At 37.9% G+C, this 72,089-nt stretch overlaps 1 protein-coding gene and 2 pseudogenes across 1 annotated transcript; 1 reads left to right on the top strand and 2 right to left on the bottom strand.

Moving 5' to 3' along the window:
* Positions 1 to 5,262: 5,262 nt before the first annotated feature.
* Positions 5,263 to 5,362, bottom strand: LOC122109908 (annotated as a pseudogene).
* Positions 5,363 to 40,577: 35,215 nt separating this feature from the next.
* On the bottom strand, positions 40,578 to 40,677 carry LOC122109889 (annotated as a pseudogene).
* A 22,727-nt stretch (positions 40,678 to 63,404) lies between these two features.
* On the top strand, positions 63,405 to 64,034 carry LOC122109881 (endogenous retrovirus group K member 6 Pro protein-like). Its single transcript, XM_042682384.1, has one exon. It carries the CDS (start codon positions 63,405 to 63,407, stop codon positions 64,032 to 64,034), a length of 630 nt encoding a protein of 209 aa, XP_042538318.1.
* Positions 64,035 to 72,089: the final 8,055 nt, after the last annotated feature.

Raw genomic sequence — 72,089 nt, 5'->3', positions numbered from 1 at the left:
AGTTGGAGTAGTATTGGTGTGAGCTCTGCGTTTAAAGGCCTTGTAGAATTCTGCTGTAAACCATCTGGACCTGGACTTTTCTTAGGTGAGAGGTCTCTTATTGCTGTTTCTATTTCAATGCTTGATAAGCTACAGTTAAGATGGTTTAACTCATCTTGGTTTAGTATTGGCATGTCAATATTTGCTAGGAAAAAGTCCATTTCTGCCAAGTTCTCAAACTTATTAGCATAAAGTTTTGCAAATTATTCCGTTATAATATTCTGAATCTTGGTTGTTTCTGTGGTGATGTTTCCATTCTCATCTCTGAGTTTATTGATTTGGGTGTGTTCTCTTCTTTTTGTGATAAGATTTGCTAAGGGTCTGTCAATTTTGTTAATTTTTTCCAAGAACCAACTCTTTGTTTTGTTGATTCTTTCTATCGTTTTATTGGATTCTAATTCATTTAATTCTGATTTAATTTTAATTAAAATGAATTAATTAAAATAATTATTTCTTTCCATCTATTATATTGGGGTATATCTTGCTGCTCTTTTTCAAGGAGGTTCAGATGTCTCATTAAATTGTTGGTTTCAGATCTCTCCAATTTGTTGATATGGGATTTCAGAGCTATAAACTTGCCTCTGAGTACTGCTTTTGCTTGTCCCAGAGGAGCTGGTAATTTGTGTGCTCACTTTTGTTGAATTGCATGAACATTTGAATTTCCTTTCTAATCTCTTCCATGACCCACTCATGATTCAGCAGTGTGTTGTTCAGGCTCCATGTGTTACAGGAGTTTCTTTGGTGGCTTTTGGTGTTGAGTTCTAATTTTATTCCCTTGTGGTCAGAGAGAATGCAAGGTATAACTTCAATGTTTCTCAATTTTGACAAGTTTGCATTGTGGCATAAATGTGGTCTATTTTAGAAAATGTTCCATGTGCTTCTGAGAAAAACTTGTATTGTGATGCTGCTGAGTGAAATATTCCGTAGATATCTGTTAAATCTACTTGATCTATACAGTTGTTTACATCTGCGTTTCTCTATTGGGTTTTTTCCGAGTTGATCTATTTAGAGGGGAGAGTGGTGTATTAAAATCCCCAACAATTAATGTCTTTGGATCTCTGTGGGATTTGAGGGAAAGGAATGTTTCTTGGATAAATTTTGGTGCTCCGTTGTTTGGCGAATAGATATTTAAAATTGTAATATCCTCCTGAAGGAGAAATCCCTTAATTATTATGTAGCGACCTTCTTTATCTGTTCTCACGAATTTTAATTTGAAGACTATTTTATCTGATATTAGGATTGCAACTCCCGCCTGTTTATGGGGGCCGTTTGCTTGGTAGATTTTGTTCCAGCTTTTAACAGTTAAAATGTGTTTGTGTTTACTGGCAAGATGTGACTCCTGAAGACATCAGATAGAAGGATCTTGTTTTTAATCCTACTGTACAGTCCATGTCGCTTAATTGGATAATTATGTATGTTAATGTTGAGAGATAGGACTGAGAGGAATTTGGGAGCTCCTGTCACGTTATCTACCTTCTTGGGGGCTACAAAATCTGGGTTCTTCCTATGTTCTTGGATTCTCAGTTTGGGTGCATTTTATTGGCCTTTATTGTGGTCTTGTTGGGTTTCTATGTGTAGTACGTCTTTAAGAATCTTTTGTAGGGCTGGTTTGGTGGAGATGTATTGTTTCAATTTTTCTTTGCTATGGAAGGTTTTTATTTGGCCTTCAGTTATGAAGGAGAGTTTAGCTGGGTACAGTATTCTTGGTTGATTGCTGTTTGTTTTTAAGGCATGGCATACATCATTCCAGGCTCTTCTTGCTTTGATTGTCTCTGCTGAGAAATCTGAGGTGATTTTAATTGGTTTGCTTTTATAGGTGATTAATCTTTTCTCCTTCAAATGTTTAAGGATCTTTTCCTTGGTCTGAATTCATCCTGTGCGGATTATAATGTGACGGTGGGATGTCCTGTTCCTGTCTGGTCTATTTGGAGTTCTAAAAGCTTCTTGTATCTGAATAGGCCTATCTTTTTCCATGTTTGGGAAGTTCTCTGCTAGGATTCTGTTAAACCAATTTCCTAGACGAATTACTTCTTCTGTTTCTAGGTGCTCCTCTACACCCATTATCCTTAGATTAGGCCTTCTGATGCTGTCTTCCAACTGTTAGATAGATCTGTCATATTTCTTAGACTTGACTTGGATGGTTGTATGTTCTTTCTCTATAATATTTAGGCTGTCTTCAATCCCCGAGTTTCAATCTTCTACATGGTCTAACCTGCTGTCAAGAGTTTCCACTTTTTTAAAATTTCTTTTCCTTCTAATTGGACAGCTTTGATGGCTTCAAATGCTTTATTGAAGCTTTGTTTTAGATCTTGTATAAACTTCTTTACTTCCTTAATTTGGTGTTCAGTGTTTATTCTCAAGTAAATTAGTTGTTTGGTTATGGTTTGCTTAGATTCTCATTTCTTCTGTTGGGTTCCATTCAGCATTCTCTTTGTGGTCTCCCTTAATTACTTCAGCTGTTTGTTACTGGATTCCATGAATACCTTTAGTGATCATTGTGTATCCTCATCCTGCTCTCTCAATTCCTGTATTACTCTTCGCTTAGCTTCCTCACGTTCACGCCATTCCTGTAGTTCTCTTTGAGTGTTCTCAACCTGCTTATGCCATTCCTGCCTTTCTCTTTGAGTATTCTCAAGCTGTTCACGCAAATCCTGTATCAGTTTTTGAGTAGCTTCCTCACGCTCAGGATATTCCTTTATAAACCTTTGGTTTGCCTCCTCTCTCTCCCTATCATGCTCATACACAGTCCTTTGTAGGTTTTCAATCTTTTCCTGTATTGACCTTTTGTTTGCCTCCATTGATCTTTTGTTTGCTTCCTTCTCTCCCTATCATGCTCATACAGATTCCTTTGTATGTTTTCAATCTTTTCATTTATTATGTTTGTCAGCAGTGTTTGTAGAGCTATTTGGGAACTCTCCTCTGGATTATTCATTATCTGTTCTGTCCCCTGATTATCATGAGTGGGAGTTGAGATACCCGGACTTGACATTTTTCTTTTGTTTTTCCGGCTTACTCTGCCTATTTGGGATGAAAATAACACCAGTTTTTTGCTTGAACACTATCTTAAGGCAAGCATCAACCAAAGTCTATATTTGCCCAGTCAATAGTCTGCAGATACAATATAGTTCAATAGAACATCTATTCAACGTCAAACAACTATATATTAATGGGCTACAAACTGCAAATCCGAATTTGGCAAACCAGAAATTATTAGGTTGAAGAAGAGATGTGGGTAAAAAATAGGAATAGAGAGATGTGGGAAGGCACAGGGAGATTTAACTTAACTAAGTCTTAATCTCAAAGCAGGAAATAGGTTGGATAGGATGAAAGTAGAGAGAGAAAAAAGAAAAGAGAAAGGGGGAAAAAGAGACCAGAAAAAATAGAAAAGTAAAAATTAAAAATATTATGCAGAATCGAAAACGAAATATTCAGAGAAGATCGTGCATATAATGCAGAAGGGGAGGGATATAAAGGAGATGTGAAAAACTTAAAAATAAAAATACTTAAAATATTACATAGGTATAAATAGGTAGTAATGCTATTAAGGAATTTAAGTCTAAGAGGTTTTGAACTGAGTAATAAATTTGTGGATTAAGTGTGTACACATGGAGGATAAGGTCTAATAATCGACTATGTGTATATCTGAGAATGTGCAGAAAAACAATTAAGTCACATAAAAAAGAACAAAAGAGAAGTAAAGGTGAAAAGAATAAGAAAGAAAGAATAAAGATCAGAAGTTTAATAGAGCAAAATAAAAAACAAAAAAAAATTAAGAAAAAAAGAAGAATAACGCACACACACATATACCACTGAAATAAAAATTATAAGAGGGGAAAATAGTTACTAGGAAACTTTTTTTTCAAAAAAGGTAAAAATTAAAAGAAAAACGTTTTAGAAAAATTTTTTTTTAATAAAATGTACAAAAAAAAATAGTTCTTTAATTTTTTTGGGAGTGGTGGGAAAAATCCTGTATCTCCCTTGTGTCTGTAACCAGCCTCTTGTTGGAATCTCTGGTCTGCTTGTGGTGTTTGATTTTCCTATGGCTTGGTTGGTTTCTTAAGTCAGTTTGTTTGAACAGGCAGAAAAATGTTCTACTTTACCCAGGATTTTGTGATATTCCGCTCAAGTTAGTTCAATGGGAAGGAGATCTGCTTTGATTAACACAAAAGAGGGAGATGGCTTTTTCCTCAAGTTTGGAGATGCTGTGATGAGGCTAGGTTCTGGGTAGAGTTGAGGCCTTTCAACAAACAGTAGCTTTTCCCAGGAGGTAGCTTGTGAGAAACTCAGAGAGCCCAGCCTCGAGCCACTCTCCAGGTTTATGTTTACTGAATTTCAATTGATTGTCAAGGCTGCTAAAGGGAGGGGCAGACTCTGGCTCTAATTACCCAGTGAAGAAAGCCACTCTTGGGGCTTGCACCTGAGCTGGGTGATTTTTCCCTGGGTGGAGCTCTTTGGCAGGTCAGTTTAGGTTCTTGTGACCTGCTAAATGACTCTAGTTTTCTTCCAAGGCCTTAGTTGGAGCTAGCAGCTCCACCGAGCTTTGTCAGTACCCAAGATGGAGATGTCCGGTAGTTGGGGGGGAGGGGTGGCCTTCTCTCCTCTGCTCTCTGAGAAGGAGTGAGGACATTTGGCTTCTACTCCCGCCGAGTCTTGGTTCCTGGGTGGTCTCTGGTCTGCGAACTGCAAGATGAAGATGTCTGCTCCTTGTCAGTTCTTGCTGGTGTTGAGTAGAATCTGCTTGTCCACCGTGTCTGGCTCCTTTGTCCTGCATTCTCTGTGTTACAGGATGGCAGCTATGGCCAACGCTGCTACCGAGGCTGCTGACAAGTGCTCAGATCTGTCTCCTTGCCTGGATTTTCCCTCTGTCCTAACTCTGTGTATAGTGATGGCACACTTGGTGTGATTCTCTGGCTTAGGACTGTTCACTGGAACTCTAAAACTGCTTTCTATGCGAGAGCTTGTTTAGCCTACAGCTTCTCCTCCACCATCTTCCGGGAACCCCCTATGACCATGGTTTAAATTTTATTTCTTTGAGACAAAATGACAATGTTATCTAATTTCAAGTTTTATAAAGTTTATGCTATGTAAGGGCCTTTCTAAGGTGAAGATTTAATATACTGATGTCAAACTAACCTTTAATTCTATGAATTACATGTATTGTTACACTTGTATTTTTGTAATCAACTTTTTAATAACTTTTTCATTTCTTGCATTTGAAGAATGAAAAATATGGAATACTTCACAAATTTTCATTCCATCCTTGTGCAAGTACCATTTTAATCTCTGTATTGTTGTAATTTGGGTAGACTTGCTGCTGAAGCATGTAGTATCCTCTAAATTTAAGTACGTAATGATACAATATTTATACAGGCATATATCCATGGTTGCCTATTTGTAACAAGGACCCTTATTGTTCCTAAAAATTCTATTGATCTTATTTCTCTAAAATTCTGTGCATAGTGGAAAAAACTTATATTGTATGGTCGATTGTTCACATTTGCAATTATTTGTCAATAACTATTTTGTCATTTTCATTTTAAATTTGATCATACTTTGGAACCTTTACAGCTAAGTCCAAAGGTGATGGCTTTTCAAGTACTTATTTATCAACTGAGTTAGCTTTGTGGAGCTAATGGATTCAAAGTAAGCCTTTCTTAAGAGCTATTTCTAAACTTCTGCAGTTTAAAATCTCCTAAATGAGGTCTCAGTGGCACAAATGTCTTCCTGACCCTTTACCCTTCTTCCATGTAGGAACAGACCAACCAGAATATCTTACACTGACAGCATAGATTCTTACTGGAACAAAACTAATCTTAGTTACAAGGGTTCATAGAGAGATGAACAGTTCAGACTGAATTGTTCAGAATAGAAGGTATTTTATCAAAATGTAATTGTTTGGGCTGGGACGTTGGCTCAGTGGTAGAGCGCATGCCTTGCATGACTGAAGCCCTGGGTTTGATTCCTCAGCACCACATAAGCTAAAAGAAAAAAGCCGGAAGTGTTGCTGTGACTCAAGTGGTAGAGCGCTAGCCTTGAGCTGAAGAGATGAGGGACAGGGCCCAGGCCCAGAGTTCAGACCCCATGACTGGACCCAAAAACAACAGCAACAAATATATATATATATACTTGTTTATTATACCTATTATTTCAAAAGTAGCTAAAGCCAAAAAGGTGAAAAAGTTGTTTATATGCATGTTTACTTAATATCCTGGCCTGTCTACCATACAACCAGGCAGGAACTTACACTACTGACTTTCTATCACCAAATATGTCCATAGCTCCTGAAGAAGTCTATATATTTTTCATCGATATTAGGCCTTAAATTGGTAATGTTTTAATCAAAGTGTTTCCTCTTGCCTCCAGGCTTTAAATTTACAAATGGAAAAGCTTTAGGTCTAACTCTACCAAAAACTGAGGTAGAGATAATGGAATAATGCTTTAAAACAGAGTTGCCTTTGATACCCTAACCAAAACAGAACAATGCATAACAATTTCTTATATTATATATACTTATATATTTTATATTTATATGTGCTGATCTTAAATTTCACACAGTGAATCTTACTAGAATTAATTCATAATTTTACAAATAAATTGAAATTTATTCCCATAAATAGATTGAAACATAAATAATTAGGTTTAGAATATATATTTGAATATAAAAAGTATCAATGCAATATCTTTGCTATAAACTTGTGATACCATCTAAGTGTTCTTGGTCTTTTGAATTCACATAGTAAAAAAAAAAAAAAAAAAAAAAAAAAGTATTGTTTTCCTCTAATCTAGAAGAGATTTTACACTGCTGCTGTGTTTATTGTACTAACTCGCTGGTCCCAAAGTGATTTTCTTCATATGATGCCTAAAAGCTATTATTCTTCTGCAGTACCCACGGGTCAGAAGATACCAGGTCCCAGTTATCTGCATCATCAGATAACAATAGCAAGTCTTCTCACCTTGGCCCATGCAACATACTAACAGAAAGTAATTGAAGACCCATCTCAATTTCTTATTTCCTATAGTATTTCAGGGTCCCAATTCCTTTACTAATTAGCAGTAAGCAATTGTGAAATGTAAGGCAACTTAAAATGAAAGAGGAAACCACAATATATGAGAGAATGTACTGTAGTTCAAACTTTCAATTTACAGATGACAAGCCCATATGAGTAAACAAAATCACAAATGTCAAAAGATTAATTTTAAAACCCCTCTCCTAATGATTAATGAAAGATTTCAGTGCAGCCAAAAAAATAATTTCTGGAATCATAGATCCATAATTGGTCTACCAAGACTAGGAAAACTTGATTTAGAGGTGAAATATAATTTAGAAAAACATTAATTGAGAAGACCCTTAGTGCTTCAAAACACTAGTACTTCAGTAAAACTTGGTTCTGTAGTATAAAAATGTCATTTTCAAACCAATGATAACCTACATTTAATCTCCTGAAAGTATATTCCTTTTCAAATAAACTTTTTAGAATCATATTCAACAAAATAACACTTGACAAGTAGATGATAGTGACATTAAAAGTTTCTCAAGTGCAGGAATCAAGCTACAATAGAGTTGATTTATTTACCCAACACTAATGCCAAATAAGTTCAACCATTCAATAAAGTGTAGAAATAGTATCTCCTACCATTTGCGTTGTTCAGTAGGTGCCTTCCAGAAATGTGTTAAATATATCAACCTCCCATAATTCTAACCCAAATATTAGCTAATAAAGTAAATTTCATCACATAAGAAGGTACATTTTAAAAAGTCACTAATAGTTGCCTTATCATGTGTTGCCTTATCATATATTTTCCCTATATGTCTAACATAGTAAGAAATATGACTTTAAATCATGAATATGGGTACTGATCAGAGATGTGACAAACATAAAATCTGTCTTCTATTTCTACCATATTCCTCTAAGTAGTAAATTTCAGTTTTCTTCTTTTTCCAAAACTTATAGGTAGTAGAAAATATCATCCCATGTAAAATAAAATAATCACACACCATTGCACAAAGCCATTTATAAAAACTGGTAGTTAGCTATAAATTCTAAGCGATTTTTAAACTTTCTTGTTGACTAAAGATTAATCTTCCAAAAAGATGAGAATAAAATGATGTTTAGGTGCTTCACGTCCCCAGTCTTGCAAATTGTTATTACAGATGCATGAATTATGGAAGTATATGCTGACATCAAGCATGAATTATGGAAGTATATGCTGACATAAGTTCAAGTATATGCAGGATTGAAACTCTATGGAATGTATATAAACCTTTCAAAGTATTAACAGACAGTTTAACAGAATGACTATCACGAAGTTGAAACCAGAAAGGAATAATAGTAAAGACATAGAATGAATGAAAAATGGAACAAGGGGCAAGTACAGCTAGAATACTCAATGTACACATGTAATAAGTAAGTGGTAAATCTGAAATAAATCTTGGAAAAAAGGTTGGTTGAGAATGATAGAATGAGTGACTCTGATCCAGGAGCATTGGACAATTAGATGGACATATTTAATTGTAACACACTGGCACAACCTTTTGAAATTCAGTTAAAAACACAACTACAAACAAAAACACACAAAAATCACAACCAAACAGCAATCTCTAGAAAGTATGTATATGACCTCACAAAATTTTAAGCAGTTAATGAAGGGCAGTCTTGGGAAAAGCAAACAATGCTGTTCAAAGAGGGCAGGTTTGGGTAGGGGAGAATTTTGAACAGATTTAAATAGATTGTCTAAGGTTATAAATCACCTACATCTACTGCAAACATTTTATTCCGTATTTTTTTTTTTTTTTTTTGGTCTGGTCGTGGGGCCTGAACTTTGGGCCTGGGCGTTGTCCCTTAGCTCTTCAGGTTAAGGCTAGTGCGCTACCACTTGAGCCATAACTCCACTTCTGGCTTTTTTCTTTTTTTCTTATGTGGTGGAATCAAACCCAGGGTCTCAGGCATGCAAGGCAAGCGCTCTACCACTGAGCCACTTTCCCAGCCCCCATTCTGTGAGTATTCTTTGTCTGAACTGGTTACTCCAGTCCTGAGTTGTGGCTTTATAGCTTATAAAGATCGAATGGAAGAATCAAGATCAAGAACCCATTACACCACTGGAGAGAAAACAGTCCTCAATGGTTTCTCTCATCTCTCTTCACTACTCTTTTCTCATACTTTTAATAAAGTCAAGTGATTTTGAATTATATTTCCTTCTTTTTCACAGAATTACTGTTTGGTAATTAAATGTCAATTCGCAAATTTTGATTTCTTTTTTTTTTTTTTAAAGAACTTTGAATTTAAATTCCACTACAACATTGTTTCACACAGTCAGAGTTTATTTCTTGGGTAAGGACAATTCTCAAGGGAACCTACAGGATTTACAGAAAGGTTTGTTTGTTTAGTGTGAAAATGAGCCATATTCACCCACATTGCTCCCTCTCAGCTAAGTCTCCATAGATTTCTTTGCATGAAAGCCTATTTTCCCAGATAATTTTAAATTTTCTTAATAGGCTAAGTTGTTAAAATTTTGAACAATTAAAATTTACCTGTCATAAATTTTTAACTCTTTTGAAATTCCTTTATCAGAATCGTGAATTCACCAATCTTAATCCCACCTTCACTATCAAAAACAGTTAACATGTTGCTTTCATTATATAGTGTCCATGAAAATACTATTTTCCAGTGGCTTTGTTATGCATATTTTTGACCATATAAGCTGATGCTGAGCAAAATGAACTCCAAGATATGGAAACATATTTATTTGTGGTTGTTTTTTTTTTTTTTTGATGTACTATGTGATTTCTATTTTCTTTGAGATTTTCCCCTATGTTTTATCCCCTCCTCTGTTTGATTTTGGTACTCTGTGTATTGTGTATACATTTACCTTAATTAGGGAAGGGAACAGGAACAAAAAAATGGCAAGACAAAGGACGAACAGCAAACCAATGCAATAGCAATTCTCACAAGACAATAAGTTGGAAATGTACATTACAACTTGGGAGGGGTAATAGGGTGAAGGAAAAACTGAGAAAAATGAGAGAGGGGATAACAAGTTTGAAAACTTATGTATTCACTAACTTACAATGGCTGTAACCACAGTGCACATCACTTTCACATTAAAATTAAATTAAAAAAATAAGCTGATGAAATAAAATTTCACTGTTTTGGTATAGTAAATATTGTTCTTTATGTAGTAACTTTTAAAATATCGATATTATTTGGCATCTAATTTGAATTAATTATCTCTTCTTTATCAGAGGGTCATCAACTGTAATGATATCCAACTACACAGTTTTTTCACAATATACTTGCCAATATTTTGAAAATAGAATAAATTTAGTACTTTGTTATACTAAAACAGAAAACAGTTTAATTCTATGGAAACCCATAACTTTTAAAAGTAAATAAGTTGTTAAGAGGACAGAATGCATGTATTCTTCAAAATTCCTATGACTAATAACTACTCATTTTCAAATTCTGAACATTCCATACCTGAGAGATTCAAAATATACCTGTTTGCATGTTATGTAGTTCTGCAGTAGATGCATTTTCCAATGGAGTGTTACAGACTGAGAAGTGAACAGAAAAAGAGCCACATTCTGATATGGGATATGAAGCATGTGATAATTAATTCTTCAAGAGTAAGCAGTTGTTTATCAGATTAAGCTGTTATTTCTATGAGCATCAATCACAAGATTTATGCCATAAAGTCATCCTAGCCCACCAGTTTCCAACTGGTAGGGTGCACCTCAAAATTCCCTTAATTCACATCAAGAATAGCTTATGTCCATTGTGAAAATACACTGCACTTCTGCTAATGTGATGCCCTCCATATTCTGGAAAGAACACCACTATATACAGAGTTGTATCATTTTTCCTCTACTGGTATTCTTGCAAATATTATTTATATTTATACATTCTTAACTACCATAGATAATCACGATGCGAAGATTGGAAGATTACAGTTCAAAGACTGTGAAGACTCAGGGTCTATGTTGAAGGGGAAGAATGATGGAGGCTCTGGCCTCAGGATTATCTGTGGACTGTGTTTGAGTATTAGAAAAGCTCTTGGCTTGCCGGGCTAGAGAGGGAAAATGTTCTCTCTCCCTATCTCAAAACACATGTCACAGACTCCTGAGAGCTGAGTAAGTAGCTCTTCTGCTTGCTTAAGCATAGTTAAACAGCTGGTCAAGCATTTCCCTGAGATTGGAGAAGTGGTTTGAGCTTGCTCTAAAATAGTTTAGATACTAATATACCAAGACAGGGCTGGAAAGGTGGCTCAGTGGTAGACGATTGCCTTGCATGTATGAGGCCCTAAGTTCGATTCCTCAGCACCACATAAGCAAAAAGAAAAAAGCCAGAATTGGTGCTGTGGCTCAAGTGATAGAGTGCTAGCATTGAGCACAAGAGCTGAGGGACAGCGCCCAGAGTTAAGGCCCCACGACCGGACTCCCCAAAAAAATAATATACCAAGACATTATCTCATAGGTCAAGTAAAAATGTATCTGTTGAAATTTTTGTGTGAATGTCTTCTGACCAAATCTTGGCAAAGATCATGCTTGCTTGTCTTTAAATACCACTAACAATAAAGCACAGCATGCAGTGGCAATTGCTGTTTGCACTCTGCATCCCCTGTGTCCTGGTGATTTTGTTACCCTTACCCAGGGACCCAAATGTACTAGATGTTACAATTGGCGCCCAAACAGGGACCATGCATTGTTGAATTCAGGAAGGGATATTCAGGTAAGTAATTTTAATTACAGGGTGATAGGACAAGTTAAATCTACTCCGTACTTACTTATGCTTAAACATTTACTTGCTGCTTATGGTGTAAATATTTCTTCTTCTGACATAGAAATGTGTATTAATGTAGTTAGGAAATGGAATCCTTGGTTCCCTGATGAAGGAAAATTCGATGTTGATAATTGGAAATGAGTAAAGAATATTGTAGAAAAAGCTGTTTGAGAAAGGGAAAAGATTCCTATTAGATTTTGGTCCATTTGGGCTATTTTACATACCCTTTTTAAAGCTTCGAATGAGGAAAGATTAATAGCAGAGTTAAAGAAAGAGGTCACCCCTTCTATTGTAGATTTACAGTTGGACTCTGAGGTTAAGGACACAATAGATAAGGATGCATTGCAATTAACAGAGAAAAAACAAGAGGTAAAAAAGGCTCAAAACGAATAAAGTGTAAATAAAATGTCTGAGCAAATGCAATTGATTTTCTCAAAATTACAACATATGGAGTTGGAAATTAGCAGAGTGAAAGGAGAACCTGAGAAAGTGAAAGTAAAGCAGCCTTTGGCTCCTCGACTGGCTGATGCAATTTTTACAGCATCACTCCCTCACAGACAGAGGGCTCAGACAGTGAGTTTGATGATGAAATGCCTATTTTTTCTTATCCTGTAATTCGACCACCCCCTATGAATAGTATAGCTCAACCAACCAGATATGAAGGTGTTGCTGTTGATGATATTGGTAAACTTAAGAAGGCAGTTGTATGGTCCTCAGTCTCATTATGTTAAGGAATTGCTTAATGGGCTTGCCCGACATTACAATAATTTTGCTCCAGTGGATTGGAAGATGCTTTGTAGAGCCTTGCTTAAGAAACCTAAATACCTACAATGGAAAATGTGGTTTACTGAGTTATGTACAAAAAGGGCTAGACAAAATGCACAGAGCAGTAATCCACACCTGCAGAACAATATGCGGATGCTCATATAAATGTAAACTCTCCTGAAGAGATCCATGAGCAGTTAAGAGACATAAGTATTGAGGCATGAGAAAAGGATTCCACCGGTAGGAGAGCATTATGGCTCTTGGACTAAAGTAATTCAAAAACCTAATAAACCCTGTATTGAATTTTTATCACGATTGAAATTGACCGTGGAACGTACTGTTGTGGGAGAGGCTGCATGGCAACAACTGCTGAGCATGTTGGCTTATGAGAATGCTAATGAGGACTGTAGACGAGCTCTATTGCCTATTAAAGAATCTGGGGATGTGAATACATATTTAAGGGCCTGCAAAGACTTTATATCTGAATCCAGGAATATTCAGGTGTTTGGTGAAACTATGACCACTACCTGGCATGATTTGCAAACAAAACCCTCTAATCTAAAGTGTTTTGGATGTGGTCAAATGGGACATATAAAGAAAAATTTTAAAAAGGCTACTGATGTTAACAAGAGAGGACCAGGAATTTGCCCTAAACGTGAAAAAGGGAAGCACTGGACAAGGGAGTGTAGAACAAAAATAGACAATAAAAGAATTCCTATAAAATATGCTTAACTTATGCAGGGAAACTCTCCATCGGGCTAGCCCCAGGGACCAGGATTAATAACCAAGGGCAGCCAACCATCTTTTCCCTCGTCCCTGCCACAGCCCACAGAGCCGCAGTGGACATACCAGCCTTAAAAGATTTTATTTTGAAAGGTGGTGATAAGACACAAAAAATTCTTACTGGAATTTATGGGCCTTTACCTGAAGGAACATTTGAAGTATTGACCGGTAGATACAGTCTTAATACAAAAGGAGTTTTAGTACATTTAGGAATTATTGATGCTGTCTATATTGGGGAAATAAAAATTTTAATGTCAGCTTCTGCAGATATTTCCTTTAAAAAGGGAGAACGAATTGCTCAAATTTTGTTATTACCATATATATATCTATTGCAAAGTCATTTGGGGGATTTGGAAATACTAACCAACAAAAATGTGTTTTGGACTACTCATATTACTAAAATACAGCCTAAGATTAAAGTTAATATTCAGGAAAAGATATTGACAGGACCAATAGATACTGGCTCAGATATTACATTTATTAAAACTCATGAATAGCCTAATCATTTATTATATAAAATAATCCCCTGTAATATTAAAGGAGTTAACAAAACTCCTGTAAATTTTATATGACAAGCAGTGTTGTATGTTATTATAACGTCAGAAGATGGACAGACAGCTGTCCTTAAACCTTATATTATGGAGGTTCCAGTTAACATAATTGGTAGAGATGTACTGGAACAATGGGGAGCTCATATTCAATTTTAACATTTTTATATGGAGCCCATCATGATATTATGGAAATCTGAGGAACCTCTTTGGATTGAGTAATGACCTTTATCTAAAGAAAAATTATAAGCAGCTCATCAATTAGTTGAAGAACAGTTAACCAAAGGACATATTGGGCCGTCTATGTCACCATGGAATTCTCCAATATTTGTTATTAAAAAGAAGTCAGGGAAATGGAGATTGCAGACTGATTTACGAGGAGTTAAGGCATCCATGTACCCTATGGGGGTTTTACAACCTGTTATACAGTCGCCTGCAATGCTTCCTAAAAATTGGCCAATAATAGTAATAGATTTACAAGATTGCTTTTTTACCATTCCTGTACATGTAAAAGATTGTAAAAGACTTGCCTTTTCTTTACCACAAATAAATCATCAAGCCCCTCATCAGTGCTTCCAATGGAAGGTGTTGCCCCAAGGAATGATGAATTCTCCAACTATGTGTCAGATATATGTTGATAAGGCCTTAAAACCTGTTAGACAAAATGGCCTCACATTTATATTTTTCATTATATGGATGATATTTTATTTGCAGGACCAAATATGACAGAATTAGAAAAGGTGTTATAGTGCTTACCATCTATAAAGATTTTGGACTAATAATAGCACCTGAAAAAATACAAAAAAATACAGTGGTAAAATATTTAGGATACGTTGTTTTTAGACAAACAGTCGCACCTCAAAAAATATCTTTATGACGTGATCAATTACATACGTTAAATGATTATCAAAAGTTACTAGGAGATATTAATTGGATGCAACCGGCCTTAGGAATTCCAACTTATCAATTACATAATTTGTTTTCATTGTTACAAGGGGAATCTGATTTACATAGCAAAAGAACTTTAACTAAGGAAACTGAAAGAGAAGTACAATTTGTACAATAGAGAATAAAAAATGGTTTTACATCGAGTAACGCTAAATCAACTCATAAATTTATATATTTTAGATAGATGGAAATAACCCACAGGAATTATAGGAGAAAATGAGATACCATTAGAATGGATTTATACACGGCATAGATTTACAAAAAATATGCCATATGAACAATAGTTGGCAATTATTATTCAACAGGCCAGGCAATGGGTATTTACCCTATCAGGGTATGATTTATTTGAAATTATCTTTCCTTTGCCAAAAAACTAAGTAAAATATTTGTTAAACATGTCTGAAATGCTACAAATAGCATTAGTAAATTTTACTGGGCAATTTTCCTATCATTTCCCCAAATGTAGATTGTGGCATTGCTTACATACACAACAATTTGTAATTAATAATATAATTACCACGGCCCCTATTTCCACTGCTCTTACTGTTTTTATACATGGCTCCAAAACAAAAAGTGCTTATTGGACAACAAATAAATATTGGGTACAAACAACTACTTTAGCATCAGTTCAACAAAATGAACTTTTTGCTATTATTAAGGTGTTACAAGATTTTGTGGGAGATATTAATATTGTTACTGATTCTGCCTATGCTGTAGGGGTTGTGACTAATATAGTCACTGCTGTTACATATTCATCTAAACTCCAGCTAAACCAAGTATTTAAACAATTACAAGCATTACTGCAACAATGTAATGTCAAAGTGTTTGTAACTCACATTAGGGCTCACTCTTCGTTACCTGGGTACCTTGTATATGGCAATAATCATGTTGATAGTTTTGCTTCTGCTAAAGAGGATCATGCTCATTTACATACAAATGCTGGCCATTTACATATGCATTATAAAATACCTTATTCTCAAGGTAAACAAATTATTAAAACGTCTCCTATCTGCAGACCAATGCATTTGACAGTTGTACCTGCTGGAGTAAATCCTCGAGGATTACAACCTAATGAGCAATGGCAAATGGATATAATCCATGTACAAGCCTTTGCCCATTTTTCCTTTGTACGTGTTACAATAGATACTTATTCCAAATTTGGGCTTTTGCCCTTACGGGAGAAACTGTTAACAATGTAATAGAACACTTTTTGGAAGCTTTTGCCATTATGGGAGTGCCTGCCAAATAAAGACTGATAATGGACCAGCCTAAAAAATTATCAAATTTAAAAGATTTTGTGAACTTTATGATGTGGTACATATTACAGGAATAGAATATAACCCCCAAGGACAATCCATTATTGAACGAGTTCATTGCACACTAAAACAACAAATCAAAAAATTTAAAAGGAGGAAAAGGTTGGATGAAAGTATGGATATTTTGTGGTTTTCCATGCAAAATCCTAAAATAATTTTACATCAAGTTCTTTTTGTTCTTAATATTTTAAACTTACCACAAGTAGCTACTTTAACTAGAGCTGAGTGCCATTTTGAACAAATATCAGAAAAACCTTATTTAAATGCTCCCGTATGGATTAAGATTGCATTGGATGCAGAATAGCAACTAGGAACGTTATTACATAAGGGGCGAGGATAGGGTTTTGTGTCTACACAGGATGGCAAACAATACTAGCTTCCTGCCTGATGCATACAGACGCAGCCCATTGAGGACAGCCCTATATCCTGCAAGGAATAGGTCACCAGTTGAGGAAAAAGAAATCCCCACTGCCCACCTGGGGGCAGGTTAAAAAGTTGACTGCAGAAGGACAAAAGATGTTACAATGCAATGGTAAACCTGTCATGGCTGAGAACTTATTCTTGGCCATGTGTGCCCTGCTTACTATAAACTCTGTCCATGCTAATGCTAATTTATTGGGCCTTTGTTCCTAATCCTCCTTTATTGGAACCTGTTGTTTGGGGAGACATGGATATAACCATCTATCATGTTCCTGCTGTTTTATCTCTTCCTTGGAATAATTTGACATTTTGCAATAAGGATGATGTAGCTTTTTAAATTTTACTTACTATACTCATTCCTTGCCTGTTTGTCTGGGGCCTCCTCCATGTTTAGTTATGAATGGGCAACATTGGATTTTACCTGGGAAATGCACTTCCAATTCTAGGACACAGCTGCAGCGATTAACTACTTGGTCCATTAATAGTAACTGGGAAAGTGTGACCTTTGATGGCAAGTTATCCTTACCTATGTGTCCCGATTTTACTTACATTGATTTAAAATATCAGCCTTTTGTGTGGCAAGAGTGTAGAGAAGCATTTGGAAAAGGGTTCAATAATTTTATTAATTGGGGACCTTTTGGAAAGTTTATTAACACATGTTCAGAATAGAATATTACCAGATGTGATTCATCAAATGTTACTAGGATGCTGGAAGCCATTAATGGATCATTTACTGGAGATCGACTAATGGCCTGGGGAGATGGAGGCATTGCAGATGCTCGATGGGCTTTCATGGCTGCACCCACTGCTGTTCACACTCATCTTTGGAAGGTCAGAGCGGTGCTGAAACCCGTGATGCTATCAAATGGATCATTTTTCAGGGACGTGGAACTCTGCATCCACTTATAATTTTACTTTGTACAAATCTTATGATGTAACCGTTTGTATACCTCTGCCTTATGTATTTTAGTGGGAAATTTTACATTTTCTCCTACTATTTCTTGTTTTAATTGTCGCCTGTATTCTTGTGTTAATTCTTCTCTTAATTTTAATGACAGTGATAGTAGTATGATATTACAACAAAGAACTCATATTTGGCTACCTGTTAAATTCAGAAGAGAATGGTCCCAAAATCCTTTGGATAGTGTTGTTATTGAATTTTTTTACCAAACTACTAAAACGTACAAAGCCATTGTAGCAGTGATCTTAAACTTAATTGCTATTACCACTGTTGCTGCAGTGTCTGGAATTGCCCTACACACTTCCTTACAAACTAAGCACTTTGTGGAAGAATGCCACCGGGATTCACATGAATTGTGGGTCTCACAGGTAGAAATTGATGCTCTATTATAAACACAGATTAATATTCTTAAACAGACAGTGGGATGGTTAGGAAAAAAGTTATTGGTTGTGGAAAAACAGTTATTGTTAAAATGTGATTGGAATTTCACTACCTTTTGCATTACTAATGTAAAATATAAAAAATCTATACATGATTAGAATGTAATACAGCACTATTTATCTGGAAATTCTACAGCTGCTCAATTGATTGCTGTTACAATTTAATGTACATGATATTTTTGGTAAACAATTTACAAATGATGACGCTTCTAATACTGCTGATGCATTTATTAAACAATTGGAAGGGTTGGATCCGAAATATTACAAAGCATTTCACATACTGCTAGTGGTATAGGAATTATGACTGTTATTATTTTGTTTGCACTTGTACTGTTATATTTGATTTTTATGAAGCCAATGCAAGCATCTATGATAACCCTGTGGAAAGCTTTACTTTTAAAACAAAAGAAAAAAGAAGGAAATTGTGAAGACTCAGGGTCTATGTTAAAGGGGCAGAATGATGCAGGCTCTGGCCTCAGGATTATCTGTGGACTGTGTTTGAGTATTAGGAAAGCTCTTGGCATGCCGGGCTGGAGAGGGAAAATGTTCTCTTTCCCTGTCTCAAAACACATGTCACAGACTCCTGGGAGCTGAGGAAGTAGCTCTTCTGCTTGCTTAAGCATAGATGAGCAGCTGGTCAAGCATTTTCCTGATATTGGAGAAGTGGTTTGAGTTTGCTCTAAAATAGTTTAGATAATAATATACCAAGACATTGTCTCATAGGTCAAGTAAAAATGTATCTGTTGAAATTTTTGTGTGAATGTCTTCTGACCAAATCTTGGAAAAGATCATGCTTGCTTGTTTTTAAATACCACTAACAATAAAGCACAGCATTCAGTGGCAATTGCTGTTTGCATTCTGCATCCCCTATGTCCTTGTGATTTCATTACCCTTACCCAGGGACCCTAACGCAGTAGATGTTGACAAAAGCCCACCCAGGCAGGAAGGTTCCCTAGATTCTTATCTCCAATAAACTTCTCAGCAAAAGACAGACACAAGTGAGCTGAGGTTGAAGTGGTAGGGCACAAGCCTTGAGCATAAACAGGCACAGAGACAGTGTCCAGTCCCAGAGTAGAAGCCCTAGGACAAACCAATAAAACAAAAATAAAAAACAAATCCCAAACCTAACATTTTTCTCACTGTATACAGAGGCACGTAATAAAGGAAATTGCTTCCTGTGTTACAAAGAAATAGAAGAAAGAAGATGTCCCACAATTATTCTCTTCAAACCATGTTATAGCAAAGCCTCAAAAAATTGCCCTTTTTCTAAATTTATAAATTAATATCATCCATTTGTTGGCAACTCTGTGTACATTATTCACATTAACATTTTATACATGAAGTGTTGGAGTTATCTATTACCTGAGTTCTAATTATAACTCTCATGAAAGAATATTCTAGGCAAATAGAATGCAAGAAACATTTGTAAATTTGTCTACTTAAAAGAATTTTGTAAGTATCCTATAGAATATGAAATTACAAGCAAAACCAAAATATTTATTTTAAATCTAAACTCTAATTTAGCAAGTTCTACACAGTCTTTCATTAGATTAACTTTGCTCTTTCTCCAGGTTTAAGTTTTTGTAATCCTTCATCCTTTCCTTGGAATCTAACAGAGTGGTGATTACTTACTTTTTCAAATTTTGGATGGGAATCATGAGCTATTTTGCATCTAAGAATGTTCTGTAATGAAGAGAGCATTTAAAACACAACTGAGGATTATATATGAGTTGCATTTCAATAGGAAACTTGAGTTCTCAAAACATAATGACATAATTAGCCCAAACGTCCAACTTTGTATTCCTTTCTTGTTTGGTTTGTTTTATTAAGACAAAATTATACTACCTGGTCCAGGGAAGGTATCACTGTGTAATTCCACTATCTAATCTCCTATCTTAGTCTGAGTGCTAGAATTCTAGCCTTGTATCACATTGCCCTTCCATAGTTTCTTGGTTTATTTAATCTAGATACAGACTATCAATTCTGAACGAATCCAGTAATATTATCCATTGCACTACTCAGAGTGTTCATGTACTCTTTTCAAAGATGTTATAACATTTGACACAGGATATGAACATTTACAGATGCACCTGCAGGAGTCTCTGATTCATTCCTCCATGGACCCGATCTCTTTAATAATGATTACTTGACTCTATTACTATCTCTGGTCTCTATCTATGTAATATTCTTAAACTTTTTTGAAGAAAGTTCACTTGAGAACTTTCTAACATTAAAAATTATCACTTGATTCTAGTCTTACTCAGGACATATTTTCTATTGTTTTCTAACTTTTCCACATATTCTGAGAGTTGCTTAATATGTGTACTTGTGCATATATAAGTGCCTCTGTATATATGTGTATGATTGCATGTATGTATGCAAAAGTCTCAACATCTTATTCAGCAATCTTGCTCATGTCTGGTATTCCAATACTTGAGCCATTCTTTCAATCCAGATTTTGGCTGGTTAATCATATATAGTTTCTCAAAACTGTTCTTCCCAGGCTGGATGCAAACTGAACTTCCCAGACACCTTTACATTCTTAGGTTTTATTTCTCCAGTAGTATCAACTTTAAAATTACAAACATTTTGTGAGTGTAAAGGCTAAGCTGTAGCCTAGATTTTTAACTCAAGAATTCATATAAAGATAGATGAACATGCACATTACATATGCTGAAAGTACACTGTTAGAAATGTGATCCTAAGCTGGGTGGTGGTGAGATCTTTGGATAGGGTTCAAAGCCAGACCGGGCAGGAAAGTCCTGGAGACTCTTTTTCCAATTAACTACAAGAAAACTGAAAGTGGCACTGTGGCTCAAGTATAGAGCATTAGCCTTGAGCTGAATAGCAGAGGGACAGCTCCCAGGCCCAGTGTTCAAATGCCAAGACCACCACCAACAAAAAATATATAAGTAAAGGAAAGAAAATGTGATCTTATCCACCACTTCATGGCTAGTATAATCCCTGCTCTCTCAGGATGGACTTTTTTCCAATTAAGTTCATGCTCTTATATCTGATTTGCATTGGAAACAGAATTGTGCTTCCATTCTACTGTCTACAAAGTTGCGTGATTAGCAAGCATGGTTTAGAAAGGGAGTGGCCTCATACTTCGTGTTCCACGTAGGAGTAATACTAAGTGACATCAACTGTATAGACATCTCTTTTCAAAGAAGAAATATTAGATGTTTATTGTAAAGTTAATATTTGACATTTTTTTCTTTTTTTTTTTATTGTGAGAATACCGTACAGAGGAGTTACAATTACATGGGCAAGATAACAAGCACATTACTTATCAAGCATTGTTGCCTCTTCTTTGTTTCCCCTTCCCATCCCTTCCCATACTCTCCCCTCCCCCCACCCCACACTCCCCCACACCAAAGTTGTAAAGTTCGTTTTTCAACATAACGACTTGTACATCTCATTATTGCAATGGGTCCACCTGTATCCCTAAACGATTAGTTTTTAGAGAATATGTCCAGCAAAGAATCCACAACATAACTCAGCAAAAGTAGGTGCACTGAATCATTTTGGAATTAATTTTTTGCTTGGGAAGATTATTGATCTTGTTGTTCCTTTTGGGGAAACTTAAAGTCATATTTCACTTTTTTGTTGGTTGTGCAGCTTGAATTCTGATCCTGGGCACTGTCCCTCAGCTCTGCAGTTCAAGTTGAGCGCACTACCACTTTAGCTACAGCACCACTTCCGGGTTTCTGGTGGTTAATTGAAGATTATGGTCTCATGGACTTTCCTGACAAGACTGGCTTTGAACCACAATCCACTGGTCTCAACCAGAGGATTACAGGTGTAAACCATCAACACCCATCTCATATTTGCAAATATGTGCACTGAATGACACTGTGTAGACAAAGAATGGAATTTTTAACCAAAGGATAACATAGCAGCTTTTCAGAAAAATTGAGGTAGCAGTAAATATGTCCTCCTTTTCCATTTTGTTACATTAATGACTCATGAGCTATGGGACCCTTACATTAGCATCCTGTGACATCTGTATAGGTATATTTAGTATCAGGAAATGTTCATAGAGAAATCTAGAAGGAATGAGATTTTTAGAAAACAAAGGAGATAAGGTATGAAAGAACAGCATAGAAGGAGATACATTTATCATGCAGCGATTAAGAACTAGCCTAAGAGATTTAGAATGCTAAAGGCAAAGAGGAAAAGCCTACTTGACAACTAGTTCTTCAATAACCAAAAATGGTTCTCTAGACCAGTTTCTGGTAAACTTAGTTACTATCATTTTTTTTCCATCTGGAGTTATTCCTTATTTTCTGTCACAACTATTAATTAGCCTCTGCATTTTTGGTGCCAAAACTGACCAAAAAGGTTTCAAAATCACACTTAGACTATTTTCACTTTGTGATTAGCAGTGATGATACAAAATCCTGGAATCACTGAATTTCCAGAATTAATCTTCACCTAACATCTAAGCCCATTCCTGGCATTAATTGCTGTGACTTAATGAACAGAACTTTTTTCAACACAGTATCCTAACATAAGTAAAGTACATGAATTAGGGACTATTGTCAGGTGTCAGTATGGATGGAGCAATTATATATTTCAAGTATGGGTTATTTATTTTCCATTTACTATTTTTTTTGCCAGTCCAAGGCTTAAACTCAGGGGTAGGGAATTATTCCTGAGCTTTTTTTTTTTTGCTCAAGGCTAGCACTCTACCACTTGAGGCACAGCATTCCTTCCAGTGTTTTTCTTTTTTATGTGTTACTGATGAATTGAACCCAGGGTTTCATGCATGCTAGGCAATTACCATACCATGAAGCCACATTTTCAGAGCCCTAAATGACTTTCATAAGAAGGCATTACATTTTCATTCTGTAACTATGCATCAGAAGTTTGTCCAGGTGCTAGAAAATGATGTAGAAAGTAAAACAATACAATAAGTCCATTAAGACTGGATGGACAACGAATTTCACAGTCTAGCCAGGGCACAGTGGGTCTTACCTCAGGGAGCTGTTTCAACAGGCTAAGCGAGATAGCTCCTGACCCACAGCCCACCTCCAGAATGAGAGGATCACCTTAGATTCCAGCCACATGGGGATGCTGGACCCCTTCCTCCAGCACCCATTCAACCAGTTTTTGTGAAAGAGAGAAGAGAAAAGTCAGAATTACAATTAAGTCGGGTGCCGGTGGCTCAGAAATCTAATCCTAACTACATAGGAGGCTGAGATATGAGGATCATGGTTCTTAGCCAGCCCCAGCAGGAACGTCTCTGAGACTCTTATTTCCAAAGAAACACCAGAAAACCAGAGGTGATGCTGTGGGCTCAAGTGGTAGAGCACTAGCCTTTTGCTGAGGAGCTCAGGAACAGCGCCCATGTCTAGGATTCAAGCCCCACAACTGACAAGAAGTGAACTTCCTACCACAAGAAGTGGATTGAATAGCACCCATTGTCCTTGAGAGCATGGTAGTGAAGTGAGGCCGAGCTTCCTGTGAAGCTGAAGTCATAAGGATATCACCTGACTTCTCTGTGCCTCGGTTTCCCCAGATGCAAAACTCAATGCAGTGAAGGATCCCCTTCCTCATGGGGATAGGGTAATGATGAAAGAGAGCCATGTTTTGTTTCAAAATCCCCACCTGTTGCATGATTAATAACTGACCCCACCTGAGCCCTTTGCTGGTATCTTCCTGTCATTTGCTCACAGAATTGCCGAGAACCTTCTCTAAAGGCCACTCCCTCCATGCCAAGCCATGCTCAAGAGATTCCCTCTGTATAAATCCCTTGTTTCCTCAAAACTGTCCTGTGAGGAGAATGAGGTCTGATGGTTGTGGCCCTACCCAGAGCTTCACCTGTGGTCAAGAATCGGTTGCTGTGGACTAAAAGTTTGGGATAATCCATCTAAATCGATGACTGAGCATGGCGCTACATGTCTACCATCCCAACTACAGAGGACCAAGCCTGGTGGAGCATACCTGTCCCAGATAGGAGGACCTCAATCCAGACCAACCAGAGCATATATTGAGTCTCTGTTTCAGAAATGCCCAAGACAGAAAGGTGGCTTTTCAGAGCCAGGGTGAGGAAATAAGCAGGGGGTCATGGTGCCCCCAGAGGAGTGTCTGACCCAGGAAACAGATGGGCCAAGAGCAGAGAACCAGGACCAGGGACCAGGTCAGGGCTTTAGGTGGGCTGGCAGTGCACCATTACCTGAGGTTTGAAATCCTGCACCTTGGGAAGGGGGGAGGGAGCTGAGGTGTGGGCTGGCATCTCCATTTCTTACTATACTCCAAAGTTGCTTGAGTCTCTTCCTCACCACTCAGCCACCTCTACCTTCCTCAATTGCTGGTAGTATTGGAAACTAACAGAGGGAATCCAGGTGCTACTGGGCAGCATGGAATGTGGGCGTGGCCACCATTCTTGTATCCCATTGGTTAGAAAGAACCATGAAATAATGGGGGTGTGGCTAGAATTCTGTGATGCAAGCAGCATGGGTGGAGTCAAGAAGACAGCAGCTCCCCCAGCCCTTTTCTCAGGGACCAATTTAGTTGGAGAAAAGAGGATGACCTTCTTTAGCTGGATGGCTGCACAGATTGTTGTGTATGTCTGTTTGTTACCAGAGCCGGACCTTGAACTCAGGATCTGGGAACAGTCTGTGAGCTGCTTTTGCTCAAGGCTCGCCTTCCACACTGGAGCCCTGGGCTTCTGGCTTTGTTGGAACTGAAGTTGGAGAGAGGTCTCAAGGACTTTCCTGCCTAGGATGACTTTGACCATGATCCTCCCATCACAGTCTTGTAAGTATCAAGGAGGACTGCTGAGAGCCACTGGTGCCTGCCTAATCATTGGTCTTGCTGATATTCTTGGACAGAACGGTGAGTACCCTATCCCCAAGTTGAAGTGGTGGGAGTTGGAGCCCACAGTTGGAATCCTGGTCCTGCCACCTCCAAATGGCAGGAGATCCTAAGGAACTCATCCTATCCATATAATACCAATGGAATGTGATGTATGTCATGATTGAATGGGCAGTTCTTGAATGATTCTAGGATAAAATTATACACAATTATATTATAGGATACTGACCGATTTTAGTTAATTCTTTATTAAACATTTAAACAATCACATTCATAACATTTAGGCATAATAAAATACATAAGAATTGGGCCTCACATACTGCAAAGGTGCCATTTTTCTGCCAGGGCTGGGATTGAAACTCATGGTCTTGGTAACTCTGTTGCACTGTGTGGGAATGGGAAGCTGGCCTCCTTGAAGTCAAGAAATTCAGGTCTGTTCCTCATGCCTAAAACAGATCTCCACCACTAGAAAACATCCTGTTCATGTACAATTTACATATATGATTTATATTTATATACATAAGTTGACTCCATATTGCATTCAGTAGTTATTTTATTTTTTTGTTTTATTCATGTATTGACCATTTATTTTATTTACTATTATGGAACATAAAACATTGATCACATTGATTATACAGGATATAGGTCTTCATCCCTGACACCCAGGACTTTCACAGAAAAGGAAAACATGTGTCACCATTATCTTCTTACTCCACGATTCATTTTTGGTAATGCTGGCATCTGAATTCAAGGCCTACAAGCCTACAAGGCCCAATTCATGAATGGGTGAGTGTTAGCATGCCATCCTGTGGCAAATTGAGCTGACAGAGTGTTCCCAGGACCTCAGGTCAAGCCCCAGGGGTTACCAAAATAAGAAAAGATTGACATGCAGATGGCAGTACGCTAATAAATATATATCTTTATAGAGTGTCAAAGATGTCTACACATTATTCACTTATATAGACTACATTCTTACCAATTCCTGTGTATTAATTCTGCCTCAATGTAATTAATAAATTGTTTTCATCCGTAAACTATTAATGAAATCAGCGTCCTGAAATTATTGTGTTCCTTTAAGTAATTATATTCTTTCAATGCTTCATAAATATTAAATCAATCAGCCTCCTGAAATTTTAATTTAATTTTATAGAGCATCTTCCATGATCAATTCATTCAACCGTGACATTGACAACATTCCATTGTTAATCCTGATAGTCTGGCAGCCTTCAGCAATGCAAGTTGAAGTACCCTTTGCAACAGTGTCACTCAGACCAATGAGGGTCACCATACAAAGGAAGAAAATATAAAATGGCCATATTTTTTCTGTGCATTGCTTTCCCTGCAAGGCCTGGGGGTCTAGGGTCCCAGGAGGAGCTGCAAATCTAGTGGCTGTACCTCAGCCTAGGGTGATCAAAGCTGAGGCAGAGTTGCCACGACCTGAGTTCAAGCACCGTATTGAGAAAAGTAAAATTAAAAAAATTTAGCTCCCTGGCTTGCAATTCCCGCTGTTTATTCTTCCAGGCTTTGGATTTGAACTCAAGATCTGGGTAAACCTACAGCAATGGGGATGAAGATAAGAAAGTCAGGCCTGTTCACTAGTCCTGAATTCAAGCAACAGCCCTGGAAACATACTATTTATACACATTGTAAAGATAGGATTGATACTTACCTATAGATGTTCAGTCCACACATGTTTGGTGTGGTTGTTCTTGTATTTTTTGTTTATTAATTTATTTACCATTGATTGTACTATGATGAAACCCCTTCCATGTATTACATTGATGACATCCTTTCACAGAGCATCTAGATTTATAGAAATGTTCTCCATCATGCCAGGATTCTCAGGATCACCAAGGATATTCAGAGAAAAGGAAACCAAGTTTCACACTTGGCTTCTTACTCCAAGATTCACTTGTTGGTAGTGCTGAGATCTTAACTCAGGGCCTAGTAGGGCCAACTAACCAATAAGTCAAGGTGAACACACTAACCTGTGAGCAACTAATGAGCTAGGCCATTCCCAGGATCTGACATTGATCACCAGGGTGGTCCACTATAGTCATGAATTCATACTTTAAACATACGATCTATATTGACAAACATGTGTGTACAGCATCTTGTAGAAGTTCGGTGAACTTCTCCTTATTTTGTCTCTACTTCATGGAGGTATTTTGTATTTGACTAAGTAAGGTGACAGGTTTAACTGTGCTGACATGGATGACAACCTGTTCCCATGGTTATAGGGCTGCCTATGAATTCCCCTTCGTAGTTGAGACTCAGGACTTACACAGGAGAGGAAAACATTTACAACAACTGGCTTCTGACAACAGGATGAATCTTTTGTGAATGCTGGGATTTAAACTCAGGTTTGGATAGCACTGTTGCACTGAGGAGGAAGGGGAAGCCCACCATCCTTGAAGACTAGAATGTCAGGCCTGGTCCAGGACCTGATTTGAAGCCCCAGCACTGAACAAAATAGCAAGCCCTCCTTTTTTAAACATAGGATCTCTCTTTACCTACAGGTGTGTTATGCATCTTGCATTCAGTGTATTTATACTTTTTATTAATTTTTTATTTATCTTATTCATGGATGTATTGTGCATTTTATTGAATATGTTGACAGATATAACTGTGCTTACATGGATGACAACCTATTCCCATGGCTATTGAGTTGCTTATATAGCATTTTCCATCCTCAATGAGACCCAGGACATTCACAGAACAGGAAAACGTGTGCAACCCTAGGCTTTTCACATCAGAATGAATCTTTGGCAGTGCTGGAATTTGAACTCAAGGCCTAGCAGGCCCAATTGGTGAATGGATCATGGTGAGCACACCAGCCTATGAGCCACTAAGGAGTTAAGCCATTTCTGGGACCTGAGATGGAGTCCTGCTGGGGGCCAGTATAGTCATAAATTCATAATTAAACAAAGGATATATATTTCCAAATATGGGTGGGCGACATCTTGCATTTGGTGTAGTCATTCTCTTTATATTGTGTCTTATTCATTGATGTATTGTGTATTTTCTTTTTTTTAATTTTTATTTTTTATTGTGAACATACTGTACAGAGGGGTTACAATTACATGGACAAGATAATGAGTACATTTCTTATCAAGCATTGCAGCCTCCTCCTTTGTCTACCCTTCACATGTCTTCCCAGCCTCCCCCCTCCCCGACCCTATCCTCCCCACGCACATACCAAAGTTGTAAAGTTCGTTTTCGACATGAAAACTTGTACTTCTCATTGTTGTAACGGGTCCACAGTTATCCTTAAACGACTTGTTTTTCCCCTTCTCCTCCAAAAATTGTACTGACAGCAAATACAGTGAAAGCAGGGTTTATACTGTAGGGGAAGGACATACAAAGCAACAAAGAAATAATATTATAAATGAATTAGAAACAATTGCATGAAAAAAAAAACATTTGAATACATATCTTAGGGTTCATTTCTCTAACATCACCTTATCTGATATTTTCTGCATGACTCAGACATATACTAGATATTGCAAATAAGCGAAACCATGGGATCTATGTTTCTTTGGACTTGGCTTACTTCACTTAAAATAATTTTTTCCAAGTCTTTACATTTCCTAACAAATTGGGCAATGTCATTCTTTCTGATGGAGGCATAGAATTCCATTGTGTATATATAGCACATTTTCTTGATCCATTCATCTACTGAGGGTCATCTGGGTTGGTTCCATATCTTAGCTATGGTAAATAATGCTGCAATAAACATAGTTGTGCTGGAAGCTTTAGTGTGGTCTTGTTTGTAAACATTTGGGTAAATGCCCAAAAGTGGGATTGCTGGGTCATAGGGGAGCTCTATGTGGAGTCTTTTGAGAAACCTCCATACTGCTTTCTAACGGGTTTGAACAAGTTTACACTCCCACCAACAATGAAGTAAGATTCCCTTCTGTCCACATCCCCTCCAGGATCTGTTGTTATTAGAGTTCTTGATTTTTGCCATTCTATCTGGGGTGAGCTGGTATCTCAATGTTGTTTTGACTTGCATTTATTTTATGGCTAGGGAGGTTGAGCATTTCTTCATGTGTCTATTGGCCATCCTTCTTTCTTCTTCAGAGAAGTTTCTCTTTAAGTCTTTAGCCCACTTATTTATTGGGCAGTTCTTTCTTTGAGGATTTCTTGTTGGAGGATTTAATTTTTTGAATTAGTATATTGTAGATATGAGACCCTTGGCCGTTGTATGGCTAGTGAAGATCTTCTCTCAATCTGTGGGCTTTCTATTGATCTTGCTAGCTATGTCCTTTGCCATGCAGAAGCTCTGCAACTTCATGCAATCCCATTTGTCCAACTTTTCTTTGATTTTTTGTGTTTCTGGGTCTCTATTAAGAAAATTTCGGCCTGCACCAAGGAGACCTAGGGTTTCTCCTGTAATGTTTCCAGAGTGTCTGCTTTGACTCTGAGGTCTTTGATCCATTTGGAGTTGATTCTAGTGCAAGGTGATATTTAACGATCTAGTTTTAGTTTTCTACAAGTAGTTAACCAATTTGACAGCACCATTTACTGAATAGGCTGTCTTCCTTCCATTCTATTTTTTTAGCTCCCTTATCATTAGATGGCTATAGGTCTGTAGGTTCATTTCTGGGTTTTCAATTCTATTCCATTGGTCCTGAGGTCTGTTCTTGTGCCAGTACCAAGCTGTTTTGATTACTATGGCTTTATAGTAGAGTTTGAAATTTGGTATTGATATTCCTCCAGCAGTGTTCTTTGCGTTGAGGATTGTTTTTGCTATTCGGGGTCTTTTATTGTTCCATATGAATTTTTGGATTGCCCCTTCTATTTCCTTGAAGAATGAGGTTGGAATTTTGAGAGATATTGCATGGAATTTGTAGATAGCTTTGGGAAGTATTGCCATTTTCGCGATGTTAATCTTTCCAATCCAGGAGCATGGAAGGTTTTGCCATTTTCTAAGTTCTGTTTTGATATCCTTTTTCAAGTTTTTAAAGCTTTCACTTCTCTTCAATCTAGTATTAGAATGCTTAGCTACAGCAATAAGACAAGATGCATACATAAAGGGTATCCAAATAGGGAAAAAGAAATAAAACTCTCCCTCTTTGCAGATGACATGATCTTGTATTTAAATAATCCCATAGACTCCACTCCCAAATTACTCAAGCTGTTTCAAAACTTTGACAAAGTAGCAGGGTATAAAATTAACCCCACAAAATCAATGACTTTTCTGTATGCCAACAATGAGAAAAGTGTGGATGAAATTAGGAAAGCAACTTCCTTTGTAATAACCCCACAAAAAATAAAATACCTAGGAATTAACTTAATCAAAGAAGTGAAGGACCTGTATGATGAAAAGTATTGTGTATTTTCTTGAGTATAGGTTGACAGATATCACTGTGGTGATCTGGAAGACAACCTATTCCCATGAGTATAGAGTTGCTTATACCTTCTCTATCCTAGCTGAGAACCAGAATTTGCACAGCACATGAAAACAGGTGCAACGACTCGCTTCTCACATCAAGGTGAATTTTTGGCAGTGCTGGGATTCGAACTCAAGGCCTATGAGGCCCAAATTCCCAATGGGTCCACGTGAACACACCAGCCTGTGAGCCAAGAAGGAGCTGGGCTGTTACCAGTAACTGAGATTGAGTCCCAGAGAGGCCAAAATAGTCCTCAATGCATCATTGAAACATGGGATGTATATTTACATCCGTGTGTATACTGCATCGTATATTAAGTGTAGTTCTTGTCTTTGTTTTGTATGGTATTCATGGATGTATTGTGTATTTTTTGAGTATATGATGACAGGTATAACTCAGCTGACATGTATAACAACTTATTCCCATGACCACAGGGTGGCCCATGCATTCTCTATCCTAGCTGAGACCCAGGAGTTGCACAGGAAAGGAAAACAGGGGCAACAATTTGCTTCTGACATCAAGATGAATCTTTTGGCAGGGCTGGGATCTGAACTCGGGGCCTAGAAGGCCTAATTGGTGAATAGTTCGACATGAGCACACCATGAAGAGTGAGCCATGAAGAAACTAGGAATTCCAAGTACAAAGAAATAATCTGATAAATATGTTAGAAACAATTGCAAGAAAGAAAAAAATACATTTCAATTCTTAACTTGGGGTTCATTTCACCTATTATATTGATCTGGTTTAATCAATTCTCTGCCTTCACTACCAGATTATTTGAAGAATACATACAATAATTGCACTGAGAAGTGATTTAGAGAAATAATTCATATTGTTTACTTTTAATTTTTTGAGGTAAATACTTGGATTCAAATTCAGAGCCTTGCATTTGCCAGGCAGGCCTCTGACCACTTGAACCATGTCACATCCAGTAATTTTTCTTTGATTATTTTTGAGATAGAATCTTGTATTTGTTTATTCCTAAGCTACCTGGATAGTGAATTTCCTAGTTTATGTTCAACATAGGTAGCATGACAGCCACTCATTGGCACACCTAGCTTTTATTGATTGAGCTGGATGTCTCTTTTATGTTTTCCAACTTGACCTTGAACTGCAACTATCGACATTTCTATTTTCAGAGTAGCTAGAATTATAGGTATAAACCACCTCATTTGACTTCTATTGTATATGTTTACTAAAATTTTGAAAGCATGAGAAAATCCTCTAGAGTTACTAACCATATCCAGATTCTAGGCGAGACACTAATGATTATTCTGTCCAAAATTTTTGACATTATTCTGACAAACTTAATTTTTTTTTTCAAAATATCGTACATAGGGGTTTCAATTACATAGGTAAGGTAATGAGTACATTTCTTACCAAGCATTGTTGCCTCCTCCTGTTTCCACTTCTCATCCCTTCCCATCTCCCCTCTCCACCCCCCCAACAGAAAAAGTTGTAAAGTTCCTTATTGAACATAATGACTTGTATAGCTCATTGTTGCAATGGGTCCGATGTATCCGTATTTAAAGGTTGGGTTTTGCCCATTCCCTCCACAAATTATAACAATATAAATAAAATGGAAGTAGGGGTTTATACCATGGGGTAGGGACATACAAAGCAACAAAGAAATAATCTTACAAATATGTTAGAAACAATTGCAAGAAAGAAAAAAAAAACATTTCAATAATTATCTTGGGGTTCATTTCACCTAACATGAACTTATCTTACCTTTTCTGCTTGTCTCAAAAATATACTAGTTTTTGCAAATAAGGGAAACCATGGGACCTATATTTTTGGGCCTGGCTTACTTCACTTAATTTTTTCCAAGTCTTTCCATTTCCTAACAAATGGGGCAATGTTATTCTTTCTGATACAGGCATAGAATTTCATTGTGTATATCTACCACATTTTCTAGATCCATTCATCTAATGAGAGGCATCTGGGTTGGTTCCATATCTTACCTATTATAAATAATGTTTCCATAAACATAGTTGTGCTGGAAACTTTAGTATGGTCTTGTTTGTGATAATTTGGGTAAATGACCAAAAGTGGGATTGCTGGGAAATAGGGGAGCTCTATGTGGAGTCTTTTGAGGAACCTCCATACTACTTTCCAAAGTGGTTGAACAAGTTTACACTCCCACTAACAATGCACTAAGATTCCCTTCTGTCCCCATGTCCTCCAGTATCTGTTGTTATTAGAATTCTTGATTATAGCCATTCTAACTGGGCTGAGGTGGTATCTCAATGTTGGGTTGATTTGCATTTCTTTTATAGCTAGAGAGGTTGAGCATTTCTTCATATGTCTATCAGCCATCCTTCTTTCCTCTTCAGAGTTTCCCTTTAAGTCTTTAGCCCACTTATTTATTGGGCAGTTGTTTCTCTGAGGATTTGTTGTTGGGGGATTTAATTTTTTGAGTTCTAGGTATATTTTAGATGAGACCCCTGTCCATTATATGGCTAATGAAGATCATCTCCCAATCCGTGGGCTTTCTATCGATCTTGCTAGCTATGTCCTTTGCCTTGCAGAAGCTCTGCAACACATGCACATGTGCGTGTGTGTACTTGCACATGCATGCACACATACCAAAACACAAATGAGTATTTCAATGTGAAGTTTATATTTTTTTATCTTGCTGTACTTTATTTCCCTGTATTAGTTCACAAATTAACAAAATCAGCTAAGGACATATTTACATAAATTTCATCATGTTTCTCTGAAATCAACTCTTTTTTTGGAAGCCTGCTTTTATTTGACACAAAAGTAAATTATTCAGGAAGTCAATTCATCACTTTCAAGTCTATAGTATTAGATGATTTTTTAGGTTCCTCCTAGCAATATGATTTTGTGAAATCCTGCACCAAGCAATATATTTCTTTCACTAGAAGAGAAACCTCTGTCAAACAATTAATAATAGCTTATTCTCCTCTTGGCATTCATCTGTAGTTTTATTTTCTTCATATATTTCATGATCTGTCTGTGTATGCCAAAGACTGCCATGAAAATAAAAACACCCTTCTCAGCGGTTAGCATGTGTATACCATTCATAAATACTGAAATTGCTTTGGAATAAATAATGTTCACCCTGACTATCTTGAGAAAGAAGAACTGGTTTCTCAGCACTTTAGGTAAGAACTTGAGGGAAAGAAACAAAAGGAAAAGTGAGGAACAACTCAACACATAGATTCCAATGAAATAAACAACCCAAGAAAACACAAATTAATTCATTACTCAAGAACCTGCAGGAAATGAAAGATTTAGAAAAAAATCAGGTATGACAAGCTTATGAAATTCGTGACTACATGGGAGTGCAATGTTGTGAGGATAGTGGCAAAAGCCCAGACGGAACAGAAAGTTCTGTACACAATGCCATGCACCTGTTATTCTAAATTCCAGGTAGAATAACATCAAGTGGACTGAGGCCAAGTTCATACACAAGTAGGAAGCCATTTTCTAGCTGAAAAATAATCAGGATTACTTAGGGCTGGGGGCATGACAAAGTGGTAAGAACACCTATTTAAGGGGAACAAAACACTCAATTCAAACTCTAATATTAGGGTTATTAAAGAAAAAAACTATGATTTTAATAATTAGAACAATTGTAACACTTGAGTATTTGAGTGGGGAAAATCCATTAGAGAGATAGAATGAAACCACATTCCAATGGTCCTTTAGTGATAATGTTTAGTGGTACTTTAGGCAAAACAGAGTTACCTTGCAAATGAGCATGGATGTGCATTTGGGTGATGGAAATACTCTACTTACACAGGTGTAAATTAAATAGATTTTTGGGGGGTAGATTGTAGTTCTTGAACTAAGAGCCTGGGTGATGTCCATGAGCTTTTTCTCTCAAGGCTACCACTCTAATACTTTGATCCACAGTTCCAATTCTGATTTTCTGTTGGTTGTTTGGAGATAAGAGGCTCATGGACATTCCTGCCCAGGATGGCTTCAAACCATGATAGTCAGATCTCAGCCTCCTGAGTCACCAGGATTCCAGGCATGAGCCGTCGATGTTTTTAATAATTTAGTAAATTGTATAGTTACAGAAGTTATAAATAATCATTGCAACCTGTGTATTATATGTGTATATGTATAGAACAATACATACAGTTAGAAATATATTAACATATTTTTGCATCTGCAGTAGTTTTATGAAATAATATTTCATTATAAAATAAAATGGAAACAAAAGTTAATAAGGAGCAAAACAAACGGAATTGTTATACATTTCTTTTTGTTGAAAGGAATGTGAATTGTGAGACTCAGTTTGGGAAAACCATCACATTGCACATCATAAAGAAACACAATAAAAATCACAGTAAAAGATGTTAGAATTAACCACATGATAAAATAACAGGTAGAATTTGCCAAATGCTAATTGATTGTTTTTCCAAGTACTTTACCTATGGTATCTAATTTAATCCTCACAATAATTCCATAAAGTGGAACTACTTACATTTTTAATTCTCAGACGATGATATTGAAGTCCTCAGAGTTGGAATTACTAGTACAACATTGCACACATGGTAAGTGTTAGCCTGAGGTTCATCTCCCACTGTATCAATTAACCTCATTCTATTTTATGACTAAAATACCAGCACTTAGTCTACTAATTCTAGGAAAATTTCCCAGAATTATTGTGTACACTCATAATATTTCACTTTATCTTTGTTAGAAAATAGGGAACTGTAATATGAATACTCAAAGTTCATAATCAATGAATACCTCCCTGGTGAAAAGAACTGCTAAAGTATAACATTCTTGGTTTCTAGGTAAAAATAGCAGAAATCATATTCTATCCCTTCACTCAACACTGACTGCCTGGGGACCCTATCTTTGTTTAACACTGTCTTACTGAAAGAATGACCTCCCCAATTCCTGATGGAAACAGACTGCAGGTCTTATGGACCAATCATTTCCACATTGTAGCTCAATTAAGTTGTTTACCATTAGAAGTATTTTAATTGCTTTTTATACCCAACATTTTTTTTTTGTCGGTCCTGACGCTTGAACTCTGGTCCTGGGCACTGTCCCTCAGCTCTTCAGCTCAAGGCGAGCGCTCTACCACTTGAGCTACAGCACCACTTCCGGTTTTCTGGTGGTTTATTGGAGATAGGAGTCTCACGGTCTTTCCTGCCCCGGCTGGCTTTGAACCGCGATCCTCAGATCTCAGCCTCCTGAGTAGCTAGGATTACAGGCGTGAGCCACCAGCGCCCAGCCTACCCAACATTTTGAGAGAAAGGTACTACTTTAAAATGCTATTAAAATAAGACATATAAAAATCACCTTTGACTCTAGATAAATATTTTACCTTTCATGTACCCAAAAATGCAGTCTGACCAATCATTAATGTTAGGAATGAGAGGATAAAAATCATAGACACCAAGACCTAAGTATGAATTAAAGCCTCTCCAACTTGTGAATACAATTGGTTTTAAAAGACATAAAGGGCTGGGAAGGTGGCTCAGTGGTAGAGCGCTTGCCTTGCATGCGTGAAGCCCTGGGTTTGATTCCTCAGCACCACATAAGCAAAAAGAAAAAAGCCGCAAGTGGCACTGTGGCTCAAGTCGAAGAGCACTATCCTTGAGCTGAAGAGCTGAGGGACAGCGCCCAGGCCCAGAGTTCAGGCCCCACTACCAGAACCCCTCCTCCCCCAAAAAAGACATAAATACTACTATATTTGTTCAAAATTTCTCATGATGCTGAAGATTCAATTGTAAACTGTTAACAGTTGAAAATAACTCATTTTCTTGGGAGTAGGAAACAAAACACAAGATTAATCCTAATCATTTCCAAAGACATTTATTTACACTACAAATTCACTCTTATAACTATAAAGATTCTAAAAATAACTGAATCATAGTGTCACAAAGGACATAATTTAAATTCATCATGTACATTCAAAGGACTACGCTAATAGAAAACAAAGTTATACTAATAATTAGCTCACCCAATTCACTTCCATTCTTTTATTCTATATCTTTCAGTTTCATAAGAACTGTCTTTTCATAAAATGATGCATAAAAAAAACCTATATCCCCACTTCATTTTCAGATTTTAACAATGTTTATTTCAGAAATGTCTTTAGCTGTGTAGTCAATGAACTGAAATAACACTAAAATATTCAACGGGTTTTCAGAAATTGCAAGACTCGCTCTGGAATGTTATTTCTATTGGAAAAGATATTCAAAAAGCCTTAATTGTTAAAGTTGTGATAGTTACTCCCACAAAAGAACTATTAATGAAGAAACCTTTGTATGTAAAATACAACTTAAAATACATCCACAATCTGGAGGTGACACATGCTTTTTTTTTTTGCAATGTGTATCTAACAAACATATCCACAATACTGATTTTCAGTCAATATGATGGGATATTCAAACCTAAAAAATACGGGATTTATTATCTTAGTGTGAATAGATATGATCTTACAAAGAAAGTTATTTTCAACAGAAATCCGGAAAGAGTTTATCCACCTTGAGTTTCACAGGAATAACCAGAGAGTAATACCTCTTTGGTCAAGTCAGTCAAACTCACTCCATGAGTATATCTTAAAAGTATAACCAATTTAAGAGGTCAAATACATATTTTGTACTGACAGTCATCTTACAGCAATAACTTACTACCCAAATATATGTGTATCTTATTGCCTAACATATACAAAGAGCTGAAAGTGATCTCTTTTATCTAACTTAATGTTGTAAATACTTTGATTATGATGATGTTATTATTTGACAAATAAAATGTAAAGAAGGGTGGTTCCACTGAAATGACAGGACGGAACACTGATAAATAACAACATTGCAACACAGCTCTTTTCAGCCTCACTCTGTCCTCATTGGCAAGCAACATTGCAAACGAACACACACACACACACACACACATACATACACATGTGCGTACATGTACACACACATATACATGCATGTCAAATTTGGGGTTTATTGTACAAAAAAGTTCAAGTAAAATATTAGTGATTAGGAAAAATAATAATTTGCCTTTTTACAAAATAATACATAATCCAGTCACCATGGTTGTTACATTTTACCTGTCTCTCCACATGTGACCATTTAATTTATTTTTAGTTCATTCACTCATTCATTAGTTTGGTGCTAATACTAGAGCTTGAACTCAGGGCCTGGCTCTGTCTCAGAATTTGTTATTTATTTTGTTTTAGTTTTCTCAAGGCTAGCATTTTACTGCTTATAATACAACTCCATTTCAAGCTTCTGTGGTTACTTTCAATTCATAATCTAATGGACTTTTTTTTCTTGGTCTGGTTTCAAAGCACAATCATCAGATTTCATCTTTCTGATTAGGTAGGATTAAAGACCTGAGCCACCCGTGTGGCTCCTATTTTTCCTATACTTATGTAATGCACATACTTATATAGTAATTTAAAACTGAAAGCACAGAAGCAAGATGTACAGTGATGATATTGTCCTGTCAGAAATTCAAGTTAGTAATGTAAATTTCTTCTTAAGACCATACACAAAAAATATTTAAGAAGAAATCTAATGGGGTGTGTGTATTTGTGTGTGTGTGTGTGTGTGTGTGTGTGTGTGTGTGTGTGTGCGCTGTTGCAATATGTTCCACATATAAGCACTGTTCAGGGGTGTCCAGACATTCACAGTTATTGGATGAATATCTGCCTTGAGATACCAACTCATGGACAAGGTCTAGGTGTCCACTCTAGGCTTCCCGATGAAGAGGGGTATACTCATCCTCATCCCTAGTATTCATATGAGTGGCCTTTTTGGAAAGTAGTGTCTGCACTGTAGTAAGCTGCAAGGCAAGCACTCTACACTGAGCCACCTTCCCAGCCCAAGGATTAAGATTCTTGTCTGTAATTTGGTCAAAGCTATGTCTCTTTATGTAGGCGACAAAAAATGTATTTACTAATTTCAAGTAAATACATAAATTCTATTTCCATCTCTTTTAAAAAATAAAAAATTGTTTGCTCTGTAATTGATTAGAAGCATGGATTTTGTGGCTAGCTAGGTCATTGCACATCTGTGTCTCTTTTCCTCTCTCTCTTTCATGATTGCTCCATAATTATCCTAATTTATTTTGCTTTTATATTTTTGATCGCATCATTTCACTTTCTGCTCTGCCATTTCCCAAAACAGCACCACATAAACAGAAAAATCCAGAAGTGGTGCTGTGGTTCAAGTGGTACAGCGCTTGCCTTGATTTGAAGAGCTCAAGGACAGAGCCCAGGCCCAGAGGTCAGGCCCCACAAATAATTTTAAAAAAAAAGAATCTAAATACTTGATAATTCTACTAACAGATCTGACTGAAATCAGTTGAATCACACTTTTCCTGTACAATGAAGGAACAGGTCCAGGCTAGGAAAGCAGCTAGAAAAGGCAGGCAGAATGTATCTGTGACAAAACTTTGTGGAAAATGGAATCGAGGATTACTTACTGGTGATTCACTTGCGCTTGAAGCATGATTCTGAACTATTGCTTGCTGATTCTGAACTATTGCTTTGATCATTATATTCTCCAAGAAGAAAAAGTGAAATTTAATTTGCAGCAAAGGACTACAAATACATTTTGACTTCTCATTAAGCATCTTCAATCATCAAAATCACCTGCAGACAATAGATAGGCCTATTTTTATATGAAAACAAGTGTCTTTAAAAAACAAGAATTTAGGTAGTCATACAAAGGACTTCTATTTTACTACTGCATTATACATTTTTTATAATGTTGAATACCAACATTAGAAAGCTACTAGAAAGCTCTTAAAGACCATATGTTGAATAGTGAGTTCTCTTACACTATAACATGGTATTTCCCAAATCATTTACATAGAAGGCATTGTTTCCTATTTTCTCATTCCTAGAATAAGCTGCACATGAAGACACCACTGGTCCTCATTTTCACTCTGTGCCTTTGAATACTGAGGAAAATCTTTCCTCTGCTCTCTATCCATTCACTACTCTCCAGTTAGAATAATTTAGAATAGTAAAAATGGAAAAAGAGAAAATAAATCATGGTGAAAATACATATGCAAAAAATTCACCAGTTTTTTCTGACTAGTTCAACCAATGTGAACTATTGGGGAAATACATGGACATCTCATTCCCACTGGCACTCAAAGTCTCTGGTTAGGCAATTCTGATGAAGACAAGGAACAAGATGAAAAAGTGAGGAATGGTATGAATTGCAAGAAAAAAATAGAGTAGGATCCAAGCAAATTTCTTCTTTGGGATGCCAAAATTTATCGGCTTACTATGGTGCGGAGACTACTTTCCAAAAAGGCCACCCAGATGAATACTAGGGATGAGGATGAGTATACCCCTCTTCATCGGTAAGCCTAGAGTGGACACTTAGACATTGTCCATGAGTTGGTAGCTCAAGGCAGATATTCATGCAATAACTCTGAATGGCTGGACACCCCTGCACAGTGCTTATATGTGGAATAATACCAGAGTGGCTTCTTTATTATTTCATCATGATGCAGATACCAATCCCCAAACTAAAGGGCTCTTTACCCCCTTGCATCTTGCTGCTGGGAATAGAAATAGCAAAGATACTCTGTATCTCCTTCTGTTGAACCATTATGTCAAACAAGGTCTGGAGAACAACTTGGAAGAAACTGCATTTGATATTGCCAAAAGGATAAGTATGTATCACTACCTCTTTGAAGTTATCAAAGGCTGTACAAATTGTTCTCCTAAGTCGTTATGGTTTGGTTAAGTTTCTTAAATTTCAAAAATGCCAGTCCATCTTTTGTGTCCCTACAAATTGTTTTTTCACAATACAAAGAATCAGCAATATCTTACTATAAAAATTCATGTATTCCATGGTATTCTTCCAAGTGAATTGCATGACTTTGAGATCAAAATGTATTCAAGAGTTGTTTGTATACATCTATAATGATTCCTGCAGAGTTTGTGATTTTTTTAATCAGAAATAATTTTAACTTATCTGTTGGAATGAATAGTATAGAAACTAAAGATGTTCTGAGTGCATTTCTGAAAAAAGTATATCTTTGTTTGTATAATGTCCATAATCTATTTCATTCATCCTAGATATAATACTTTGAATTCTACATTGTTATATCATGTATAGATTCATTAATAAATGTGACCTTTCAGATTGCATTCCATATAGAAGGAATTTAAGATTCCTTTTTTTACTAGGTTCTTATATTATTTTATTTCTTTGGGATAAAATGGCAATGTTATCTACTTTCAAGTTTTGTAAAGGTTACCTTTCTAAGGTGAAAATTTAATACACTGATGTCAAACTAACCTTTAATTCTATGAATTACATGTATGTTACACTTGTATTTTTGTAATCAACTTTTTAATAACTTTTTTTCATTTCTTGCATCAGAAGAATGAAAAATATGGAATACTTCACAAATTTTCATATCATCCTTGTGCAAGTGCCATGTTAATCTCTGTATTGTTGTAATTTGGGTAGACCTGCTGCTGAAGCATGTAGTATACTCTAAATTTAAGTACGTAATGATATAATCTTTATAAAGGCATGTATCCATAGTTGCCTTTTTGTAACAAGGAACCCTTATTGTTCCTAAAAATGCTATTGATCTCATTTCTCTAAAAATCTGTGTATACTGGAAAAAACTTATATAGTTTGTTCGATTTCTCACATTTACAATTTTTTTGTCAATGACTATTTTGTCATTTTCATTTTAAATTTGATCATACTTTGAAACCTTTACAGATAAGTCCAAAGGTGGTGGCTTTTCAAGTACTTATTTATCAACTGAGTTAGCTTTGTGGAGCTAATGGACTCAAAGTAAGCCTTGCTTAAGAGCTACTTCTAACTTTCTGCAGCTTAAAATTTCCCAAATGAGGTCTTGCTGGGACAAATATCTACCTAAACCTTTACCCTTCTTCCATGTAGGAACAGACCAACCAGAATATCTTACCTTGACAGCATAGATTGTCTTACTGGAACAAAGCTAATCTTAGTTACAAGGGATCATAGAGAGATGAACAGTTCAGACAGAATTGTTCAGAATGGAAGGTATTTTATCAAAACATAATTGTTAATTATACTTATCATTTCAAAAGTAGCTAAAGCCAAGAAAGTGAAAAAAATTGTTCATATGCATGATTACCTACTGTCCTGGCCTGTCTATCATCCAACCAAGCAGGAACTTACACTTCTGACATTCTATCACCAAATATTTCCATAGCTCCTGGAGAAGTCCACATGTTTCTCCTCGATATTAGGCCTTAAATTGGTAATGTTTTAATCACAGTGTTTCCTCTTGCCTCTAGGCCGTAAATCTACAAATGGTAAAGCTTTAAGTCTAACTCTACCAAAAACTGAGGTAGAGGTAATGGAATAATACTTTAAAACAGAGTTGCCTTTGATTCCCTAAACACAACACAACAATGCAAAACAATTTTTATATTATATATACTTATATATTTATATGTGCTGATTGTAAATTTCATAAAGTGAATCTTACTAGAATTGATAATTTGACAAATATATTGACATTTATTCCCATAAATAAATTGGAATATAAATAATTAGGTTTAGAATATATATTAGAATATAAAAAGTATTAATGCAATATCTTCGATATAAACTTGTGATACCTTCTAAGTGTTCATGGTCTTCTGAATTCACATGGTAAAATAACAGTATTGTTTTCTGCTAATATATAAGGGATTTTATTCTGATGCTCTGTTTATTGTTTTAACTCGCTGGTCGCAAAGTGTTTTTCTCCATATTTCTGAAGCATTCTTACTGATTATACCCAAATTTTGCTGATATGATGTCTAAAAGCTATTATTTTTCTGCAGGACCCACGGGTCCTAGGATACCAGGTCCCAGTTATCTGCGTCATCAGATAACAAGGGCATGACTTCTCACATAGGCCCATGCAACATATCAACAGAAAATAATTGAAGACTCATTTCAATTTCTCATTTCCTATAATATTTCAGGGCCCCAATTCTTTACAAGAATTAGCAGTAATCAATTGTGAAATGCAAGGCAAGTTAAAATGAAAGATGAGATCACAAAATTTGAATGAAAGTACTGTAATTCAAACTTTCAATTTACAGATGACCAGCCCATATGAGTGAACAAAATCACAAATGAACAAGGTTATTTTTAATACCCCTCTCCTAATGATTAATGAAAGATTTCAGTGCAGCCAAAAATATAATTTCTGGAATGATAGATCCATAATTGGTCTACCAAGACTAGGAAAACTTGATTTAGAGGTCAAATATAATTTAGAAAAACATTAATTGAGAAGACCCTTAGTGCTTCAAAACACTGGTACTTCAGTAAAACTTGGTTCTGTAGTTTAAAAATGTTGTCATTCTCAAACCAATGATAACCTACATTTAATCTCCTGAAAGTATATTCCTTTTCAAATAAACTTTTTCAAATCATATTCACCAAAATAACACTTGACAAGTAGATGATAGTGACATTAAAAGGTTTTCAAGTGTAGCAAGCAAGTTACAATAGAATTGATTTACGTACTCAGCACTAATACCAAACAAGTTCAACCATTCATTAAGGTGTAGAAATAGTACCCCCCACCATTTGTGTTGTTCAGTAGGTGCCTTTCAGAAAAGTGTTAAATAGATCAGCCTCCCATATTCCAAATCCAAATATTAGCTAATAAAGTAAATTTCATCACATAAGAAGGTACATTCTAAAAAGTCACTAATAGTTGCCTTATCATGTGTTGCCTTATTATATATTTTCCCTATCTGTCTAAGATAGTAATAAATATGACTTTAAGTCTTGAATATGGATACTGATGAGAAATGTGACAAACATAAAATCTGTCTTCTATTTCTATCATATTCCTCTAAGTAGTAAATTTTAGTTTTCTTCTCATTCCAAAACTTATAGGTAGTAGAAAAAATTATCCTTTGTAAAATAAAATAATCACATACCATTGTACAAAGCCATTTATAAAAACTGGTAGTTAGGAATAAATTCTAAGCCATTTTTAAACTTTCCTGTTGACTAAAGATTAATCTTCCAAATGAACGAGAATAAAATCATGTCTAAGTTCTTCACATCTCCAGTCTTGCAAATTGTTATTGCAGATGAATGAATTATGGAAATATAAGCTGACATCAGTTTCCTATATATTCTCCATCCTGGCTGAGACTCAGAATTTGCACAGCACAGGAAAACAGGTGCAATGACTGGCTTCTCACATCAGGGTGAATTTTTGGCAGTGCTGGGCTTCAAACTCGGGGCCTAGGAGGCCCAACTGCCCAATCGGTCCACGTGATCACACCAGACTTTGAGCCACTAAGGAGATGGGCTCTTCCCAGGAACTGAGATCGAGCCACAGGGAGGCCAAAATAGTGCTCAATGCATCATTTAAATATGGGATGTATATTCACATCCGTGTGTGGACTGCATCGTGCATTGAGTGTACTTATTTTGTTTATTTTGTATGCTACTCATGGATGTATTGTGTATTTTCTTATGTATATGATGACAGGTATAACTGGGCTGACATGGATAACAACTTATTCCCATGACCACAAGGTGGCCCATGCATTCTCCATCCTTGCTGAGACCCAAGACTTGCACAGGAAAGGAAAACAGATGCAACCATTGGCTTCTGACGTGAAGATGAATCTTTTGGCAGGACTGGGATCTGAACTCGGGGCCTAGCAGGCCCAATTGGTGAATGGGTCCAGATGCGCACACCAGCCTGTGAGCGACAAAGGAGCTCATCGTTCCCAGAACCTGAATTTGAGCCCCCTTGTGGGGAGAGTGGGGAGCATAATAGTCATCCATTCAGAAGTTGAAGGTAGAAAGCAAATAAGTACATATTTGTATAGAGTAGGATTGATGGTGACCTGTGATGAAATCCAATCTGTGAGTACCTATATTTTGATCTTTTCTGATGCATTAATTTCATGTCTGTGATGATTATTGTCATGCTTCATTAACTCTTCTTTACAAATAATCTATACCACATGAGTTTTGCATATCATTTCCTACTCGCATCATGCGCAAACTACTCATTCAAGGATGAGATTGATCGCATGCCATGACTCTTCCTAGGTCCAGAAACAAGTATCTCAGGATCTCCCGACATTCCCTCCTCTTAGGGGGACTGAATTCAAGCCTCAGTCCTGGAAAAGTTACTCCTTATATACATTTTAACAAAAGGATTTATACTTCCGTTCAGATGTTCAGTCCATATTGTGTTTGGTGCGTTTATTCATTTTATTTCTTGTTTTATTAATTTATTTCCCATTTGTTGTATTGACTCTTATGACACTTATACCATTTATTACATTGTTTACATCCTATCACATAGAATCTAGATTTTAGATGTGTTCTCCATCATGCCTGGCAGTGCTAAGATCTGAACTCAGGGCCTAGCAGGCCCAATTCATGAATGGGTGAGTTTGAGCATGGCAGCCTCTAGCCAATGAAGCTGTCAAGTGGTTCCCAGGCACTGAGATCGACCCCCAGGTTTGGCCAAAACAGCGATACATGGATAGGCAGACGGTGGTATACAAAGTAATATATATTGTTAAAGAGTGCCAGCGCCGTCTATCTATGATTGAATGACACCTACTGCGTTCCTACCAACTCTTAGGTATTTATTATACCACCATTGAAGGAATAATATTCTTTTCATGCTTAATAAACTATACGTTAAGCTCAATCAACATTCTAGGACTATTGCATCCAATTTTAGACTAGACGGATGCCTGAACTACTCATTCAATGGATATTCCCATGCATAGGAATGAGTCTCTTGTGATATCCTGCCATTGGTGTCAGGACTGGGATTTGAACCCAGGGCCTATGTTCACAGGTTGTCCTATGGCTTCACTGATAGGCCACAAGCCATCAGCAATGGCAGGTCATATCTACTTTGCAGCCATGTCATTCAAACCCAGGATGGTCACTGTGCAAAGAAAAAAATAATAAAACCCCAGCCCCCTGAAGGTTGCCACTTTTTCTGCTTTCCAGTTTTTTTTTTCTTCCAGAAAGCCCCCTGGGCCTAGGATCTTAGGATCAGCTATGGTTCCGGAGGCTGCACCCGAGCCTAGGGAGATCCAAGCTGAGGCAGAGTTCCCATGACCTGAGTTCAAGCCCCATGGTTGGCCAAAAAGAAAAAGAAAAAGAAAAAAGAAATATTTCACTAAATTAAATAAATAAAGCTCCCTAGTTTGGAATTTCAGCTAGTTTTCTTTCCTAGCCTGGTATTTGAACTCAGGGTCTTGGTAAATCTGTAGCAATGTCAGGGAAGACTTGCTACTACTTGAGTTCAAACCTTGTGCCAAACAAAAACGAAAAACTAACTCACTGACCTAAGCAGAGGGAGGTAGTTGTGGATATGGGAAGGAAGGTATGGTAGGGGGAAAACAAAGGAGGAGGTAACAATGCTCAATATGAAATTTACTCATTACCTTACTCTTGTACAATATTTTTACAATAAAAAACGAACAAAGACAAACAATGTAGTTCTCAGAGAAGCACTTTGGAGGTAAGAGAAGGATTTCTGACTGAATAGCTGTACAAAATTCTACACTTCTTAAAATATTCAGTATGGAACTGAATAAACATAACTGGTTCCATTAAAAATTATGTCAGTGTGTTGGAACTGGGGCCAGTATTTCTGCCATTGCTAGGATTTGAGCTCACCATCCAGGTAACTATTTTGCATCATGGGTGAAGGCGAAGCTTACTGTCCATGAGGAAAGAAATTCAGGCTAGAGTTCCCAGGGCCTGAATGAAGGCCCTGCAATGGAAAAAATATCTCTATACATGTGTATTATATGATGTGTATACTTACATATGTATGTTAATTTCATATTATGATGAAGGTGGATCAGTGGTAGAGCGTTTGCCTTGCATGCCTGAGGCCCTGGGTTCAATCCCTTAGCACCTCATAAGCAAAAAGAAAAAATCCAGAAGTGGCGCTGTGGCTCAAGTGGTAGAGTGCTAGCCTTGAGCTGAAGAGCTGAGGGACAGCACCCAGGCCCAGAGTTAAAGCCACACAACCGGAACCCCCCCCAGAAAAAGAATGATTTTGTATTTTATTTTTCTTTGATTCATTTATTTATTGATTACAGTATTTGTACCCAATAATTTAGGACATTGACTCATTTTCATTAATATTTTATTAAGTGTTGAAACATAATACATAATTAAATGGAAGCATTTGTCACAGTCTTCACATGATTAAAGTCTCTCACAAGTATGAGCTTTGTCTTATTTATCTTTGGAACCTTCCTATCAGGTTTTCTTTAGATGTTATACTCAGAAGCCTTTTCTTGAGGATAGGCAAGTGAGGGATAAAATTGTGAGGGTGGGGCTAGAAATGTGGCTTAGTGGTAAATTGCTTGCTCAGCATGCATGAATACCAGGGTTTGAATCCTCAGTGACACATACTCAGAAAAAGCCAGAAGCTGTGGAGTAGCTCAAGTGGCTAGCCTTGAGAAAAAGAAGCTCAGAGAGAGTACCCAGGCCCTAAAATCAAGCCCCAGGACTGTCAAAAACAATAAGCCAGATGCCAGTGGCTCATAAATGGATCAGTAGCTTCTCCTGAGGCTGAGAGCTGAAGACCACAGTCCAAAGGAAAGCCTGTTAGATTCTTATCTCCAGTGAACCACCAAAAGAAGCCATCTAGCATTTTGGATTAAGTGGTAGAGTGTTCACCTTGAGCTGAAGGGCTCAGGGTCAGTGCCCAGACTAGAGTTCAAGACTCACAACTGGAAAAAAAGTGAGGGTTAATTAAAATACTTTTCCTATTTGCTAATTACGAGAACATTCTTTGGAAGATGAACACTGATGTACACCAGAATTGAAGTCAGAGCTCAAGGTTCAAGTGTAGCACATACATATGCCCATCCTCTCAGACTGTAGCATTGTAATATTGTGTCCTATAGGGTTCTCAAAAGTCCAAGGTTAAAAGGCTTATTATGCTCCACAAGCCCTTTGTGATAAGCAGTTGAATTGTATTGTCAATGTCATTATAGTTCTGAACCTAGCAGAGCACAAGTAGCTCATGCCCATCACCCTAGGTCATGAGGTTGAGGTCTCAGGATCACAGGGTGAAGCCAGACAAGGGAGGAAATCTATGACAAAATGACTTCCACTTCTGAAAGGTCAGATGTTCAAGAGCTTCCTGTGTTTCCCTTGGTGATGAGAATTTACTTGCACATTAAATGTTCTTAGAGTTCTCGAGCTATAGAAGAAGGAAAGAAACATTATTGACCTGTCCTGGATTCAAATGAAGTTCTCAGGATCCAAGCCCTAGCTCTGATAGCAGGAAGAACTCCAGTGTAACTCTGTAATTGAAGGACAGAAAACAGTTTCAAAAGCCAGGCTAGGTGCAGAGACCAGGCCTACAGGATTAGGAGGCAGAATGTACACACTCAACAGGGAAGTGAGCTGCAAAACCACTTCATTTATTCCAGGCACAAGCAGCAATGGGGAAAACCTGCAACATTTGATAAAGTTACACCAGGGTCAGGCTTTACTCAGCCTCTTCAAACAATGACTAAGTAACCTTCCTCCCTCATGTGAAGGGAGCCTCAGGCTTCCGTTAGGTTACCAATAGAGAGCCAGTTTAGTGGGGGAGAGGGGAGGAATAGAATAAAAAAAACCCTGCTCGCTGGTCTTAGGGAGTGGGTTTTTGACTCTCCATCTATCAGATTTGAAGACCCTTCTGTCTCTGCCAGTCCATTCTCCTTCCTTCATTCTCCACATAATTAATGCAAATCCCCAGACTAACTAGAGGCAGGACTGTTTTATTTTGTCTCCAAGCACATGAGTTAGAACCTAGCTCTGCCCTCTTGACTCTGGGGCCCTTGGTTGCCTGAGAAGTGGGAAAGAGACAGTCTTCCTGCTCTGGGGTTATGTGAAGGCACACTGCAAAAGGCCTCCTGACTGGGAAGTGTTCCCTTCTTTTCTCCTGACGTCCAAACATTAATCTATCATCTTCCTTCCTTCCTTCCTTCCTTCCTTCCTTCCTTTCTTCCTTCCTTCCTTCCTTCCTTCCTTCCTTCCTTCCTTCCTTCCTTCTTTCTTTCTTTCTTTCTTTCTTTTCTTTCTTTCTTTCTTTCTTTCTTTCTTTCTTTCTTTCTTTCTTTCTTTCTTTCTTTCTTTCTCTCTTCCTATCTATCTATCTACCTACCTACCTAGGTATCTCTTTGCCAGGTCTTGGGTTGAACTTAAGGCCTGGGCACTGTCTGTAGCACTCTACTACTTGAGCCACAACACCAATTCTGGCCTTTTCTGTGTATGTGCTTCTGAGGAATCGTACCCAGGGCTTCTTGCATGCTAGGCAAGCACTCTCTCACTAATCGACATTCCCAGACCCCTCATATTTTTCTTAATGGTAGTTTTTACGTAAGTATGCTACCATTTTATGTCCCCAAGTTTAATTTTCTGAAGACTGGTTACTTCTAAAAAATCCTATTTTCTGTTCCCCTGCCTGATTTGTGACTGTTCCTGCATTGTCCTCATAATAAAATGCTAATAAAGACTGCTGAGATCTTCAGTGTGCATCATATAAGGACACAGGCCTGGAACCCTGGAAGAGAAAGCAATGGTCCTGTTATGAAGAGGATGATGCAGTAGGCGCAAGGATTATATCTGAAAAATAAATAAATAAATAAATAAAAGAAGCATCATTGCATACATTGTGTTTGAACTCAGGGAGGTAATATACACACATAAATAAGTAGGGCACTGATACATAAACGTGGCCTTCTCGTTTTGAAAAAATTTTTGAGGCTATCCCATGGCTTAAACTCAGGGTCTGATGCGTTCCTCAGCTGTTTTTCCCAAGGCTGCGGCTTTACCACTGCCACAGCTCCACTACCAGCCATCTGGTGGTGAATCGGACATAAGTGCCTCCCAGGCTTTCCTGCCTAGTCTAGCCTGTTTCTCCTGCTCAGCTTTCTCTCTCAAAGCTCGATCCCTACCTTCTGGGCCACTGCTCCACTTCTGGTTTTCTGGTGGTTTATTGGACATAAGAGTCTCACAGACTTCCTGCTAAGGCTGACTTTGAAGGGTGATCTCCCAAAAAGGTTTCAAGCGGCTTTCCTCAGGGACTCACCAAGGAGCCCCTCCACACAAACCTGTAGTCTAAATCTCAAGAGGCACTAGAGAAAAGGGATGCATGAAGATGCTTCTAGTGTATTCTAGATACTTAAGGTTGGAGACACACAACACTCCTAATTATTAGATCATTTTGTAGGCAAAAGAAGCAATGCAGACAGTATAAGGATCGCTCTAGCTTTTGGTCCGCCCATCTTGAGACAGTAAATTGTTGTAGCTCAATGCTAACTGGCAGAGCTGGCATGTCCTGTGGACATTTGCTCCCAAATCCTGTGACACTCATTTCTCACTTTTGGTTTCAAACCTATGAACAGATGGTAAGAGGAGGAGAGAAAATCTTTATTAGAGAAAGCAGCTATAAAGGACATTGGGTAGTTAACTTATAAATTCATAACACTGGTATGACCCTGTTAAGAAGTCAGGTTTCCAGATTAAAAAATGAAGAAGAAAAGAAAGAAGGTGCCAGTGACTTCTCATTGTAATCTCAGCTCCTTAGTAGGCTGAGATGTAGAGAATCTGAGTTTGAATCCAGCCAGGGTAGGAATGTCTATGACACTGTTATTTCTAAGAGATCACAGAAAAACCCAGAAGTGGGATTTTGATTCAAGGTTAATGCACTACCCTTGAGCAAAAGGATCTCAGGAACAATTTTTAGGCTCATAGTTCAACACCAGGACCTGCCCCCCTCAAAAAGAACCTGTACTTCCATATCTTTGTGTATGTATGTATTATTCCTATAGGTGAAGCTCCAGAGTAGGTATGATGAATGGCACCAATCTAGAAAATTTGTATCCAATAAAATGATTTCATAACAGAGACTGATTTCATGAAAGTGCATGTTCTGCGACTCCCCTCACTGTTTCCAGTATAGCCTGAGGGTTTCTCTGCATCCCAGGCCTGCTGGAAGAAGTCTCTTTCATTGTCTGGACAGGCAGACAAAAGGCCTAAGTTCTGTACCGCAGTGTAACAAACAACTCCATCTGTGTCAGATAGTGAGAATGAGTGTGGGTGGGCTCTGAAGTTCAGGAAAAAAGGTCTATTTTTAGCCCAATCTATTTCTTTCCCCAGTGCTCTGGTTTGACAGGAAGCCATTTGTGCCACCTCCCGTGGCAGGCCAAGTCCTGTGCAATTATCCTGCCATTGTGAGACTATATTCCCGTGTTCAGATACAGTGCTCAATATAATTCAGGAGTCCTTCTGGCAGACAACTAGGGCACTGAAACTCATGAAAAGTTTCATTGAGGATGACGATGGGCCTATGATGCCTCTCCTAGGTTTCTGGAAGCTTGGGAAATCCAAGCACATACCTGATATCACAAAGCTTCCTGTCATCTAGGCTCGTAAAGCTCTTCAGGTTTTGAAACATTTGACCTCTCCTAGTTGGGCCCTGGCTGGCTAGGTTTTGGGGTTGAAAGCAGGGCTGGGGTGCTGACCATGAGCTCAATGTAGAAGCCCGGTGCTTTACCATTTTGTCTAACAGCATCACTTCTAGTCTGTGAGTGTGTGTGTGTGTGTGTGTGTGTGAGCCCGCGTGTGCACATTCACATACACCATTCCTGGAATTTGAACTCAGGTCCTGAGCACTGTACCTATTTTCTCTTGTATAAGGATACCCCTGTCCCACTTGAGCCACAGAGACACTTCAGGCTTCTTTTTAGTGATATGGTCCTGAGAAATCAAACCCAGGGTTTCATATATGCAAAACACTCTACACTCTACACATTCCCAGCCCTCTACTTCAGGTTTGTTAGTTTGTTTCTATCTTTTCTTTATTGTTGTAGGAGTTGAAATCTGGACCTGGGTACTGTCCTTGAGCTCTTCTGCTCAAGTCTTGTGCTCTACCACTTGAGCCAAACAACACTTCAGCTTTTTGGGGGGTCCATCGGAGCTAAGTGTCTCAAGGTCTTTCCTGCCCAGGCTAGCTTTGAACCATGATCCTCAGATCTCATCCTCCTGGGTAGCTAGGATGACAGACATGAACAACAAGCACCCAGATTCCACTTCGGGTTTCTTAGTGGTGAATTGGAAATAATAGGCTCATGGAGATAATTGAAGATAATAGGCTTTTTTGTCTGGGATAGTTTGGAACCCAGATCCTCAGATCTCAGCTTCCTGAGAAGGCAGGATGACAGACCTCAGCTATAGACCCCTAGGCTGTAGCCTCTGCTACAAGGGGATCCTTGTCTCCACGTGTTGGAGTGCTAGTTATAAGCCCAAGAGGTAAGGGCCAGCACCTAGACCCTGAGTTCAAGGTTCATGAATGAGAAAAAACAAAACAAAACAATTGTCTGCAGGAGACAACTTACTAGTCCTCAGTAATACATCTTTGTCCCTGCCATGGGGACATAAATGAGCCTCCATATTCTTGTCTGCATAATCATCTCAGTTGTGGAGATGTTACAAGGACCCAAAGAAAGAATGCACCCTGTGAAGGACACAGCACATTGCACTCTTTGCATGACTCAGCACACAGCATCCTTTGAAAGACTCAGCACACAGCACCCAATGCAGGATGCAGCAAACTGCACCCTGTGATGGACTCGGCACCTAGCTCTATTCCACAAGCTTTCATTAGAATTAGGGTGCTTTTCATCAGTATCACCATTTTTTGAGGAACATTCCACAAACCACACAAGTTCACATCTAATGGTTTAGTGTGGTGTTTTTATTTTTTTGGGGGCGGAGAGGGTTAGCCATGGGGCTTGAACTCTAAACATGAGGGATACTATTCTAATAACATTTGCTCAAGGCTAGAGCTCTACCACTTCAAGCCATATTTCAAAGATTCTAGCAGACTTCCTGCCATGTTTTAAAGCACCTGAGCACCCAGGATGTGGGGATAAGCCAGGGTAACCAGGATGACGGGGATAGCCCATGGATCTGGGTTGCAGCAGTTTACAGCTGGCTAAGTCAGGTTAGGTGGCAGCTGTCAGCACCAGACTCCTAGATTGCCTTGTGATGAGGTCTTTGAAGTCCTGTCCTTCTTGACCTTCTATAGTTGCAGTTAGAACATTCTACTTTTTTGGCGGCAGTCCTGGAGCTTGAGTATGGGCTTTGACCCTGTTCCTAAGGGTTTGTGCTCAAGGCTAGCACACAATTGAATGAAACACAGCAGAACTTCTGGGTTTTCTATTTATGTGGTACTGAGGAATCAAACCCAGTGCTTCGTGCTTCCTAGGTGAGCATTCAACCATTGAGCCACAGGAGTGAATGAGATATAAATAGACAGAGATTGTTATATATAAAAATTATATACACAAAAAGAGAGATGTCTGCATATTATTAAATTATAGATAGTATTACTACCAATTATTAGGTATTAAATTATATCTCAATTTAATGATGTGTCCCAGTTAACAATTAATAAAGCATTAATTAAAATTACTCAATATCCTGTTATTGTTTATCACATATGTATGTACATACCTACATCTAATTATGTACTTTATAGAATGAGACAGATACCTATATATTATTAAATTATGCATCATGTATTACTACTAATTATTAGATATTTATGTTTCCATGAATTTTTTATTCTGTTAATGCTTAATAAATTATTAAACTTAATCCACGTCCTATAATTTTTGTGTCTAATTTCATCCTAGAATGATTCCCTACTAATTCAATCTGTTTTTCATTTATTGTAATGACAATTCTTCTACTTATGACATTTTTTACATTATTACATCCTATTACATAGCATATAGATTTGCATCTGAATTATACACCCTACCTGTCACCGAGCACTTTCAAAGAAAAAGAAAACATGTTTCACGCTCGGCTTCTCATTCCACAATTACATGTTTGGCAGTTCTGGGATCTAAACTCAGGGACTAGAAGGATCAGTTCGTGAATGGGTGACTGTCAGCACAGCAGCCTCTAGCCAATTCAGCTGCCAGGCAGTTCTTAGGCCCTGAGATTGAGCCCCGTATGTTGACCACATATTGCACTTAGTGTAGTTACTCATTTTTTGCTTTATTCATTTATTTACCACTTATTTATTGACTTATTACACATGAAATATTTATTACATTTATTACATAGGATATAGTTTTGCCTATGTATGAAACTTCACACCTGACACTCAGGACTTTCACAGAAAAGGAAAACGTATCACCATGGGCTTCTTACTCTATGATTCAAATTTGTTAGTGCTGGCATCTGAACTCACAGTCTACAAGGCCCAATTCATTAATGGGTAAGTGTCAGCATGCCAGCCTGGAGCATATTGAGCTGACTAGCATTTCCATCACCTGAGATTTAGGAGTTGACAAAATAAAAACACATTGACATGCAGATTGTAGTACACAATTAAATATAGATCATTATAGAGTGCCGGAAATGTCTACACATTATTCAGCTATATAGGCTACATTGCTGCCAATTCTTGGGTATTTATTATGCCTTCATGTAATTAATATTATTGTTTTCAGCCTTAATGAATTATCAATTAAATCAACCATTGTCCTGAAACTATAGCATACATGTAATTAATAGTATTCTTTGAATGTGTCAAAAGTATACATTAAAATCAATTGGCCTCCTAAAATCACTCTAATTGTATAGTAGTATTCAGAAATAACTAATTCAACCTTGCCATTCATAATCTTCCATCGGTATTCCTATGACTATGAAGGAGACTCTTTGGGTCTCTTAGGGGTCAGGACCAGGCTTCAAACACAGGGCCTATGTTGCTGTGTTGGCCTATGGCTTCCCTGGTAACCTGCCAGCTTTCAGCAATGCCAGGTTACCAACATTTTTCAACCATGTCATTCAGACCCAGGATGGTCACCTAGCAAAGAAAAAAATGTAAAATTGGCAGCCATCTGCAAATTGCTAGTGTTTTTTCTGTTTTGCATTAAATTTTTTTTCCTGTCAGCCCAATGGCTGGTCCCAATGGACCCAGGAACCCAGGTTTGGCTGTGGGTCCAGTGGCTGCACCCCTGCCTAGAGTGATCAAACCTGGGGCAGAACTGCCACTATCTAAGTTCAAGCTCAGGGCTTGACAAAATAAAAATAAATACAGGAGTTCCGGGAAGATGGCAGAGGAGAAGCTGGAGGCTAAACAAGCTCTCGCATAGAAAGCAGTATTAGTGCTCCAGTGAACAGTCCTAAGCCAGAGAATCACACCAAGTGTGCCATCCCAGTACAGAGAGTTAGGCCAAAGAGGGAAAATCCAGGCAAGGAAACAGATTTGCGCACTTGTCAGCAGCCACACGCGGCGGCCGTAGCCACCATACCTGCAACACAGAGAGTCCAGGACAACGACGCCAAATGCAGCAGGTGAGTGGATTCTACTCAACACCAGCAAGAACTGATAAGGAGCAGACATCTTCCTCCTGCAGATTGCAGACCAGAGATGACCCAAGAACCAAGACTCTGGCATGAGTAGAAGCCTGACATCCTCGCTCCTTCTCAGAGAGCAGAGGAATAAGACCACCCCTCTCCACCCCAATACCAGAGATCTCCATCTTTGATACTGACAAAGGCCTGACTGAGCAGCTAGCTCCAACTCAGGCTTTGAAAGAAAACAAGAGTCATTTAGCAGGTCACAGGAACCTATCCTGACATTCCAAGCTCAGCTACACTCAGCGAAAAGTCACCCAGCACAGCTGAGCAAGCTCCACCAGCCCCAGGAGTGGCTTTCTTCACTGGGTAAACAGAGTCAGAGGCTGCCCCTCCCTATAGTAACCTTGACAATCAATTGACATTCAGTAAACATAAACCCTGAGAACGGCTCCAAGCTGGGCTCTGTCAGTGTCTCAGAAGCTAGCCCCTCAGGGAAAAGCTACTGTTTTCTAAAAGTCCTCCACCCCACCAGAAACTAGCCTCATCATAGCATCTCCAAACTAGAAGAAATAACCATCTCCCTCTTTTGTGAAACTCAAAGCAGATCTCTTTCTCGTTGAACTAGCCTGGGAGGAGGATCACAAAATTCTGGGTAAAGCAGAGCATTTTTCTGCCTGCTCAAACAAACTGACTTAAGAAACCAACCAAGCCACGGGAAAATCAAACACCACAAGCAGACCAGAGACTCAACAAGAGACAGTTACAGACACAAGGGAGATACAGGATCTACCCATCCACCCCAAAAATATCAAAGAATTCTTTTCTTGTACATTTTATAATTTTTTAAACTTTTTAAAATTTTTAATTTTTATCTTTAAAAATTTTTTTATTAACTCTTTTTTTCTTCCTCTTATACTTTTCATTTTAAGGGTATATGTGTTTGTGTGTGATTTTTTTCTTTTTTTGCTTTTTATTCATTTTTTTGTTTAGCTCTACAGACTTTTGATCCTTTTCTTTCTTTCTTTTTCTTTCTTTCTTTCCTTCTTTCTTTCTTTCTTTGTTTCTCATTCTTTTCACTTTTTCTTCTCTTTCGTTCTTCTTTGTGTGACTTAATTGCTGTTCTGCTCACCCTCAGATATACCCATAGTCGATTATTAGACCTTATCCCCCATTTTGTACACACTTAATCCAGAAATTTATTACTCAGTTCAATACCTCTTAGACTTAAGTTCCTTAATAGCAGTATTACCTCTATATACCTATATAATATTTTAAGCATTTTTATTTTTAAGATTTTCACATCTCATTCTATCCCTCCCCTTCTCTTATCCTATCCCCATTCTTCTCTGAATATTACATTGTTAATTTGCATAATTTATACTTGTTTCACTTTTAATTTTTAATTTTTGTTTCTATTTTTTCTTGCCCCTTTTTTTCTCTTTTTTCTCTCTCTCTACTATCATTCTATCCAACGTATTGCCCACTTTGATATTAGGATTTAGTCAAGTTAACTCTCCCTCTACATTTCCACATCCCTCTATTCCTATTTTTACCCACATATCTCCCTTAACCTAATAATGTCTGCTTTGCCAAATACTTCTTTGCAGTTCGCAGCACACTAATACATAGTTGTTTGATGTTGAATAGATATGTCTGTTGAACTAGATTGTAGACTTTTTACTGTGCAGCTGCAGACTGTGGTTGATGTTTGCCTTAAGATAGTGTTCTAGCGCAAAACTGGTGTTACATTCAACCCAAATGGGCAGAACAAACCTGAAAAACCCAAGAAAAATGGTAAGTCTGGGTATCTCAACTCCCACTCATGGTAATCAGGGGACAGAACAGGAAATGAATAATCCAGAGGAGAGTTTCCAAAAAGCTCTACAAACACTACTAGTAATCATGGTAAATGAAAAGATTGAAAACCTGCAAAGACTTTGTGTGAGCGTGATAGGGAGAGAGAGAGAGAAGACATACCAAAGGTCAATACAGGAATATCATGAGCCTGAGGAAGCTACTCAAATGTTGATACAGGAATTGTATGAGCAGCTTGAGAACACTCAAAGAGAAATAAAACAATGGTGTGAGCAGGCTATCAGTCAAAGAGATAGACATGAATTGTGGGAGCTGGCATAGAAGAGACAAAGAGAAAGTCATGAATGGTGTTAGGAGGCTGAGAACACTCAAAAAGAACTACAGGAATTGAGTGAACATAACGAAGCTAATCAAAGAGTGATACAGAAATTGAGAGAACGGGATGAGAATACACAAAGATCACTAAAGGCATCCATGGAATCCATAAATAGAGAGCTGAAAGAAGTCAGGAAGTCCACAAAGGGAATGCTAACTGGAACCCAACAGAAGGAATGATAGTCCAAGGAAACCATAACCAATCAATTAAGAGACGAGAATAAACTCTGAACACTAAATTAAGGAAGTAAAGAAGTTAATACAAGATCTAAAACAAACCTCCAACAAAGAATTGGAAGCCATCAAAGCCAACCGACTAGAAGGAAAAGAAATAAATAACAAAGTTGAAAGTCTTGATAGTAGATTGAATCTCGGGGAGTGAAGACAGCGTAGATATTATAGAGAAAGAACATACAACCATTCAAGAAAAATCCAAGAAATATGCTAGATCTATTCAACACATGGAAGACACCATCAGAAGGCCTAATCTGAGGATAATGGGTGTAGAGGAGCACCTAGAAATAGAAGTTAATGGTCTAGGAAATTTGGTTAACAGGATCCTAGCATAGAACTTCCCCAAAATGCAAAAAGATAGACCTATTAAGATACAAGAAGCTTTTAAAAATACAAATAGACCTGGCCAAAACAGGACATCCCACTCTCACAGTATAATCCTTGCAGGATCAATTCAGACCAAGGAAAACATCCTTAAAGCTGTCAAGGAGAAAAGATCAATCACCTATAAAGGGAAACCAATTAGAATCACCTCAGATTTCTCAGCAGAGACAATTAAAGCACGAAGATCTTGGAATGATGTATGCCATGCCCTAATGACAAACAAATATCAACCAAGAATAATATACCCAGCTAAACTCTCCTTCCTAACCCAAGGTCAAAGAAAGTCCTTCCATAGCAAAGAAAAATTGAAATAATTTATCTCCACTAAACCAGCCCTACAAAAGATTCTTAAAGATGTCCTACACATAGAAAACTAACAAGACCACAATAAAGGCTAAGAAACTAAATCCAAACTGAGAATCCAAGAAGCATAGGAAGAACTCTGTTGCCTTAGCCCCCAAGAAGGTGGATAAAATGGCAGGAACTCTCTAATACCTCTCAGTCCTATATCTCAACATTACTGAACTTAACTCTCCAATTAAGCGACATAGACTGTCTAGTTCGATTAAAAAGCAAGATCCTTCCATCTGCTGCCCTCAGGATTCATGTCTTGCCCATAAAAACAAAAACATTTTCAATATGAAAGTCTGGAACAAAATCTACCAAGCAAACAGCCCCCATTATCAAGTGGGAGTTGCAATACTAATATCAGATAAAATAGACTTCAAATTAAAACTAGTGAGAAGAGATAAAGAAGGTCACTACACACTAATTAAGGGAAATCTCCTTCTGGAGGATATTACAATTCTAAATATCTTTTCGCCAAACAACGGAGCACCCAAATTTATCCAAGAAACACTATTTTCCCTCAAATCCCACATAGATCCAAGGACATTAATTGTAGGGGACGTTAACACACCACTTTCCCCACTAGATAGATCAACTCGGCAAAAACTCAAAAGGGAAACTGCAGACCTAAAAAACTGCATAAATCAATTAGCTTTAACACACACCTACCAAATATTTCAATCAGCAACATCAGAATACATGGTTTTCTCAGCAGCACATGGAACATTTTCCAAAATAGATGGCATTTTAGGCCACAAAGCAAACTTGTCCATATTCAGATACATTGAATTTATACCTTGCATTCTCTCGGAACACAAGGGAATAAAATTAGAACTCAACACTAAAAACCACCAAAGAGGGTCCTGTAACAACGCAAAGAGCCGGATAAACACACTGCTGAATCACGATTGGTTAATGGAAGAGATTAGAATGGAAATTCAAGTGTTCATATTATTCAACAAAAATGAGCACACAAAATACCAGCTCCTCTGTGAAACAGCAACGGCAGTACTCAGAGGCAAGTTTATAGCTGTCAGTTCTTACATCAACAAATTGGAGAGATCTGAAACCAACAATTGAATGAGACATCTGAGCCTCCTTGTAAAAGGGCAGTAAAATAAACCCCAATCCAGTAGATGGAAACAAATAATTAAAATTAAATCAGAATTAAATGAATTAGAATTAAAAAAAAAAAACACAGAAAGTATCAACACAACAAAGAGTTGGTTCTTCGAAAAAATCAACGAAATTGACAGACGCTTAGCAAATCTTATCAGAAAAAGAAGAGAACACATTCATAATATGTATTATAATGTAGGTCAGTTGGTAGGAAAGGAAGTGGAAAACAATACTACATCCAATGAAGCTGACATTCCTATTACATCACTAAGGAAGTAGTGTTAAGACCTGCAGGACTCATAGGGTTGTTGCATGTGACATTACTATGTAAAACACTATTAACGCTCATCTCAGACATCTATAACATTCTGCTTCCATTTTCAAGGTCAAAAGCCAAATATCTATGACTTTTTATTAATTGGGTATGTTTCCTAGGAAGGAAGAAGGAGGATTTGGTAGGTGATGATGGAAAAATATGTATATTAGCTCGTGTACAAATTTTTTGCAGTTTTATTTATTTATTTTTCTTCTTTATATTATTTTTTTATTGTGAAAATACTTTACAGAAGGATTACAATTACATGGGCAAGATAATGAGTACATTTCTTATCAAGCATTGTAGCCTCCTCCTTTGATTCCCCTTCCCATCCCTTCCCATCCTCCCTCCGCACCCCAACCCAATCCTCCTCGCTACCTCCCCCACCAAAGTTGTAAAGTTCATTTTTTGACATATCAACTTGTACATTGTTGCAATTGGTCCACTTGTATGCCTATTTAAACGATTTTTTGCAGTTTTAAAAAGTGCTACTGATGAACTCACACTTACATCTAATTGACTTGCTGTCTGCACAAGATGCATATAAATGAAGATATTTATTCTGGTAAATAGTCACATATATTAACAAAATCAATTCTGGAAAAGAAAAGATACTAGGTAAGAAATTATAAAATATTGTCTATAAAATGGTTTATTTTCTTAGAGAACAAAAGGTAGTATTGAAATAATTAGTCCAGCTTTCTTTGAGATTTTATGCTGTCTCAGTATCAAAATGTTCTCTAATTCCTGTAACATCCAAGCATAAAAGACATGATTTGAAGATCTCAGTAGTTTTAGAAACAAAGGTACATAATACCTTCCTTCCTGCAGAGACATGTGAGCACAAATATGATTGATTGTATTATAGTTCTCTTTATCTCAAGTGTTGCATATCTTGGTATATTACTCTATGTCTTGCATCAGCTTCTGTAGGTGAGATTTACCTCTACCTGCAATGTCAAAATGGGTTATGTGACTTTCTTCAGTTTACAAAAGTGAACCAGAATTGGAGAAAGACTATTTCTAGGTGAAGATTTCTATCTCATTGTCTGTGTCTAAAAGCTGACTTGTTTTTCCTTAGCCATAATAATAGCAAATTTCAGAGGGAGTCTTCCTTCAATTTATATACTGGAAGAAGATAGCATGTGAAATTGAAGCAAAACTCAAATTCAGCCTCATACATATAACACAGGCAGAATTAAGCTAATATTGGAATGTGATATTAAGATGTTAGTTTCTTACCATTCTTGTATACCATTATGATAGTTGACTATAGCACACCAGAATTTAACAAATCCTAACCAAGAACTTAACAAATAGATAAAATTTCCTGTTGGAAATTATTACAATATTTTATAAATAAGCATTCTCTATGTGATCACTTGTAGGGTTATCTTTTCTATAGATGGGTTTAATCACTCTAGAGCACTGTATCTAATATCTATTATCATTATCCAGATCTTGTGATTGTGATGAGGATGAATAAAATATCTAGATTTCTTCTTCTCTTTTCCTCTTCTCCTATTTCTAGTGTGAATTCTCATCCTTTCTCCAAATTCTATTAATAAAGGAAGAATGACACATTGTGTATTTCAACCAAAAGGCTTCAAATCAAGAATTTCATTCTTTCAGAAACAGATGAATTAAATCAGAGTGGCTCAAGGAAGAATAAAAACAGAATTTTTTTTTCCCTTTCTGGCTTCCACCTTAGAGTATGAACATGACTCTAAATATCTAATAAACCATTTCCCTCGACTAATTTTTTAAAATATAGTTTTTTAAATAAATGATAATTTAAAAATAAATAGTAATTTGTTGTTTGTTTTTGGGAGGCATGAAATAAGACTGCATTAACAATGTGTGAGTTGAGAGACTAAATTATATCAGAATCTAAACATAATGAAAAATAGACGATTTTAAGATAAATCGCTTGTAGATATATTTTTAATGTGATATACCCACAAAGTCATCTACTTTTCTTCTTTTCCTCTCCTTGCTGATTCAACTTCAATAAGCAGTTCATGTAATTCAAATGGCTGCCTTTCTTTCAAAAATAGATTAGACCCAAAAAAGTTAGAAAAAGAAAACCAGTATTGGGTGATGCATTCTTTAAAAATAGCAGTCAAATAAATATTAACCATAATTCCAAAATAATAACAACCAAATGCTCTTGAAAAGAGAAGATTGTATTCAGAATATATAAAAAGTGATAGTGCCAGAACTGCTTCAGGCATTTAGGATTTCTAGTACATGACAATGTTTTAATCAGGATTAATTGCTTTCAGGGACTAAATTTTTTCTAGTTATATTTCATTGAAGAAATATAATATGTAGAGTGGTTAAGGAAGGTGAAGAATTTTTAAAAATTAAATTTACAGGGAGTCAGGCCTCCCTTGCCCCAAAACCCTTCTCCTATCCCCCTCAGTCGCGTCTCATTGTCCCTCGGTTTCCAAACCAATGCCTGACGCTAACAGTGATTCACAATTACAAAAACCAAAAGCTATATACACGGTTCTTTCTAACCTCAGATCCCAAAGGCCCAATGATGCTGTCCTTCCCCCGGAGGACTAGGCCACTTTAGAAGAGGAGGCTGCTAGATACCACGCCTCAGACTGGCCCCCTCTAAACCCCTTGGGCATGCAACCTTCTCCCTATAAAACAGACCCTCCCTTCTGTGCCCCTGCCTTGGCCTCTTCAACAGATCTTGAGGAGGTCACCAGACAAGCCACAGTTAAGCTTTCCCGGGAAGCCCAGTCCTTAAGGGCCCTACTTCAGGCCAAGAAAGAAAAGGCCCAACTATTACAACTATATAAACTGGACCTAGAAATTAGGAACACAAATTTACAAAGATTAATGACAAAAAAGAAAAAGATCCTTCATGCTTTTCCAGTCACTCTGTCTCAAATTAGAGCCATTTCGGAAAATCTAAAAGGAGAATCTGATGATCAAGAGACTGAGGCAGATGACAGAGAGGAAGAGCGGGAGGGAGGGCCCAAGTGTGATGACTCAAATGGGGAAGAGAAAGGAGGAGAGCATCTGGTTATTAAAGCTCAAAAATACCATCACCTTAAATTTAGACATATTAAAGAATTAAAAAATGCTGTTTCCTTGTACAGCCCTATCGCTCCTTTTACCATTTCTCTTTTGGAATCATTGAGCGAGGACTGGCTTACAGTAAATGACTGGGCCATGCTAACCAAGGCTACTTTAACACGAGGAGATTTTCTTTTATGGAAGGCTGATTATGGTGAAAGGTGCCAGGATATAGCTCGCTGTAACACATCTGCTGGTTGTCACTCTAAGTCCTGGACCATAGAAAAATTGATGGGCAATAAGCCATTTGATACTAATGAAAAACAGGCTAAATTTCCCCCAGGATTGCTTGTTCAGATTCAACACGCTGCCCTTAGGGCCTGGAAAAACCTCCCTTCTCAAGGGTCCGCTGTTACCTCCTTGGCCAAAGTTCTACAGGGACCCCATGAATCTTACAGTGAGTTTATTGGACACCTTACAGAGGCTGCTGAGTGCCTTATGGGAAAGGAAGAAACTGATAATGAGCTTATTAAACATCTTGCTTTTGAAAATGCCAATTCTGCTTGCCAAACGGCTTTACGTCCCCACCGCTGTGGCAAAACCATTACTGACTTTATCAGACTTTGCTCTAATGTTGATACCGCCTCGCGAAACATCGGCCTGGCCATAGGCGCTGCCCTTAAGGATTTTACTCAGAGCCAAAAACCTAAAACCTGCTTTAATTGTAAACAGCCTGGCCATTTTTCAAAGGACTGTACGACCCCCAAGGCTGAAAAACCACCCACTCTGTCTTTATGCCCAACGTGCAAACGGGTCATACATTGGGCCTCTGAATGTTGCTCCAAAACCAATATCCAGGGCAATCCCCTACCACCCAAACAGGGAAACTTTGTCCGGGGTCTGCCCCAGGGCCGCAAAATCAAAACAGGGCAGAACCCTGGAGCTGTCAGGTTCGTCCCCCAAGTGACCCCTCACGCACCATCAGCGCCCTCATATGGGCAACCACAGGAAGTGCAGGATTGGACCTCTGTGCCTCCTCCCACACAATATTGACCCCCGAGTTAGGAAATCAGATTCTTTCCACAGGAGTGTTTGGCCCACCGCCCCCAAACACCTTTGGTCTCATTCTGGGGTGTGGTAGTGCTGTTTTTCAGGGCCTTAGTATTTCCCCTGGGGTTATTGACAAGGACTATGAGGGAGAGATTAAGTTACTGGCTACTGCTTCTCAGGGGCCAGTCAAAAGTTTTTCCTGGACAAAGAATTGCTCAATTAATATTGCTTCCCCTTGATAAGACAAACCCTAGCCTTACACAAAAGAGAGGATCCAGAGGCTTTAGGTCTTCAGATGCTTACTGGGTCCAGGAGATTACTCAGGACCGGCCTCTCTTCAAGCTAAAATTGGATGGGGAAAAATTTGAAGGCCTTATGGATATGGGTGCTGATGCTACAATTATTTCTAAAAGAGACTGGTCCCCATCCTGGCCCCTTACCCCTTCCATGACTCACCTTAAAGGTAATGGACAAACCTCTAACCCATTACAGAGCTCCAAAATTTTAACCTGGGAAGGTGGAGCAAAAAATAAGGGCACAGTCCAGCTGTACGTGGTTGAGACCCTCCTGGTTAACTTGTGGGGACGTGATATTTTATCCCAAATGAAGCTTATAATGTATAGTCCAAATGAATTGGTTACTCAACAGATGCTTAACCAGGGCTTTCACCCTGGACAAGGCTTAGGAAAACATTCTCAAGGCCCTAAAGAACCCATTCAGGTGGAGGTAAAAATCATTCCTTTCCGTATGGGCTATAAAAATTTATCCTAGGGCCGTTGACATGCCTGTACTCCATGCAGACAAAATATCCTGGAAAAGGACTGAGCCTGTATGGGTTGATCAATGGCCTTTGTCCTCTGAAAAACTGGCTACAGCTACTACAGTTACAGGTACTACAGCTACAGTACAGGAACAGCTTGCTGCAGGCCACATTGAACCCACCACATCTCCGTGGAACACTCCCATTTTTGTAATTAAAAAGAAATCAGGAAAATGGAGATTACTTCAGGATCTTAGAGAAGTAAATAAGGCCATGGTGTCCATAGGAGCCCTTCAACCCTGACTTCCCACACCCGTGGCTATTCCCACGGGGAATTTGATTTAAAGGATTTGATTTAAAGGATTGCTGTTTTACTATTCCTTTACATCCTGAGGACCGTGAATATTTTGTATTTAGTTTACCAGTAACTAATTTTAAAGGCCCTATGCCATGATTTCAGTGGAAGGTTTTTACCCCAGGGCATGGCAAATAGTCCCACATTATGCCAAAAGTTTGTAGCCCACGTGGTGGATCCATTTAGGCAACAGGGGCCTTCCATATATTTAATTCACTATATGGATGATTTACTTTTAGCGGGCCCTGACCCCGATCAGCTTCTTTACTGCTCCCAAAGACTTTCTAAAGCCCTTACTGACGCTGGCCTTCAAATTGCTCCAGATAAGATCCAGCTGGCTCCTCCCTATACATTTCTGGGCTTTGAGCTTTTTTATAAAAGGATTTTTTCACAAAAAATTCAACTTAGAACAGCCCATTTACAAACTTTAAATGATTTTCGGAGGCTTCTCGGAGACATTAACTGGCTCCAGCCATACCTTAAACTAACTACTGGTGAACTTAAACCTCTATTTGATATCCTTAAAGGGGACCCAAATCCGACCTCCAGCCGATCATTAAACCCCCAAGCCCTAGAAGCGTTGAGATTGGTAGAAACAGCCATTACAAATCAACAAATTACTTTTATTTCCTATAATAAACCCCTTCAGTACATTATATGTGCCACCAGCTTTACACCCACTGGAGTTTTTCGGCAAGAGGGACCTTTGTTTTGGGTACATTTGCCTGCCTCTCCTCCTAAGGTCCTTACACCATACACCTTCTGGGTAACAGAATTAATCAAAATGGGAAGAGAACATAGTAAAAAAAAATGTTTGGCAAAGATCCTGATAAAATAATACTGCCTTATTCTCCCACTCAAATTCAGTGGTTGATACAAAATGATGATGATTGGGCTGTGTCTTCCATTTCCCTTCAAGGAACCCTTGATAATCATTACCCTGCTAACAAACTTCTCCAGTTTTTAAGATATCAGTCCTTTGTTTTCCCCACACAAACTTCCCCTCAACCCTTATCTCATGCTTTCCTGGCTTTTACTGATGGTTCCTCCCATGGTATAGCAGCTTTTACCATTGATTCTCAGACTATTTCCCTTCAGTCCCCTTACGTTTGGCACAATCGGTTGAGCTTTTTGCAGTTTTACAAGTGTTTATTCAACTATCTACTGCTCCTTTTAACCTGTATACTGATAGTTACTATATTGCTCATTCCATCCCCTTACTAGAAACAGTTCCTTGTATTAAACCAACCACTAATGCCACCCCACTGTTTTCTTTGATTCAACAGTTTATTTTAGCCAGACTTTGCCCCTTTTTTATTGGACACATTTGTGCTCATTCAGGCCTCCCTGGACTTTTAACAAAAGGCAATAATGTAATGGATCAAGCAACTCAGCTTGTTTTTCTGGTGGAACATGATCCTGTATCTCAGGCAAAAGAGGCTCACTCTTTACAGCACCTTAATGCTCAAACACTGCACCTTCTTTATAATATTTCCAGAGAACAGGCGAGGCAAATTGTAAAATAATATCATAATTGTGTCACCTTTTTGCATATTCCCCATTTAGGTGTTAACCCTAGGGGTTTGGTGCCCAATGAAATTTGGCAAATGGATGTTACACATATTCCTCCTTTTGGCAGTCTTAAATATCTTCATGTTACCATTGATCTAGTGGCTTTATTTTTGCCAGCCTTCACACCGGGAAAGCCCTTAAAAATGTTATTGCTCATGTACTTGCCTGCTTAACTGTTATGGTAAAACCCAACGTTATTAAGACCAATAATGGCCCTGGATATACTGGAAATAACTTTCAACAATTTTGCCACCAGTTACAAATTAAACATATTACTGGGATCCCTTATAACCCTCAAGGTCAGGACATTGTTGAACCGGCTCACCAAACTTTAAAAAATACACTTCAAAAATTAAAAACGGGGAACCTTTACCCTATAAAAAGAGCTCCAGAAAACATCCTTCATCATGCCTTGTTTGTTATTAATTTCCTAAGCTTGGACATTAACAGAAAATCTGCAGCTGATCGGCTCTGGCATCCACAAACAAGTCAAAATTATGTTACTGTTTGTTTTTTGGAAAGATCCCCTAACCCATCAATGGAAAGGTCCTGACCCCGTACTAATTTGGGGCCGCGGGTCTGCCTATATATTTGACAATAAAGAGGGCACAGCTAGATGGCTTCCAGAAAGCCTTGTTAAACCAGTTGATAACAAGGCTAACTAACCCTCCATCTTCCAGGGGAAAAGAGAACCCTGAGAATCCACCCTTGGTTGTTTCACATATTGTTGCCACTGAAAAATTTGATGATCCTCCACCTGCTGATGCTGGCTCCAGATGCCATTATTGAAGCTGACTCCGGTCATTGGGAATTTCAAGTTTTTGCAATAGAGTTTGACCTCCCACAACTGTTGAATAAGACCTGCTTTAAAAATAGCCAAGTAGAATTATACTTGGATGCCTGAAAACCCACTGTTCAATATATTTGGGGAACTTGTGGCAGCTGAGAACAGAGTTACGTCACAAATCATAAATATATTTGCTGGAAGCATCTGGCCAGTCAAGCAGGCAATTGTATTGCCCTTATTGGTCCTTCCCACATGAGCATTCCGGGTCCCTCAGCTCTAATTTGGAGTTGTTGCATCCTACGGGCAAAAAATGTTTTACAGGTGGCTGTAACCCGGTCAAGTATACAATTACTGACCCATTGAATCCCAAGTGGATATCAGGATTAACAGCAGGAATATGGGTGGATGGCCGAGGGTGAGACCCTTATGGGTTCGTACAAATTAAAAGGTTTGGATACCCAAACCTACTGCCTCCCCCGCTGAAGTTCTTATTCAACAGGTTGTTAATTCCTCCCAAGTTTTTTCCTCTATTGTTGCCCGATTGGATCCGGTGCATTCTTGGACCTTCTCCTTAATACTAGACATCCTTAAGAGGTCCTTTTTGCTGCTAAATACCACACGCCCGGAATTTTCACAAGGCTCCTGGCTGTGTATGGGTCCCACCCATGAGATACCTTTAGATGTGGCTGAGTATTTGGCCCCCCCAATGCTAAATTGTTAGAAGTTATCACCTCTTGCCATGCCTCCCCATATATGTATTCTCCCCAGGTTCTGCTGGAGGTTCTACCAGAAAATTCCACATGCATTAACTATATTACCTTTAATCAAACCAAATATTTTTTAGATTGCTGAAGATTTTTTAACACTTCTGGCCTACAGAAGGAAAAGACATATTGTCCCCCCCCAAAAAAAACCTCCTTTTTATGCCACGATGGCTTATATCTCTTTTTTAGAGGAAATTGGACTAAAGCCTGTATTATTGTTTTTTTGTTCCCCCCATATTGATATTCTTCCCAGGTCAGAACCCGTTCCCATTTATTTGACTGAGTTTGCACGCAGGAAAATAATGCCCTCATTTATTCCCTTTATCATAAGCTTGGGAGTCAACGCTGACATGGCTGCAGTTGCTGCTGGCATTGCCACTTCCATTTCACTTCATAACTCCTTACAAAACCAATTGTTTAATGACATTCAAGCAGTAACTCGAATTGTCTTGACCATTCAAGAACAGCTAAACTCCTTGCACAAGTGGTGCTTCAAAATAGGCGAGGCCTCGACCTTCTTACTGCCAGGCAGGATGGTCTCTGTGTTTTCTTACAAGAGGAATGTTGCTTTTATGTTATCCAGAGTGGCAGGGTTCGCGATCAAGTTAGACAACTTCAAGAAAACTTAGAAAAAAGAAGATGGCAAGGTGACTCATCCACCCGATGGTGGGGGACTGACAGCATACTCCCCTATGTTCTTCCTCTGCTTGGACCCCTTAGTGCAATACTGCTAATTGTTATTGTGGGATCATGTATTTTTTACAGGATAATTCATTTCGTAAGACAGTAAATTGACTCCCTGACATCCAAACCCCTGCAAATTCATTACCACAGGCTAGATTTGGCCGATCAGGAACGGGGTGACTGACTTTTGTGGAGCCACTGCCTCTTGCTATACAGGCAAGTCAAACGGCAGAGCTTAGGCCTCTTGGCAGCCAAAACCCGAATTGGCTAGACACACATGCCATGGGCACCTATGGAAGGGTGGAACCTAGTGGTATCCGCCGACGAGGGCGACCAAAAACTCGCCATTCGGGCTCATAGAAGCAAACACATCTTCATAGAGCTTGGATCCATCTGTAATCCTCTCCCCTCAAAAAGGATCGTTAAAACGTTCTAGGGGGATGGGTCTCTACTCCCTTCCACTGGTAAAGGCCCTTATACTACCAGACCTCTGCAAGACTCGGTTCAAGACCTTGTCACCCATTCCCTGTAAATAATTGGCCCATTTAATTAAATAAAAAGGGAGGAGATGCCTGGAACCAAGTGCTGTTTGCTAGAAAATACAGCTACTACTTTCGATAAGAGCTGTTAAGCCTTGGAGCCTATTGATACCCTGTTTGACAACATTGCTTGGAGCCACCACTTTGCATAAGAACTGCCACCACTTTGCATAAGAGTCATTAAGCCTTACAACTTTGATAACATTGCTTGGCGCCTTCTGAAGATTCCCCACCTATGACCTTTTGCAAGATATACTTTGCAATTTTGGTACCTAGCAACCCTATAGACCTGCTGATCCTAATTACCCTGTTCAGCGTGCTATATATATACTGCTGTGTATAAAAAATAAAGTTTGAGACCTTGATCAGAACCCTGTCTTGGTCTCCTTCCTTGTGTCTGGTTTGTCTCTCATTCAGGTCAGTTCCTCTTCCTGCCCTTGTTGACCGACCCCGCTGGCTGGGGCAGTAATTTACACATCAGCCTTCAGAAACACACCAACTCTCCTGGTTCCTCCATTTCTGCATTTTTAAAATGAAGATAACATTCTTCCAACCCTAGATGATGAGATAGGTAACACCATCAGATGACACAGCACACATATTTGCATTATTGTGATTTATCCAACAATTGTTGAATAGCTTGTATAAAAATCTATGAAAAAATTATCTTACAGCTTTTATAAAAATCTCAACCACTAACAATAAAAATATTTTAAAAATCTCAACCATAATTTTATTGGCTTAACACCTTGCTTGAACGTGTATCCCACATACCAACAGAATTTACCGTAATTTTTCAAGTTGATAAATCAACTCAATACTCCTTTTCTCTTAAAAAATAAATCCTCTTTATGAGCTCCTCACATTCTGACACATAGCTATGAAGTGCAATTTCATGAGCCCATTATCTCTCATTTTCTGCTCATTGAAATCTGTTGACAAAATTGTTCTGTTACAAAGCTGGTTGCAAAGACTTTTCTGTGATTTCCCCAAATGATGGTAGTCATTTGTGTAAGTGACTTCGTAAACATTTTAAGGCAATCGAAGAAGGAAATTGTTGCAGAAAGTTGCACAGGAAATATTTTGAAAATTGTATTATAATCTTTCTTCCTTTTTATTGTCTCTTTTTCTCAGGAGAAGGGATTGAACTCAGGGCCTCAAACTTGCTGGATAATTGCTCTTGATCCATACACCTAGCACTTTGTTTAGCTTTAGATTGATTTTCAGATAGTTTCTTATTAACTGCCTAGTCTGGTCTCAAACCATGACCCTCCTACTTCTGCCTCTCTTATCACCATGTGGCACCAATGTGTTTTAAATATTGAAGTCCCAGTATTATACTTTTACCATACCAACTGCAAACCTCCTATACCTTCCAGAGTCTAGCTCATAAGTAGTTAGAATTATTGACATGTACCACTATATCAAGCTGAATTTTCTTAAAAAGAAATATTCAGTAGCTCTGCTAACAAAGAACTATTCACTCACTTCTCTTTAGTCTCCAATTCTCTACCTCTGTAACTTCTTTCTCATTTTTCTCCTCACTGAAGCAGGCAAGTTTGTGATAACTTCAGATTTGTTAATGTTTTCAAAATATTCCTTGTTAATCTAAATTATTCATTCCTCATGTTCTATATCATAGTGATTTTTCTATACCAAAAATATTCGTCTCAGCTAGGAGAGGTGACTGATGCCTGGAATCCTAGGTACTCTGGAGGCTGAGATGTAAAGATTTTGGTTGGAAGCCAAATAAATATTTTCTATCTAAAAGGAAACTGGGTGCCTCCTAGAAACATAAAAAAATCATTTCATATTTGTTATAATAACAGCTTACAAATTTAAAGTTATTCACTTGATAAGGTTAATAGAAACAAGGAATCAAACATGAATTTCTCTCAGGAAATACAAGTCATTCATTACAACCCTTACTTGATTTGTGAAAGAGATGAAATCTCATTCAGAAAACATAACTAGGTTCCATTGTTACATTCTCATTTCTGTCTTTATCAAAGATGATTCAGAGGAAACAGACCTAAACAGATATGAGTCCAGCATTTAATGATCTCTCCATGGTTAGAAAGACAATCTTCACAAATTTTCACGCACCTGAACAACTCATACTGTTGATTCGTTCTGAGCCTGGATGAGTTTTCCCATTTGTCCTTCTGTGGCACTGCTTCTGTGTCAGGTGTGTGTCTTTCATTTTATTCGGCCGAAATGGACTCTTATTTCTGATTGCAAACATTCTGAGAAGCTTTTGCCAGGCCACAAGAAGTACAGATAAAATTTTCATCCCATATTCTCCTCTCACAGTTCTCCTGTCCTGAAAAGCTTTTTACTGAACAAAATGGAGCAATGATTGCACAGTGATATAAACCTGAGCAAGCATTATCACACTAGTCATAACACCAGAAAGGAACAAGTAGAGGAATCATTATCTGAGTGTCACCAGTATCAAATGACCTATTGCTCCACATGTTTAATTGGGACAACTAATAGATTTTTTGTTAGCTGCCAGTGGCTCACACCAGCAATCCTAGATACTCCGGAGACTGAGGTCTGAAGATTGTGGTTTATAATGAGCCCAAGATAGAAAATCCATGAGATTCTTACCTCCAATTAACTAATATAAAGCTGGAAGTGGTACTGTGGCTCAAGTGGTAGAGTGCTAACCTTTAGCAAAGCAGCTCAGGGACAGCACTCAGGCCCCAAAACCAGCACACGCACAAAGATAGATGCTTGTAGTTCCTAGCCATGTTCTTTTTTATAATGCTTCTTTTGGTGAAGATTTTGTAAGTCAAATAATCTTGATGCAAAGTAATAGCTATGCTGTCTTGGGCTTGTAGTCCTCAGCTTCATCTTCCTTGCCTGTACAATGAAGAAATTTCTTTGCCAAACTGGTGCAGTGGGAGAATCCCGTCATAATATTCAATGTACATGTGTGAACATGTGACCACGTAAATGGAGGGGGGGGGGTTGGGTGAGATAGAGAAGAATGATCAAATTGATGACATCGATCAAGATGTATTCACAAACCGACATATTAAATTAAAACTTCTTTGTACACTACTTATGTATCATTTTGTACGTAGAAAAAAATGAAACCAGTTCTTCAGTGCAATCCACACATCTTAGGTATAGATTTCTCAAAGCTGTTTCTTTTAAAGAATACAGGACAGAGAAGAGTGGAACAAATCATTTCCAGAATAAAACTGATCAACTCTACCCCAACATTAACATCAATAGTGATGTTGACCACACACCCTTGATTTCATGCATTGAGAACACATTTCCTCCCATCCCCCAATCCTGGGTTTAAATTCAGGGCCAAGATTCTGTCCCCTCCACCCACTCATAGCTAATGC

The sequence above is a fragment of the Dipodomys spectabilis genome, unplaced genomic scaffold (assembly GCF_019054845.1).
Source record: "Dipodomys spectabilis isolate Male_0828 unplaced genomic scaffold, ASM1905484v1 ptg000070l, whole genome shotgun sequence".
Lineage (NCBI taxonomy): Eukaryota > Metazoa > Chordata > Mammalia > Rodentia > Heteromyidae > Dipodomys > Dipodomys spectabilis.
This window is presented reverse-complemented; position numbering and strand designations above follow the sequence as displayed.

What these genes read in the sequence shown, in the direction of transcription:
- LOC122109881 (XM_042682384.1), top strand. Translation starts at nt 63,405, where the DNA reads ATGAGGGAGAGATTAAGTTACTGGCTACTGCTTCTCAGGGGCCAGTCA.